We start from the raw sequence: 60,948 nt of genomic DNA on the forward strand, positions 1-60,948 counted from the left end.
GTACAGTGTTCTTAGACCTCATAAAGGGTTTTATATAAGATAAATATTTAGCTTTATCAGGGTCATTCCGAGTTGTTAGCTCGTTAGATTTTTTCGCAACGGAGCGATTAGTTGCAAACTGCGCATGCGCAATGTTCGCAGTGCGCCTGCGCCAAGTAAATTAGCACAAAAGTTTGTTATTTTACTCACGGCCTAACGAAGATTTTTCATCGTTCTGGTGATCATAGTGTGATTGACAGGAAGTGGGTGTTTCTGGACGGAAACTGGTCGTTTTATGGGAGTGTGCAAAAAAACGCTGGCGTTTCTGGGAAAAACAAGGGAGTGTCTGAAGAAACGGGGGAGTGTCTGGGCGAACGCTGGGTGTCTTTGTGACGTCAAACCAGGAACGAAACTGACTGAACGGATCGCAGTGTAGGAGTAAGTCTCGAGCTACTCAGAAACTGCTAAGAAATTTCTATTCGCAATTCTGCTAATCTTTCGTTCGCAATTCTGCTATGCTAAGATACACTCCCAGAGGGCGGCGGTATAGTGTGTGAAATGCTGCTAAAAGCAGCTAGCGAGCGAACAACTCGGAATGAGGGCCCCTGTTCCTGGACTTCCTTGCCAGTGGCAGTTGCAGAGCAGTCCATTATTCAAATAGGGGAGCCACATCAACTGCCACCCCTAAACACTGTCAAACATCACTGGATGTGGCTCCCCAACTTGAATAATGGACTGCTCTGCAACTGCCACTGGCTAGGAGGTCCAGCCTTATGGTTCAGGATATTTTGTGATGAGTCAGTGGTATTTGCCTTTTTATATATATATATATATATATATATATATATATGTAGATTTCAGATATAAGTACTTAACCAACCTAATTCCAGTCAGGAGAGGATGGTGTCTCAATTATCAGAGGTTAACCTGTCACTTGAGCTAAACATTGCGGAACCTCTCAGAGAGCAATAAGAGGAAAGGAGCGATTATTTTGACTTTTAAATGCATTAAAGTAAAGCTTGATAGTCAGCAACTACTTATCTGCTGTGTAAAGGATACCGACAGTCAGTGGCGTCGGAATGGGTGGGGCAAAGGGGCAGCTCGCCCCCCCCCCCCAACATGAGAGGCACCGGCCAGGCCCTACCCCACGCATACGGCTGCGTAGAATGCCAGACGATGAAGGCGCTGCCGCAGATACCCCGCCGCCTGCAGCCACGCCCCCCCCTCCTCCTGCTCAGTGTCCTCCCGCGAATGCAGGTGCCCAGTGTCTCCCATTATTCTCACTCCCCCTGCTCATAGATGCCCAGTCTCCTTCTGCGATCGCGGCACAGTCTCCTACTGCGATCGTGGGGGCAAAGCACCTCCCCTCGGTGTCTTCCCACTCCCAAGATTCTTGGTGCACAGCGGCCCCCCTCCCCACCTTCCTCCCGCACTCGCAGGTGTCACTACCGCGAACGCAGGTACACAGCACCTCCCCTCCATGTAACCAGGAGTGAAGGCAAGGCCGAAAAGTGAATGGAGGCAGAGCCGGCCCAATGCAAACTGGACCCTCTCAGCAGAGCAGCAACAGCGGAGCCTGGCGGCGAGCAGCACTGCGTATCTGGTGCTGTGGGCATATGTGTATCTGGCACTTTGAAGGCATATGGATATCTGGCAATGTGGGAACATATGCGTATCTGGCACTATGTAGGCATATGCGTATCTGGCACTGTGGGGGCATATGTATATTTGGCACTGTGGGGGCATATGTTTATCTGGCACTGGGGCATATGTTTATCTGGCACTGTGGGGGCATATCTTTATCTGGCACTGTGGGGGCATATGTTTATCTGGCACTGGGGCATATGTTTATCTGGCACTGGGGCATATGTTTATCTGGCACTGTGGGGGCATATGTTTATCTGGCACTGGGGCATATGTTTATCTGGCACTGTGGGGGCATATGTTTATCTGGCACTGTGGGGGCACATGTTTATCTGGCACTGTGGGGGCATATGTTTATCTGGCACTGTTGGGGCATATGTTTATCTGGCACTGTGGGGGCATATGCAGCACAGTGAGGGCATATGCGTATCTGGCACTGTGGGGACATATGCATATCAGGCACTGTGGGGGCATATGCATATCTGGCACTGTTGGGGCATATACATATCTGGCACTGTGGGGGCATATGCGCATCCTCCACTGTGGGGGCATATGTGTATCTGGCACTGTGGGGGCATATGTGTATCTGCCACTGTGGGGGCATATGCGTATCTGGCACTGTGGGGGGGTATATGCGTATCTGGCACTGTGGGGGTATATGCGTATCTGGCACTGTGGGGACATATGTGTATCTGGCACTGTGGGGACATATGTGTATCTGGCACTGTGGGGACATATGCGTATCTGGCACTGTGAGGTCATATGTGTACAGTATCTGGCACTGTGGGGGCATATGCGTATCTGGCACTGTGGGGACATATGTGTATCTGGCACTGTGGGGACATATGTGTATCTGGCACTGTGGGGACATATGCGTATCTGGCACTGTGAGGTCATATGTGTACAGTATTTGGCACTGTGGGGGCATATGCATATCTGGCACTGTGGGGACATATGTGTATCTGGCACTGTGGGGACATATGCATATCTGGCACTGTGAGGTCATATGTGTACAGTATCTGGCACTGTGGGGACATATGCGTATCTGGCACTGTGAGGTCATATTGGTACAGTATCTGGCACTGTGGGGACTTATGCGTATCTGGCACTGTGAAGTCATATGTGTACAGTATCTGGCACTGTGGGGACATATGCGTATCTGGCACTGTGAGGTCATATGTGTACAGTATCTGGCACTGTGGCGGCATATGTGTATCTGGCACTGCTCTCTTTCCGCTCTCTCTCTCCCTCCCTAACACTCTCTCTCCTCTCTCTAACACTATCTCTCCTCTCTCTCTCTCCCTAACCCTCTCACTCCTCTCTCTCCCTAACACTCTCGCTCCTCTGTCTCTCTCCCTAACACTCTCTTCTCTCTCTCCCTAACTCTCTCTCCCTAACACGCTCTTTCCTCCCTCTCTCTCCCTAACACTCTCTCTCTGTCAAGCTCCGGAGCCTTACCTCCGGCGGGTGCTCCCGGGGGTTGCCGTCCCGCTGGTTGGCGCAGCTGCGGCGGCAGGGAGCTGCTGGTGGCGGGTCCTCCTAGATGGATGTGCGGTTGCCGAGGGCCTCGGGTCTGGCGGCAGGGAGCTGCTGGTGGCGGGTCCTCCTGGACGGATGTGCGGTTGCCGAGGGCCGGGGGTCTGGAGAGCCGGGCGCTACGGCGGCGATCGCTGCGGTAAGGTCCTCTAGTGTGACACAGTATAGTGTGTCAGAGTCAGAAGCTGGCTAAAGCTGTGTGCTAACACCTGTGCTGGGGGCAGCCATATTGGAGACCAGAGCATTACCAAATAAGTTCCCATTCTGTGTCCAGCCAATCCTGCGTGTTCTCCCCTTACAAAAGGGGGCTGGCCCAGAGGGAGATTGCCAGTGCTTCAAGTTACCTCCTTGTGAAAGTTTCTCCAGCTCTGTGCTCCCAGGTTACTTCTGGTGCCCTGATCCTGGTTGCTCTCATCTATCAGTTACCTAAATGCTTCTGCAGTCCTGCTAAGTCCGTCGCCACTCGTGGAAGTGCTCACAGGGTCCCAGGTCGTAGAGGAGCTCCAGGTGCTAACTGCAGTTCTCGCAGACGTCTTCATTTCTTCAAAATCCAAGTCCTTCAGCCTCGTCTTTCAATCACAAGTCACAAGTCTTCATTTCTTCAAAGTCCAAGTTCTTCAGCATCGTCTTTCAATCACAAATCACAAGTCTTCATTTCTTCAAAGTCCAAGTTTTTCAGCCTCGTCTTTTAATCACAATTATCAGTTCTTCTTTACCGGAGTTCTTCAGCTTCACTCTTCAAGTCATTTAACCATAGACTCTAATTCCTCCAGTTTCGTCAATTTCTTCAATATTCGTGTTCAGCCTGTTATTCATTAAAACTACAGTTACCTTCCTACGGAGTCCTCCTTTTCCTTTACGGCCTCCGGCCAACGTTAACAATTAGTTTGGCCTCCACCCCATGAGGAGGAATTACATTCAGCCACCTCGTTTACTCTCCTCACAGGTAGCGGTCCCTTCAGCCAAAACTCGGTTGTCGGAACCACAACTTATGCCGAGCGTGACACTCTCTCCCTAACAGTCTCGCTTCTCTCTAACACTCTAGCTTCTCTCTCTCTCTCTAACACTCTCTCTCTCCCCCTAACACTATCTTTTCTTTCTCCCTAACACTCTAGCTTCTCTCTCTTTCTTTCACTCTAGCTTCTCTTTCTCTCCCTATCACTCTCTCTCCCTAACACTCTTGATCTTCTCTAACACTCTAGCTTCTCTCTCTCGCCCTAATACTCTCTTTCCTCTCTCTCTCTCGTTCCTCTCTCCCTAAAACTCTTTCCTCTCTCTATCTCTCTCTCTCCCCCTAACACTCTCTCTCTCCTTAACACTCTCTCTCCTCTCCCTAACACTCTCTCTCCTCTCTCCCTAAAGGTGGGTACACACTAACAGATATATCTGCAGATCAATTGATCTGTACACACGCCCGCCCAGATCAGCTGTCAATCACCGCCGGCCGCCGCAGCATGTGTGCGGGAGGTCGGCCGACCGCCCCGTACACACACAGCGACACGCCAATATGTCGGTAGATATATTGGGCGTCGGCTGTGCTGCGGGGCCGACGCGATACGTCTGTGAACGACGGAGTTCACAGACGTACCGGCCGTACACACTGGCCGACGGTCCCGCGATATATCGGCCGTTCAGGAGAACGGCCGATATATCGACCAGTGTGTACGGGCCTTAACACTCTCCCTCCCCTCTCTCTCTCCTAACACTCTCTTTCCTTTCTCTCTATCTCTAACACTCTTGCTCCTCTCTCATTCCCTAACACTCTCTTTCCTCTCTCCCTAACACTCTATCTTCTCTATTTCTATTCTTAACACTCTCTCTTATCTCCTAACATTCTCTCTCCTCTTGCTCCTCTCTCTCCTTGACACTGGTTATCTCTCTACCTGACACTATCCCTTTCTCTCCCTCACTCTCCCGGACACTTGGGGGATATTCAATTGTTTGAAAAGTCGGTTGGGTGTCTTTTTTCCCCCCTGTCTATTAGATAGGAAAAAACAGACACTCAACTGACTTTTCAAACAATTGAATTCCCTCCTTTAGTTTCTCTCTCTCCTCTTACTTTCCCTGACACTCTCCCTCTCTCTTACCCCCTCCTCCTCACCATGGTGCCGCCTCCATTTTGTCCTCATAGTATCACCTCTTCCTACCTGGTGGCTCCGCCCCCAGGGGGCGCCAAATAAGGATCTATCTTGCCCCCCCCAGCCCATAAATGTTCTGACGCCCCTGCCGACAGTTCTCCCAGTGACCTTAAGTGTTGTGCAAAAAACGTTCCCTTTTTACCTCAAAGGAGGAGCCCTAAAGAGAGCGAGAAGCTAAGCAAGGCAACCTAGGGCACTTTAGAATAGAGTCAGCCTATTCCTGCAAACCTTACATAATTAACATACAGCGGGCGGAGCATGGACTGTCATCTCATCATTTACAGCACTGAGGAGGGTAGCATCAGAGGCGGGACGGGGCAGAGAAGGAGGATTATTCTCCTCAGCAAAAGCCTTTTGACAGCATCAATCCGGGAAGGCCCGTCCGGAGGCACGGCCTGATAAAGATTGGCAGCGGCAAGCAGAACATGTCCTGTTGTAAGTCTAATTGCTGATCTTCTGTGATAAACTAACCAGTTAACTTTAGGTATATCCCAATGTCCAGAAAATAAGACACAGAGTATACAGATTACCGTACAATAAAATCAATTTATTGTTTTGGTCAGGGGCATTTTAAGAGAGGAGGGGGCCCGTGTTCAGCCTCCTCCGTTCGGGCCCCCTCCTCTATGCCCGGAGCGCTGTAGAGTCTGAGCACTAGAGGGTTCAGACTCTACTGCGCATGCGCAGATCTCCGGGAAAATGGCGCGGCGGCCATTTTCCCTGAGATTTCTCTACTGCGCATGCGCAGCTGAGCCATTTTCACGGAGTTCTAATAGTACTGCGGATGCCGGCGCTGGACTTCGGAGGGGTGAGTATTTTAAAAATGGGTGCAGTGTGTGCGGTGGGGGCCCCCTATGGACTCAGGGGCCCATGTGCACCGCACACACTGCACCCATTATAGAAACGCCAGTGGTTTTGGTGTGCTCTCGGGAGGTTTCATGGAGAGGCACTTTGATGCTACCAGTTCTCAGCTACATCCTACCACAAGTGAGCATATTATAAAAGCAGTAATAATACCGGCGCTTTTCATGTCTTTGTGATTATACTTGAAATTCCGTAGCGAAGCGCGGCGCGGGTATTCAGCCAGTACTGCCTAGAATTCACATTTCTGTAAACTGTGACTTCTGGAACCATCGCTCATGAGCCATGAATTCTGATGTCATCACTTATAATCTGTGATTTCTGATGTCAGGAACAGAATAAGCCCCACTCCATCCACTCAAACTCTGACATGATGCAGCGTACGCCCCTATCCACGCAGAATCTCTCTCATTGTGACTGTTTCCCCTTCTATCTATATTTATATGAAAGCTAATTTGGCTTTCCCGTATTGATCTAGACAATGGGCATGATTCAGAGTTGTACGCTAATGCAATTGCGATTCTCTGGGCTACGGAGCTGCTAATATTAGCAAGTGAAGGTGCCGCCCAGTCAGAGCCGGATTAAGGGGGGCAGGTGGTACATTACCCTGGGACCCCCTCTCCCAGCCCCCCCCCCCCCCCCCCCGTACCTGCCGTCCACCACAGGGTGTGTGGACAGTGCTCCCTCCGGCTGCTACTGCAGGGCTCGAGGGTGCAGGCTGTGTGACTGTGCTGGGTGCAGAGTTGCGGCTGGCATGGCCTGGACTGCCTCCTGGGACCGCCGCTTCTCCTGTACCCTGTCACACACGACTACACTGCGTTTCCCCCCTCCGCTCCTCCCCCCGTGCGCCGGAGATCTCTCACACCACACAGAGCATACCCCGCCCTCAACCCCTGACTGAGATCTGAGATGCCCGACTCCGTCCTCAGCGGCCTAGCCCCCTCCCTCCTCCGGCAGCCTGTGGGCGGTGAAGCAGTTACCGGGCACAGTTACCGACCTCTCACTACAGTGCGTCTCCATGGTGCTGCAATGGCGCAGGCACTCTGCTCCTGCTGCCGCCGGCCTTGCCTTCAGCCTGTGCCTGGGTCCGCGGGCCTCACTAGCAGTGAGTGACCAGAGAGCCCTGCACCCTCCTGCCCCCCACTCCCCTGTGTTTGGCCCCATGTACCCACTTCCTTATGTGTGTGGCACCCTCTAGTCTACCCCCCTCAGCCTGGTGTGTGGCACCCTGTGCCCCCCTGTGTGTGTTTATGACACCTTGTGCCCTCCTGCCCACCCAAACCCCTTGTGTGTGGTCCCTCTTCCCACTGTCTTATGTGTGTGTGTCATTTATAGCAGAGAGCAGAGTGCCGGATCAAGCCTGGTATTATATATATATATATATATATATATCCACACACCACTCGGCGGCACTCCGGACAAATAAAATGAAGACTACAAAGTCATCTTGGATTAAATCCTAGATGACTTTGTAGTCTTCATTTTATTTGTCCGGAGTGCCGCCGAGTGGTGTGTGGATATTGTGGGCCGTTGCAACACGGCCGTCACGGAGGGCACCTGGCAAGTTTCTACACTGGGACAATAGGAGTGCCGGATCTGGTGGATGTATATATATATATATATATATATATATATATATATACACAGTATATATATATATATATATATATATACAGTATATCTATATATATATATATACATACAGTATGTATATATATATATATATATATATATATGTATATATATATCTTTTATTTTAGTCCATGGGCCCCCCTGCTCTTTAGTGCCCCTGGCCTCCCGGAGCCTTAATCCAGCTCTGCGCCCAGTAATGAAGAGAGACGTCCACCGGAGCCATCGCAAGCTCATTCGCAGTTGCGTACACAGTAACAGCCTACACGCAACAATGGGGAACACTGACTGCCCGAGTAGGTCTATGGCTACGAAGAGTAGACGCCGCAGTAGCAATATAGGTGCTATGTTTCTCTGCATACATGACTGCAGCTGATGTCAGATACACATCCCTTTACACACATAGGCAAACACAAGGGGGGCTTCTGGTTGCCTGGAAACCCCCTCCTCTTGGCCAGAAGCTCAAATTATGACCATAATAGCAATAGTATATATCACAACCGCTATAGCTGCCGCCACTACATGCAGTGTAAAGCTGTGTACAAACCTAAAGATTTTTCTGTTCATTATGTCTGATGAGAACAAAAATCTGGTAATGTATGGGAGCAAATGACAACTGACCATCTGCCCCCAAATACCGGAAAACAGAAAATGATCATTCAGACAGATTGGTTACATCCGTTTGATTTAACAAATTTATCCTAACAATAATTGATGGAAAAACGTAACAGTGATGTCAGCGTCGGCAGCTGTGCGTGCCCAAGTGGAGCACCTTCTGAATTACTCCCTCGGGCACCATCTAGTGGCCACCGGCACACAAAACACTTGAATTCCCCCCATAGAAGTGAGAAGCAGCATCAGCCTTTTATTAAATAGGATTTTTAAATAAATGTTGGATAAGTTTTAAATACATGATTTTGACCTAATTCAGTAAAAAAAAAAAAAAAAAAAATGGGGGAAAAAATATTAGGCAATTAAATGGTTAAAAAAATGCAAGTTTACTTAGTTCACCTAAAATGCCATTTCCCTACTATTAGGAAGGAATATAAAGAGGGTTATGTGAGGATTATGGTGTACAATGGCCCTCATTCCGAGTTGATCGGTCGCAAGGCGAATTTAGCAGAGTTACACACGCTAAGCCGCCGCCTACTGGGAGTGAATCTTAGCTTCTTAAAATTGCGACCGATGTATTCGCAATATTGCGATTACTAACTACTTAGCAGTTTCAGAGTAGCTCCACACTTACTCTGCCTGTGCGATCATTTCAGTGCTTGTCGTTCCTGGTTTGACGTCACAAACACACCCAGCGTTCGCCCAGGCACTCCCACCGTTTCTCCAGCCACTCCTGCGTTTTTTCCGGAAACGGTAGCGTTTTCAGCCACACGCCCCTAAAACGCCGTGTTTCCGCCCAGTAACACCCATTTCCTGTCAATCACATTACGATCGCCGGAGCGAAGAAAAAGCCGTGAGTAAAAATACTTTCTTCATAGTAAAGTTACTTGGCGCAGTCGCAGTGCGAACATTGCGCATGCGTACTAAGCGGATTTTCACTGCGATGCGATGAAAAAGAACGAGCGAACAACTCGGAATGAGGGCCCATATACTGTATTACTCTGCCTTTAATGTACCAAACAAAAGGAATTGGCATAAATATTCCTGTTCCCGGCAATAATGCGATAGACGCTTATTGTGAGTGTAATGCGTTGGTCATGTGACATGCGTCATCCCTGCTAATGACTCTCAGCCGCGGCTTCCTCTGAGTTACTGCGCTTAGAACGTTGATATTAGCAGAGTTAGAGGACGAGCGGCAATACTGTGCCAAGAGCTACTTTATTGGCCAGGAGCGGAGCTTCGGCTGCAGTCTGGTAATTCATGTTGTAATGCGGAGAAGAGAAAGATTTTATTACACATTGTCTGTAAATATTTATATTCAGGTGACTGTATTTGTAGCCATTTGTTCTAACGGTGATTTATAGCTGGTGCAGCTGTAATCCTGATACTGCACAGGGCATCGTATTGCAGGAGCGCGGCTGCAGGTTCTCCCGACACCGTCCGTGACCTTCACAGAGATATGAAACCGCACAAACATGTTTAGGAATAAAGCAAAAAAAAAACCACACCCTGCTGTTGCTGGCCAGAGATGGAGACAGCATTGGAGGACAGCCGGAGGGGTAGGTCCGTGGCGTCAATCTGGGAGCCCTGCGACGGTGCTGCCAGCAGTACCTGCTGATCGCCATCGCAGGCTGCTGAATGGTAAAAAGGGGAACACCGAAATCCTGCAAAGATTTCATTTCATCTGCCCCAGAATATCTAATGGTGCCCATACACTTATGAGATAATCGGTGCTATCCTTCAATTTCGACCACATCTGTGAGAGAAATGGAAGGATTGTATGCACATTTTAGGTACCTTGAGACGCGATGCGCGGGCACGCCGCTCGAATATCGCATCTCAAGATATTATGAACTGCACTTAATATTTCTCGCATCGTAGTGCGATCGCATGTGGTTTTAAACCCACATGAGATATATTGTACTGCGATGTGCGATGGGCACCCGCCGGGAGCGGCCCCACTCGGCGGTGACGTGCCCATCACGTGATTACCATGCGATCTATCGCATGATCGCATGGTAATCACTTTGGCAGTTCAGGTGCAAATTCATCGCACCTGAACTGCCGGTGCGATGCATCGCGATGTCACATCGCGGGTATCGCACAAGTGTATGGCTACCACTATTAGTTGGGGAGAAGGGTAAGGGGAGCAGACCCTCCCTCCCCAGATCACTCACCTGTGGGTCATTCCATGTAAGTTCACCCAGGCATGACACCCACCGACTCAGATTTTCATGATACTTTGTACACTTGAATGATACTACCACGTAGCTACTAACCCATGTCAAATTTTTCTTTGCTAGGCCTCACAGGTTTCGAGATATAGGGGGTCAAAGTAAAAAAAAATGTTGAGCAATCTTCATTATACATTCTGGACCTTTACTTCATACATAATCATTTTTTTTGTGCAAAGAAAAGTGGGTTTAATTCTTAAAATTAGCATTATCAACCTAAGGCAGGTGAGTTATCATTGAACCTTAAAGTATACTTTAAAAGGCGATTAAAGAAAAATAATGGGGTTTTGATTGCCTGTATGAATATTTTAAAGTTTAATTATAATTCTCTTGTTAAAAATAAGAATTACCATTAGGTATAATTTTGGCCGCCAGTGGAGTATTTTCATTTGTATATTTCTATGTATATGTGCAGATTTCTAATTACACGTAGGGGAATATTCTGTTAGCTGCGATGACCAGATTCTTACATGAAAAACTACAATTTTACTGCAAATCGTGAAAGACCCCTTTTCAATTAGCCGTAATAATTTTTGGTTGATAATTTTACTCTGAATTAACTCTGAGCAGGTACAAAGTTGGCGAAAATCTCTATTTTAAGGTAAAAACGCCCTGCTTGCGGGTGGGAGTAGTCAGTCTTTTTCCACTTTTTTTTAAGTCTCCTAAAATTACCCAAATATAAACGTATTCAAATTTTGATGTACCCCGAATTTTATGATAGCACTTATTTTGCGGGGGAAAAAAAAGCTTTTATAAAAAAATTTTAAACATGCATATAAAAGCCATTTGACACTCCAAATCTATTAAATTTGACCTCTAATACACCTCTATACTGTTATCCTGTGTTAGGGCCTAATTCAGTAAGGATTGCAAATTCGCAGGGCAAGGCCACCCAGCATGCTGCCCGCCGCCTCCCCCCCTTCAACAAGCAGAAATTGCGAACGCATCGCAATTTCTGCTTGTTAGCAGAAATTAAGGATGCCTTCTGCTGGCGCAGGAGGCACGCCACCATGTTCCCGATCTGGTTGTGACGTCACGCAGCTGCCAGGATCACGCCTCCCATTTGGCCGTCTCCGCAACGCTCCATCTCCTCCCTGGAGTGTTGCCCCCCCCCCCCCCCCCCTCCCCTGCCCCCGGCCTGATTGACAGGCAGAGGCGATCGCATTTTCTGTGCACCCCTGCAGAAAATGCGAGTGCATGCGCAGGATGGGCATGCGCCCGCATCTTTTCCCCATTTCTTGCGGCTGGATTGCATGCTGTGATCAAACCTGAATCAGCCTCATAGCTCGGGCCTATCCCCTGTTGTATTGTGTGTTAGAACTGGGTATAAAGAGACCTGCGAGCCCCGGATATATGTATCCTCTGACCTGCACTTCTGTGATATCTGTATGCTGTGATTTGTCCCAAGCACCTGCAGCACAGGACTGAGGGCTTGATGCAGAAGTGGACGCAGTGTTAATGTTTGCAGCTCTGAGCAATGTGTTTGAACTGTGCATACATCACAGTCGCGGTGTGCACACGCAGGAATCGGTTCCAGGTGCCAGTGGTAGGAGCCTGTGTGGAACAAGCGGTTCCAGGTGCAGATGTAGGAGCCTGGTGGTGGCAGCGAGTTACCCGCCCACTATGCAGTGGGAGGAGTCAGTAACAGAGGTTACTGATGGTGAGTGGGAATCCCTAGGAGTGGTGGAGTAAGCCCACTCAGGCTATGATCACCTGGCAGAGCGAGATCATCCGGCACTGGCGTTTCTACCATGGGTGCAATGTGTGCGGTGCACACGGGCCCCTGGGGGGCCCACACCGTACACATTGCACCCATGCTGTGTTAAAACTTACCTTCCTGAGTCCCACGACGGGCGCTGAAGCCGCCGCAGTCGTGGTGAAAATCCACTACAAAATGGCCGCCTCGTATGCACAGTAGCAAATTAGTCTCCGGTACATGGCGGGCACCATGTTTCCTTGCATGGTGACTTGCGCATGCGCGGTAGACTCCAGCACATTGCCGGAGTCTACGGCACTGTGGAGAGAAGGGGGCCCACCCGGAGTCTGCACACGGGCCCCCTCCTCTCATAAAACGCCCCAGTCATCCGGCCTCAATATCAGGGACGGTGACTGTTTTACTATCCACAGGGTAGGGGGCAACAGCATACTTACCGATATTCTGGCTGCTCTCTGCAGGAGAGAGCAGCCAGGTCGGCTCAGCGGGCGGGCAGGGGAGGCTGTGCTGTAAAGGAGGGGGTGGCCGGAGGCGGGACAGGGTCGGAGCAAGGGCGGGACGGGGCGGAGCAAGGGCGGGGTCACAGTGACACCTCCTTTAAGCCACGCCCCCGCTCTGTAATGCCGCGATCACCGGCATTACACTGCAGGGGGCGTGGCTATGATGATGCGATTCAGCGAGAATCGGGTCATCGACTGACCGGACCGCCCACTTTACACACTAAGTGGGCGGACGGGCAGGGGGGACCCCGCAAATCGGGAGACTTGTCTGCTCTTCCGGGGGGCCGGGAGGGTCACCCGATTTTCGGGAGCCTCCCGGCCATTCCGGGAGAGTAGGCAAGTATGGGCAACAGCCAGTAGCCAACTTACTATTAAGGAAACGTCCTGCTATCCCCTCCAGCAGATCTGAAGGTCTCCGTTATGTTTCAGCAGAGAAGGGATCTGCTCCACGTTGCGATGAAGATATTTCGTTTCTGACATTGCCATAATGAATTATCTCCCATTTTTTTAAATCTCTTATACCCCTTTCACATCGCAAAAATAACCCGAGATATTGGCGGGTTGTTGCCAAGTCAACCCGGATTGAGGTGCAGTGTGAAAGCGCCAAAGTGAATAACCTGGGTCGAGCAACCCGACATTTCAAACCGGGTTAAACACATGTCGGACCCGGGTCGTTGTGCAGTGTGAAAGCCTCTGACCCGGGATATTCAACCCGGGTCTCAGGAAAAGGTGCTGATTGGCTGTTTATGTGTCTGCTCAGAGCAGTCCCCAGACCTTCCATTTATTTCCTTTGAAACCTCATCAATGTGAGCCAGAAAAGTCCATTTTGAATCACATCACACTGTCTAACGTGGGTGACCCGGGTTCAGTGTGAAAGGCACCAATTTAGGAATAACACGGGAATAACTCGGGTCGAAACTGCAATGTGAGCCTGCTCGGACCCGGGTCAGTGGCGCATGCAGGGGGGTTACCAAGCACCCAGAAACCCTGCATGCTGCATGAGTATTATTAATTGCTGTCTAGCATCCTCTGCAGCCTGCTGTCTTCCTGGTGGCACTTGTAAGTGCTTAATAAAAGATTACTTTATTTTAATTATAGTACATATATATCCATGTGCATACATATATACACATGTATATACATACATATAAACACACACACACACACATGATACATGCGTATATATCTATGTGTACTGTATATATATATATATATATGATGAAATAGTGGTAGTACGGCGCCACAGGTTTGTGTAGGTAGATTATATATAGGGTTATAACAATAGACCCAACCGTAGACACTCCTTTATAAGTATAAGGTGTCAGCTAGCCCCCAAAAAGTTTAGGCAGTGATAAGCTGTCTATAATTTAAGATAAAAAAGGGGGGGATGGGGGCGTCAGCGACCAATGGTGTCTAATTGTCTTTAGATAAAATATGAAGAAATGGCTGGATACGTACAGATAAAATTATAAAATTCAATTTAATTTATAAAAGAAAGGGGTGGGATAAAAGTTTACAAGAATAGGGTAATATTTAAGAATACATCAAGAAGATTTTTTTAAAAACGGATACACAATATATGAGGATAAAAAATATGTATATAAAAAATATATCAATATTCTAAAAAAGATAAAAAACACAATGCTTATCTTTTAAAATGGAGGGTCAGTTTAGAGGTACATCCAACGCGTTTCGTCCCCTTGATGAAGTCTGATGGACGAAACGCGTTGGGTGTACCTCTAAACTGACCCTCCATTTTAAAAGATAAGCATTGTGTTGGGCAACTTCTCCACTGGCTCACTTCTCCACTTTTATCACCACTTAGTAAATGTCCCCCTTTGTCTCTTATGGTTGATGGAGAGCACCATACGCAATGAGTGTTCTCCTCCGTATTTTTCCGACACCTGTTAACAATCCACATGAGGCCTATACAGACTACAGCAGGGATGATATGTGTGGCCCACACTGGACAGGTTTATTACTTGGAACAAGAGAGTTGTTTATGATTATTTAGTTATATTGTGCTGATCATATTATACAATGCTGTACAGAGAATATGTGATCATTCGTATCAATCACTGCACCATAGGAGCTTACACTCCACATATCTGCCACACACATTCTGTACACTAGGGACTGATTTTGTGGGACGCTAGTTAAGCTCCCAGCAGAGGCATATCTAGGGTAGGGCGAGTGGAGCACGTGCCCTGGGCGCCTTGGCAGGCCCAGGAGAGGGGGGCGCCGCCGGCGGCCAGGGCATCATGCCCCACTCGCCCCCGTGAAGCCGAAATGTGAGGGGAGGAGAGCGCACCGTCTCTCCCTCCCCTCACCACCGCTGAAAGCCCTAGCAGCGCTGCTGTGTCCGGACTCCAGCGGCGTTAGCCAATCAGAGCTTGCGGACCGGCTCCTGATTGGCTGCCGGTCCGCGAGCTCGGATTGGCTAGCAAACCGGCGCCAGACAGCCGCCGGAGTCAGAGACCTGGAGCTCTGCACTCTCCTCCCCTAACATATCATCAACAAGCGGGGTGAGTGACCGGGGGGGGGGGGGGGGCGGCACAGTGGGGCATGTATCTGGCACAAAATGGGGCATGTAACTGGCACTGAGTGGGGCGTGTAACTGGCACTGAGTGGGGCATGTAACTGGCACTGAGTGGGGCATGTAACTGGCACTGAGTGGGGCATGTATCTGGCACTGTGGGGCAATGTAACTGGCACTGTGGGGCATGTATCTGGCACTGTGGGGCATGTATCTGGCACTGTGGGGCATGTATCTGGCACTGTGGGGCAATGTAACTGGCACTGTGGGGCAATGTAACTGGCACTGTGGGGCATGTATCTGGCACTGTGGGGCAATGTATCTGGCACTGTGGGGCAATGTATCTGGCACTGTGGGGCATGTATCCGGCACTGTGGGGCATTGTATCTGGCACTGTGGGGCAATGTAACTGGCACTGTGGGCCATTTTCAGTGGCCACACCCCTTCTGGTGCATGGCCACACACCTTCTGGTGTGTGGCCACGCCCATTTTTTCGCCGCACGTGCCTTCGGCGCGCACATGCTTCTTTTGGTGTTTTGTGGGTTTTTTTGTTTTTTTTTGGGGGGGGCGCCATTTTCCATCTTGCCCTGGGCTCCGAAAACCCTAGCTACACCTCTGGCTCGCAGTATGTCTTTGGAGTGTGGGAGAAAACAGTAGCGTTCAGAGGAACCCACGCAAACACGGGGAGAACATACAAACTTCACACCCAGAATCCAACCCATGACCCCAATGCTGTGAGTCAGCAACTCTATCTGCTCATCCCGGGTCTTCAGGGGCAAATAACCCTGCCGTATCAGGAATACACACAGGTTCTGGAAGTGTACGCGAGACACAGACAGCCTGCAGCATGCCAGCTGCTGTACAACTACAAGTGCCAGCATGCCCTCTTGGTTAGAGACACCAGCTACATTTACACTATTTTTATTCAAACAGTAAATCAAAAATTGCTACGATGTCAAATAATGTATATTGTATATACATAGTAACATTGTAACATAGTTAATGAGGTTGAAAGAAGACAAATTGCCCACGGAGTTCAGCCTGTATTATAATTCTTGCGTTATAATGTATTTAGGTATCTTTACTACAATGACCCAGCTGAAGAAATGATTCCAAGCCTAATTAACAACTAGAATTCCTGCCATTACTAAAACAATTATTTATTTGTGATAAAACAAAATTACCCTCTCTGCTATGAATAGTCGACCATGTTAAGGTGGACCACTATTGGCCGACATAGACATGGTCGACATGGACTGGTAGTCGACACATGAATTGGTCGACATGGGCTTTTTAAACTGTTTTTGGTGTCTTTTTTCTGTAACATGACCAGGAACCCCAATTAGTGTACCGCTCGCCATACTGCGGGCAAGGTGCCTCGGTCCGCTGCCGCGGTGCTCGGCACAGGTTACAGTTCCCAATCGTAGGCCACGTGGATGGCAAAGTATAAAAAAATATTATTATTTTTTTTTTTTAAAGTCATGGCGACCTCTCATGTGTCGACCATGTTCATGTGTCGACCATATGTCCATGTCGACCAATAGTGGTCAACATAATGACTGTCGACCTTAACATGGTCATCCAAACGGATGCCACTCTCTCCTGGGGTAGATGTACTAAGCCTGGGGGAGATGAACGGAGCATTGGTGAGAGATAAAGTACCAGCCAACCGGCTCCTAACTGCCGTGTTACAGACTGTGTTTGAAAATGGACAGATCGGAGCTGATTGTTGGTACTTTATCTCTCTCCAAGGCTTAGTACATCTGCCCCATATATGAGTTACTATGTGCAGAAATCACTGCCTGGTAAAACAAGTGCATATTATGTGGCCACAAGGGGCGCTGTTCCATTACAGGGCTTTGTATGTCATTTTATATAGTAGAACAATTATTACTATTATTATTATTATTATTATTATTATTATTATTATCCTTTATTTGTATGGCACCACAAGGGATCCACAGCGCCCATTACACAGTACATAATCAAATGAGCAAACAAGAAAATAACACTTAAAGTTCAAGACAATATAGGACACATAGCCGGCTCTAGGCACAGGCAAACTAGGCAAATGCCTAGGGCATTTGGAATGCATAGGGGCACAAGGAGCTTCTGCTGATTAAAATTATATGCAGCATGCCTATATTCTGTGTGTGACTGCGGCTCTATCTGTATAGGAAATGTTACATTACAGTGTATTCCTGGAAGTCACTGTAATGTATTATTATTATTATTATTACCAGTTATTTATATAGCGCATACATATTCCGCAGCGCTGCACAGAGAATATTTTGCCCATTCACATCAGTCCCTGCCCCAGTGGAGCTTACAATCTATGTTCCCTACCACATGTACACAGACACATTCATACTAGTGTTAATTTTGTTGGGAGCCAATTAACCTATTAGTATATTTTTGGATTGTGGGAGGAAACCGGAGTACCCGGAGGAAACCCACGCAAGTACGGGGAGAATATACAAACTCCACACAGTTAGGGCCATGGTGGGAATCGAACCCATGACCTCAGTGCTGTGAGGCAGTAATGCTAACCATTACACCATCCGTACTGCCCCAATGTACCATTCCGTATGCAGATACAGCCACAGTCACACACAGAATATAGGCATGCTGCATAGCATTGTAATCAGCAGAAGCTGCTTGTGAGTACTAGTCACATAGCAATGCAAATAACACTCATTTTCGGCAAAAAAGGCGCCGACATTAGCACAGCTGACAGCTGACTCATGCATGGTGTTATGTTCTCTGTACTTGGAACCGAGGAGATAGGGTGGCAGCAGAAGACTTCCAAGTACAGATGCGTGAAGCTGAGACAGAACTGGGGTATGCAGCAATACCTAACGGAAACCCCTGACTCCGTTGTCCTTCCCTAGTGGTCGGTTAACGCCTGCGAGACTATGGTTTCTTGGGCCCAGGGCAGTCGCGTTTGAACGGGCGAATTAGGTCTGCCCGAACTCCGATGCCCCCCGGTCTTAGTTGGGGACAAGGCGTTAACCGAGACAGAGAGAGAACAAGGGGAAAACTAACTAAGACAGACACAAAAGAGAAAGGGGAAACCACAGAAAATAATAAATTAATTTATGTGCGGCGCGGCCGCCAAGAAAAAATATAACCAAAGTAACGCTGCCCAAATGCCAAATACTAATCCGTCGTAGTTCAGCAAGGACAACCATGCGGAAGCCTCCACCAAAATGACTCAACCAAAAACAAATAACGAGAACACGGCTTCAGTCGTAAGGTGCGGCAGAGCCGCTACTCATGACACCACGGAAGGTGTGCGCAGGAAACGACCGGAACCCCGAGGCTTCGGACACCAGACCAGTCCACTGGAAGACAAACTCGGAGGACAGCAGGAAATGATCCCTCAGACCGTACTCTGGAAACTGGACACAGGACACTGGAGTACACAAGCTGGATGCAGGAAAACAGGCTCCACTGGAAGCTGCTGACTGAGCCAGGATCAAGCTTGCAGGAAGCTAACCAAGAACTGGAACTTACAAGCATAATAAACTTCTATCACCAGCACTGGTTTGCAGGGCTAGCTGGGTAATAAGGAAAGCACGCCCCAATCAGGATGGCTGGAAGCCAGGCACAAGGTAATGGCCAAAATACTGGCAGGTGAGGTTACACAGACAAGAGCCAGACTGCAGTACACAGACTCACCACATAATGACCAAATCTCTGACAGGTGAGGCTTAACACATAGAAAACAGGCTGCAGTTACACAGACTCACCACCGACGGCCAGCAAGAGTCTACTAAACAAGTACAAGAGAAATCCTGGCATGCAAACATAACTACAGTATAACATAAAATTCATGAATAGAAAGCAAACAGGAATGAACCACTGCTTGTGGTTCATAACACATGGTGTATTGAGGCAAGATGTATGAGGACACATCTGTATCCAAGCAGAGGCAGAGGTCACAGTGTTAGTGGGCGTGCGAGTGCTGTGTGTGGGTGGGTTGGTTGTGCAATAGTGTTCGGCATATATGTAAGGGGCATTGTGTTTGTCATTATGTGTATAAGGGCATTAATAATGTGCGTCATATGTGTAAGAGGCATAATGTGTATAAGGGCATTAATAAAGGTTGGCATAATGTGTAAGGTGCATTATGTTTATATGCACATTAATAATGTGTGTCATATGTGTAAGCGGCATTACTGTGTGGTATTATATGTATAAATGTATTACTAATTTGGCATTATAAGTATAAGGTGCTCTACTGTTTGGCGCAACGTATAGAAAGGGCACTACTCAGTAGTCTAATGTGAATAAAGAGCAATATGGTGTGGTGTAATGTGAATAAGAAGCAATTCAGTGTGATGTAATGTGAATAAGGGCACTACTGTGAGGAGTAAAGTATATAAGGTAAAGTGGTACTACTGTGTGATGTAACGGGAATAAGTTACACTATCGCATGACATTATGGGGCAGATGTATTAAGCCTGGAGATGGCATAAGGAAGTGATAAACCAGTGATAAGTGCAAGGTGATAAATGCACCAGCCAGTCAGCTCCTGTTAATTTACATATTGGAGCTGATTGGCTGGTGCATTTATCACCTTGCTCTTATCACTGGTTTATCACTTCCTTATGCCTTCTCCAGGTTAATACATCTGCCCCAATGTGAATAAAGTTGCACTACTGTGTGGTGTAATTTGAATTGGGGGTACTATTGTGTGTCCATGCCCCTTCCCAGCAAGAACATGCCCCTTTTTGGGCTGCGCCGAATGTGCGCACTGTTTATTTAAAATATAGGGGGTAGGAGCACCAAAATTAGGACTGCTATGGGTGAGGGTGATGGGAAAAGGATGCAGGGTCAGAGTCATAGTTACATAGTTCGTGAGGTTGAAAAGAGGCAAAATGCCCATCGGGTTCAACCTGTATTCTGTGATCAGCTGTTCATATTATAATGTACCTGCTGATGTAATGGCTTAGTACCAATTGACAACAATGATTCTTACCACTCCCAGATTAATGTCACTGTCTTAAATGCTATAACCCAGGATACCCTTTCCAGTTAGAAATTTGTCTTATCGGTTTTTAAATGCATTTACAGAGTCCGCCATTACTATCTTCTCCGGTAGGGAGTTCCAAATCTTTATTGCCCTTACCGTGAAGAACCCTTTCCTACATTGTGTACGTAATTTTCTCTCCTCTAGCCTCAGCGAGTGCCCACGTGTCCTATACAGGGTTCTTTTAATAAACAAATCCACTGCTAACTCCTTGTGCTGACCCTTTACATATTTGAAGATAGTAATAATGTCACCTCTTAGACGCCGCTTTTCTAGTGTATACATATTTAACTTAGCAAGCCTTTCCTCGTACTCCAGTGTCTCTAGCCCTTTAATCAATTTAGTAGCTCGCCTTTGAACCCTTTTCTAGTTCTCCTATATCTTTTTTATAATGTGGTGCCCCAAATTGAACACAATTTTCAAGGTGTGGACGTACCAATGATTTGTACAGCGGCAGAATTACATCCTCGTCCCTTGTCTCAATGCCCCGTTTTATGCACGCAAACACTTTACTTGCCTTTTTTGCAGCATTTTGACATTGTGTACTGTTATTAAGCCTATTATCTATGAGCACCCCTAAATCTTTTTCCACCACAGTTACCCCTATAATTTCCCCCTTTAGAGTGTACGATGCTTGTGTGTTTTTTGTTCCAAAATGCATAATTTTGCATTTCTCTATATTGAACCTCATTCCCCATTTAGACACCCAGGTTTCAAGTTTAAATAAGTCATTTTGTAGAGACTACACATCACTATCTGAATTAATTACCTGACACAGCTTAGTATCATCCGCAAAGATTGACACTGTGATTTCCAGGCCTATTCCTAGATCATTGATAAATATACTGAACAGCAGCGTGCCAAGTACGGACGCTTGTGGTATTCCGCTGACTACTGGTGCCCAGCTGGAGAACATCCCGTTGACCACTACTCGTTGTACTCTGTTATCCAGCCAATTACCTATCCATGTACAAATAGTATATCCTAGACCAAAGTTCCCTTAATTTGATGATCAGTCTCCTGTGAGGAACTGTATCGAAGGCTTTTGCAAAATCTAAATACACCACTTCTACTGCTTTTCCCTGATCAAGATTCTTGCTTACTTCCTCGTAGAAACTAATTAAGTTAGTTTGACATGATCTGTCCTTTACAAACCCATGCTGACTTTTGCTAATAATCTTATTAACCTGAAGATAATCCTCTATGCTATCCCTCAAGATACCTTCCAATATTTTGCCCACTATAGAGGTTAAGCTAACTGTGTCACAACTAGAGATGAGCGGGTTCGGTTTCTCTGAATCCGAACCCGCCAGAACTTCATGTTTTTTTTCACGAGTCCGAGCGACTCGGATCTTCCCGCCTTGCTCGGTTAACCCGAGCGCGCCCGAACGTCATCATGACGCTGTCGGATTCTCGCGAGGCTCGGATTCTATCGCGAGACTCGGATTCTATATAAGGAGCCGCGCGTCGCCGCCATTTTCACACGTGCATTGAGATTGATAGGGAGAGGACGTGGCTGGCGTCCTCTCCGTTTAGACACTTGATTTACTAATTTTGGGGAGCATTAGGAGTACTCAGTAGTGTACAGTGCAGAGTTTTGCTGATAGTGACCAGTGACCACCACTTTTATTTATAATCCGTTCTCTGCCTGAAAAAAGCGATACACAGCACACAGTGACTCAGTCACATACATACCATATCTGTGTGCACTGCTCAGGCTCAGGCCAGTGTGCTGCATCATCTATATATATTATATATCTGTCTGACTGCTCAGCTCACACAGCTTATAATTGTGGGGGAGACTGGGGAGCACTACTGCAGTGCCAGTTATAGGTTATAGCAGGAGCCAGGAGTACATAATATTATATTAAAATTAAACAGTGCACACTTTTGCTGCAGGAGTGCCACTGCCAGTGTGACTAGTGACCAGTGACCTGACCACCAGTATATAATATTAGTAGTATACTATCTCTTTATCAACCAGTCTATATTAGCAGCAGACACAGTACAGTGCGGTAGTTCACGGCTGTGGCTACCTCTGTGTCGGCACTCGGCAGCCCGTCCATAATTGTATATACCAGTGACCTAACCGTGGTTTTTTTTTCTTTCTTTATACATACATACTAGTTACGAGTATACTATCTCTTTATCAACCAGTCTATATATTAGCAGCAGACACAGTACAGTGCGGTAGTTCACGGCTGTGGCTACCTCTGTGTCGGCACTCGGCAGCCCGTCCATAATTGTATATACCACCTAACCGTGGTTTTTTTTTCTTTCTTTATACATACATACTAGTTACGAGTATACTATCTCTTTATCAACCAGTCTATATATTAGCAGCAGACACAGTACAGTGCGGTAGTTCACGGCTGTGGCTACCTCTGTGTCGGCACTCCGCAGCCCGTCCATAATTGTATATACCAGTGACCTAACCGTGGTTTTTTTTTCTTTCTTTATACATACATACTAGTTACGAGTATACTATCTCTTTATCAACCAGTCTATATATTAGCAGCAGACACAGTACAGTGCGGTAGTTCACGGCTGTGGCTACCTCTGTGTCGGCACTCGGCAGCCCGTCCATAATTGTATATACCACCTAACCGTGGTTTTTTTTTCTTTCTTTATACATACATACTAGTTACGAGTATACTATCTCTTTATCAACCAGTCTATATATTAGCAGCAGACACAGTACAGTGCGGTAGTTCACGGCTGTGGCTACCTCTGTGTCGGCACTCCGCAGCCCGTCCATAATTGTATATACCAGTGACCTAACCGTGGTTTTTTTTTCTTTCTTTATACATACATACTAGTTACGAGTATACTATCTCTTTATCAACCAGTCTATATATTAGCAGCAGACACAGTACAGTGCGGTAGTTCACGGCTGTGGCTACCTCTGTGTCGGCACTCGGCAGCCCGTCCATAATTGTATATACCACCTAACCGTGGTTTTTTTTTCTTTCTTTATACATACATACTAGTTACGAGTATACTATCTCTTTATCAACCAGTCTATATATTAGCAGCAGACACAGTACAGTGCGGTAGTTCACGGCTGTGGCTACCTCTGTGTCGGCACTCGGCAGCCCGTCCATAATTGTATATACCACCTAACCGTGGTTTTTTTTTCTTTCTTTATACATACATACTAGTTACGAGTATACTATCTCTTTTTCTTTGCGTCATGTGCTGTTTGGGGAGGGTTTTTTGGAAGGGACATCCTACGTGACACTGCAGTGCCACTCCTAAATGGGCCCGGTGTTTGTGTCGGCCACTACGGTCGCTAATCTTACTCACACAGCTACCTCATTGCGCCTCTTTTTTTCTTTGCGTCATGTGCTGTTTGGGGAGGGTTTTTTGGAAGGGACATCCTACGTGACACTGCAGTGCCACTCCTAGATGGGCCCGGTGTTTGTGTCGGCCACTAGGGTCGCTAATCTTACTCACACAGCTACCTCATTGCGCCTCTTTTTTTCTTTGCGTCATGTGCTGTTTGGGGAGGGTTTTTTGGAAGGGACATCCTGCGTGACACTGCAGTGCCACTCCTAGATGGGCCCGGTGTTTGTGTCGGCCACTAGGGTCGCTTATCTTACTCACACAGCGACCTCGGTGCAAATTTTAGGACTAAAAATAATATTGTGAGGTGTGAGGTATTCAGAATAGACTGAAAATGAGTGTAAATTATGGTTTTTGAGGTTAATAATACTTTGGGATCAAAATGACCCCCAAATTCTATGATTTAAGCTGTTTTTTAGTGTTTTTGGAAAAAAACACCCGAATCCAAAACACACCCGAATCCGACAAAAATAATTCGGTGAGGTTTTGCCAAAACGCGTTCGAACCCAAAACACGGCCGCGGAACCGAACCCAAAACCAAAACACAAAACCCGAAAAATTTCAGGCGCTCATCTCTAGTCACAACTGAGGGCCTGAGCTGACGGGAGGCAGCCTCAGTTGTAGGGGCTGAGATGTACCGGAACCTGGGAGGTTGTATCAGACCCCTGGACATGTAAGTAACATGAATAATAACTGCCCGAAGGCGTGACCACGACAACTTGGATAAAAGTCAATGATGTTTATTATGACAACTCCGCAACACAGCAGCAGTAAAAGAAAACGTAAAAGTCAGCAAAGAATAAATACAGTTCCTGGGTACTACAGGATGGCAGGAGCCACAGGGCACTGGTAGTGTGAGATAGTTCTTATGATCTTCTAGATGGAAAGTCCTTACCAGGCCCGACTGTAGCAATGGAGATAACCCAGGATTGTGCCAGCTGGTGTTCCAGGAAAAGCTGGGTTGCTGAAGATAAAACAGCTGCTGTGGATACTGGCTGGAACCAGACAGTTGTTAGCACGGAGTGGATACTGGCTGGAACCAGTTAAATAATAAATGAACTTGGGAGCGATGAAATATGAACTGAAATGTAGAACTTGAGAGCGGAGAAATAATAATACCGGTGGAGAGTGGTAAAGTGTAGAAAGGACACCGGCCCTTTAAGGGAAGCTGTACTCTGCTGGAAGCTGAGCTGGAAGCAGGTAATGTTGTAGCTGGAAACAGATGAATCCACAATGGATTGGAGAGTCAGGCTACACCGCAGGTGGAATGCTGGTGCGGGTCTCTATGGTGGAAGTCTTGAGACAGGAGCTGGAACCTGGAAGACAATCACAGGAGAGAGACAAACAGGAACTAGGTTTGACAACCAAAGCACTGACGCCTTCCTTGCTCAGGCACAGTGTATTTATACCTGCAGCAAGGAAGGGATTGGCTAGGCAATTATGCAGATTAACAATACTGACAACAGATTGGAGGAAATGATCAGCTGACAGAATCCAAGATGGCTGCGCCCATGCAGACACTTGGAGGGAAGTTTGGTTTGTAATCCATGTGGTAATGAAAACAGTAATGGCGGCGCCGGCCACTGGAGACAGGAGACGCCAGGCTGACAAGTGCACATCCAACCACGCGGACACAGCGGAGGCCGCGGCTGACGTAATCGCCACTCTGACACTCTGCATGCAGAAGCTCAGGGACGGCGGCGGAGGCCGCGGGAGACGCCATGCCAGATGTAATAAGGCGTTACTGTGACAGCGTCTCAGAGAGACAGGAGAGGATGCAGGAATGTGAACATTAGGATAACAGATGGGATCCGGTCCTGGAGCGCTGAGCCAGCCTTAGGAGGCATCTGATGGGTAAGAAATGGCGTCCAGATACCCGGATCGTGACAGCACCCCCCCCCCCTTTAGGAGTGGCCCCAGGACACTTCTTTGGCTTTTGAGGAAACTTGGAATGGAATCTCCGGACCAAGGCAGGAGCATGGACATCAGAAGCATTGGTCCATGAACGTTCCTCAGGGCCGTAACCCTTCCAGTCAATAAGATACTGTAGTTGACCGTAACGGTGACGTGAGTCCAGGATCTTGGCCACTTCATACTCAACGCCTCGTTGAGTTTGGACTTTCGGAGTTGGAGGAAGTGAGGAATGAAACCGATTCAAGATCAGCGGTTTCAACAGGGAAACATGGAATGTCCTGGGTATTTTTAAGAAGGGAGGCAACTGGAGTCTGTAAGCAACAGGATTGATGACTTGTTCAATCTTGAAAGGACCGATATAGCAAGGTGCAAACTTCATACTGGGAACTCTTAACCTCAAATTCTTCGTGGATAACCATACCCGATCACCCACCTTGAGAGCAGGAACTGCTCGACGCTTCTTATCCGCAAACTTCTTGTACCTGAACGATGCCTTGAGCAGAGCTGATCGTACGCTCTTCCAGATATTGGCAAACTGATGCAAGGTGATATCCACTGCGGGAACAGAAGTTGCTGGAAGCGGTTGGAACTCAGGAACTTTAGGGTGGAATCCAAAGTTAGTGAAGAATGGTGTTGAAGCAGATGAAGAATGATACTGGTTGTTATGACAGAACTCGGCCCAGGGAAGTAATTGAACCCAGTCATCTTGAGAGGAGGACACATAGATGCGGAGGAATGCCTCCAAGTCCTGATTCACCCTCTCGGTTTGACCATTGGTCTGAGGATGGTAAGCCGTGGAAAACTTTAGCTTGACTTGGAGGACTTGACATAAACTTCGCCAGAATTTGGCTGTGAATTGAACTCCTCGATCTGAGATAATTTCTTCAGGAAGACCGTGGAGTCGGAAGATCTCTTGTATGAATACTTGAGCCAACTTGGAAGCTGACGGAAGACCGGTGAGAGGAATGAAGTGTGCCATCTTGGTGAACCGGTCAACTACCACCCAGATGGTATTGAACTTGTTGCACATGGGTAAGTCTGTAATGAAATCCATCGACAAGTGGGTCCATGGTCGACGGGGAACGGATAGTGGAACCAGTTGCCCCGCAGGCGACTGGCGGGATACTTTATGTTGGGCACACTTTGGGCAAGATGCAATAAACTCCAAGACGTCCTTTTTCAGAGTTGGCCACCAATAGGACCTAGAGATAAACTCCAGGGTTTTTTGGATACCTGTATGTCCGGCAAAACGGGAAGCATGGGCCCAATGCATGAGCTTCTTCCTTAGCATCGGCTTCACAAAACTTTTCCCTGATGGGGGCGTAGAGTCCATCCCTACCGTGGAGAATGCCAACGGATTTATAATAGGATGCTTGTCTGAAGACTTTGACTCATTTTCTTGCTCCCATGAGCGGGAAAGGGCATCGGCCTTGCGATTCTGAGAGCCCGGACAGAACTGGAGTTTAAAGTCGAACCTGGAAAAGAAAAGTGCCCATCTGGCCTGACGAGGGTTGAGACATTGTGCGCCCTTCAGGTATAAAAGGTTCTTGTGGTCTGTAAGTATGGTGATTGAATGAGAAGCTCCCTCCAACAGATACCTCCACTCTTCGAGAGCGAGCTTGATGGCTAGCAACTCCTGGTCGCCAATGGCATAGTTGCGCTCAGCTGGGGAGAACTTCCGGGAGAAGAAACGGCAAGGGTGTAAATGGCCATCTTTAGCCCTCTGAGATAACACCGCTCCTACTCCAACGGAGGAGGCATCCACCTCTAAGATGAAAGGAGAGTCGATGTCAGGCTGTTTCAGAACAGGCGCAGAGATGAACCTTTGTTTTAAAAGATGAAATGCTTGCATGGCTTCTTCAGACCACTTGGACGGGTTAGCACCCTTCTTAGTGAAAGCAGTAATAGGCGCCACAATGGTGGAAAAGTCTCGTATAAACTTTCGGTAATAGTTGGCGAACCCTAAGAACCTCTGGACCCCTTTGAGGGTTAAGGGTACCGGCCAATTTTGGATTGCTTGTAGTTTCTCAGGATCCATCTCTAGTCCGGAACCGGACACAATGTACCCTAGAAACGGAATGGACTTGACTTCAAAGACGCATTTTTCTAATTTGCAATAGAGATGATTGACACGGAGACGGGACAGAACCTCTTTAACCCAAAAACGATGTTCCTCTAAATCGTTGGCAAAAATGAGGATATCGTCTAGATAGACCACGACATGACGGTATAGAATGTCTCTGAAGATCTCATTGACAAAATGCTGGAAGACAGCTGGAGCATTGCTCAATCCGAAGGGCATGACGAGGTACTCATAATGTCCGTCACGGGTGTTAAAGGCGGTCTTCCACTCGTCACCCTCACGGATCCGGATGAGATTGTATGCACCTCGCAAGTCCAGCTTTGTAAAGATGGTAGCTCCGCTAACTCTGTCAAAGAGCTCAGTAATCAGGGGTAAAGGATAACGGTTCTTGATGGTAATGTCGTTCAAACCTCTGTAGTCGATGCACGGCCGCAGACCACCATCTTTCTTTTTTACAAAAAAGAAGCCTGCGCCGGCTGGAGAAGAAGAAGGTCGAATGAACCCCTTTGCTAGGTTCTCTTTAATATATTCCTCCATAGAATGCGTCTCAGGCAGAGACAACGGATAAGTTCGGCCTCGAGGTGGAACCTTCCCTGGAACGAGATCAATCGGACAGTCCCATTCTCTATGAGGAGGAAGGATATCAGCAGAAGCTGTACTGAACACATCCGTGAAATCTTGATATGGAGGAGGTGGAACATCAGACGACCTGGGGGAGGAAGAACAGACAGGCAATACTTTAAACAAACATGTCTCAGCACAGGAGGAACCCCATGCCAGGATTTGCGTAGTCGTCCAATCAATTGTAGGATTGTGAAGACGGAGCCATGGAAGGCCCAGGACCACAGGATGTGTGGCTCTTGGAATCACTAAAAAAGAAATAAGTTCGGAATGAAGAACTCCCACTCTCAGACGAACTGGTAGAGTCCTTAAAGAAATGACTGCATCAAAAATTTTGCTGCCATCCACGGCAGTTAAAGAAATGGACGAAGGAAGTCTCTCGGTGGGTAGGGACCACCGTTTAACATAGGCTTCGGTAATAAAGTTCCCAGCTGCTCCGGAATCAAGGAGGGCAATGACGTTCCGATAACGTTGAGCAACTTGAAGCGAGACTGGGAGATTACAATCTTGAGGAGATGGAGAGGAGATCATTACTCCTAGCCGGCCCTCTCCTTGGCGAGCTAGGATTTGGAGTTTCCCGGACGTTTGGGACAGGCATTAATGGTGTGAGACGGAGCTGCACAATAGAGACAGAGAAACTCGGAGAGACGTCTTCGGCGCTCAGCAGGAGTTAAACGGGAACGGCCAAGTTGCATGGGCTCATCTTTAGATGGTGACAGTTGACGAGGAGGAGCAGAAGATTTTGGAGCAGATGATCTTCCACGCTCAGTTGCTCTCTCTCTGAAACGTAAATCAACTTTCGTGCAGAGTGAGATTAGCTCATCTAACTTAGAAGGTAAGTCTCTGGTAGCTAACTCATCTTTAATACGCTCAGATAAGCCATGCCAGAATGCAGCATACAGGGCCTCGTCGTTCCATGCCAGTTCGGATGCCAGGATCTGGAACTGTATCAGATATTGTCCTACAGTACGTGACCCCTGGCGTAAACGGAGAATCTCGGATGAAGCTGAGGTTACCCGGCCTGGCTCGTCGAAGATGCGCCTGAATGTTGACACGAAGGCAGTGTAGGAAGATAGCAGGGTGTCGGACCTCTCCCATAACGGTGATGCCCAATCAAGGGCTGAGCCACTGAGAAGAGAAATAATGTAGGCAATTTTTGTACGGTCACTGGGAAAATTGCCAGGTTGTAGCTCAAACTGAATCTCACACTGGTTGAGAAATCCCCTGCAGAATCTTGGAGATCCGTCAAATTTTGCTGGCGTTGGAAGATGAAGACGTGGAGCAGAAATGGGTAAGGTGGGTGGGGTTATAGCTGGAGTCACTGTGGTTGACGCACCAGACGCGCCTGATCCACGGAGAGTTGTCTGAATCCCATCCAGCCGAGTAGAGAGATCCTGGAGACAGCGGATGATGTGGCCCTGTGCAGCCTCCTGATGTTCTAGTCGGGCTGCCAGTTCTTGCATCGGCCTGGCCGCTTGATCCTGGTCTCCGGCTGGATTCATTAGGTCAGTGCTTACTGTCACAACTGAGGGCCTGAGCTGACGGGAGGCAGCCTCAGTTGTAGGGGCTGAGATGTACCGGAACCTGGGAGGTTGTATCAGACCCCTGGACATGTAAGTAACATGAATAATAACTGCCCGAAGGCGTGACCACGACAACTTGGATAAAAGTCAATGATGTTTATTATGACAACTCCGCAACACAGCAGCAGTAAAAGAAAACGTAAAAGTCAGCAAAGAATAAATACAGTTCCTGGGTACTACAGGATGGCAGGAGCCACAGGGCACTGGTAGTGTGAGATAGTTCTTATGATCTTCTAGATGGAAAGTCCTTACCAGGCCCGACTGTAGCAATGGAGATAACCCAGGATTGTGCCAGCTGGTGTTCCAGGAAAAGCTGGGTTGCTGAAGATAAAACAGCTGCTGTGGATACTGGCTGGAACCAGACAGTTGTTAGCACGGAGTGGATACTGGCTGGAACCAGTTAAATAATAAATGAACTTGGGAGCGATGAAATATGAACTGAAATGTAGAACTTGAGAGCGGAGAAATAATAATACCGGTGGAGAGTGGTAAAGTGTAGAAAGGACACCGGCCCTTTAAGGGAAGCTGTACTCTGCTGGAAGCTGAGCTGGAAGCAGGTAATGTTGTAGCTGGAAACAGATGAATCCACAATGGATTGGAGAGTCAGGCTACACCGCAGGTGGAATGCTGGTGCGGGTCTCTATGGTGGAAGTCTTGAGACAGGAGCTGGAACCTGGAAGACAATCACAGGAGAGAGACAAACAGGAACTAGGTTTGACAACCAAAGCACTGACGCCTTCCTTGCTCAGGCACAGTGTATTTATACCTGCAGCAAGGAAGGGATTGGCTAGGCAATTATGCAGATTAACAATACTGACAACAGATTGGAGGAAATGATCAGCTGACAGAATCCAAGATGGCTGCGCCCATGCAGACACTTGGAGGGAAGTTTGGTTTGTAATCCATGTGGTAATGAAAACAGTAATGGCGGCGCCGGCCACTGGAGACAGGAGACGCCAGGCTGACAAGTGCACATCCAACCACGCGGACACAGCGGAGGCCGCGGCTGACGTAATCGCCACTCTGACACTCTGCATGCAGAAGCTCAGGGACGGCGGCGGAGGCCGCGGGAGACGCCATGCCAGATGTAATAAGGCGTTACTGTGACAGCGTCTCAGAGAGACAGGAGAGGATGCAGGAATGTGAACATTAGGATAACAGATGGGATCCGGTCCTGGAGCGCTGAGCCAGCCTTAGGAGGCATCTGATGGGTAAGAAATGGCGTCCAGATACCCGGATCGTGACAAACTGGTCTATAGTTACCAGGATTATTTTTAGTTCCCTTTTTAAATAAAGGCACTACCTCCGCTATGCGCCAATCCTTAGGTACCTTGCCTGATCTGATTGAACTGTGGAAAATCAAGTATAGGGGGTTTGCTAGCTGTGTCAGTATCTCTGGTGTCAATACCCATGCAAATACCCTTGTCATTTGATCTTACGCTCCCCCCTTCTCCACGCCCAAATTGTTCACTACCCCCATCTTTACTGTTCTCCCTGATTAACCCGCAGCTTCTAGCTAAACCCTCCCCCCAGGCTCCTAGTTTAAAAACTCCTCCAACCTTCTAACCATCCTGCCCCACAGCCCCCTCCTCATTCAGGTGCAATCCATCGCGACAAAAAAGATGGCGCCTGACTGAGAAGTCCGCCCAGTGTTCCAAGAACACAAACCCCTCTAAGCCACACATTTAGCTCCACCATTGTGTGTATGACAGCAATCTCACTCTGTGACAGTGCTGACTCTGCAGTTACCCACAGGGTGTGATGGCGTACCATATCTGTACTTCACAAGGAACATGTCCATTAAGGCGGAATGATCAGAATTTCATTGTTTTTGGAGTGTGAGTAGTAGAGATTCTGTATTTTTATGAAATGTCAGATCATATATTAGAAGCCTTAATGGGACATACTGTACAATGAGGTTTAGGGTTAGGCTGCAGGAATAATTGATAAATAATGTTAATAAATATGTGTCTATGCTGTGTCTGCCTGCTGTATCTTCTGCAGTGTCTCCCTGATGTGACTGCTTTGTCTGCCTGCTGTCTCCTTACTGTAGTGTCTCCCTGCCGTCTTTGCCTGCTGTGTCACCTGTCATGTTGCCCTGCGGTATCTCACTTTCGTTTCTCCCTGTCATGTCTGCCTGCCGTGCCTCCGTGCTGTGCCTGCTTGCAGAATCCCCCTGCTGTGTTTTTCAGCATTGTTTCCCTGCTGTGCCCTCTGCTATGTCTCCATGCTATGTCTGCCTGCTGTGTCACATGTGACGTTGCCCTGCTGTGTCTTCTGTCATGTTGCCCTGCTGTGTCTCACTTTCGTATCTCCCTGCCGTGCCTCACTGCTGTGCCTGCTTGCCAAATCTCCCTACTGTGTTTCTCAGCATTGTTTCCCTGCTATGCATCCTACGGTGCCTTCTGCTATGTCTGCCTGCTGTGTCTCTCAGATGTCTCCATAATGTGTTTTCTTGCTGTGCCTGCCTGATGCATCTTCCTGCCATGTGGCAATGCTGTGTCTCACTGCTATGTCTTCCTTTTGTGTCGCAATGCTGTGTCTCACTGCTATGTCTTCCTGCCGTGTGGCAATGCTGTGTCTCACTGCTATGTCTTCCTGCCGTGTGGCAATGCTGCGTCTCACTGCTATGTCTTCTTGCCGTGTGGCAATGCTGTGTCTCACTGCTATGTCTTCCTGCCATGTGGCAATGCTGTGTCTCACTGCTATGTCTTCCTGCCGTGTGGCAATGCTGCGTCTCACTGCTATGTCTTCTTGCCATGTGGCAATACTGTGGTGTCACCCACATCTCTAAAAGGTAGCAATGTTTTCTTTACAATAAAACTATATTACTCCTTTTAATTTATTTCCTTTCGGACAGAATACATAAATAAATAAATAAATAAATACATGAATGCAGCCACCAGGTTTAGACTCCCCCAGGCTGGGTTAGGGGGTGAGGGATATCAAGCTCACCCAACCTCTGTCCGGATTCTAAACAGCGGATTCCGCGGTCGGTATTCTCACCTGCGGCATTTCAGCTCCAACCCTCTTGCTTGGCAGAAACTTGCATCATGCCAATCGCAATAGGTTCAGGAAGTGTGCCAGTGGCCATCTTGTTGGGCAGTTTGTGTTCAGTCATGCTGAGCAAAAGACACGTTCTGCAGCACTCCAACATCCTGTCCTGTGCTCTGCCTACATAGCAATATACAATCATATGCAAATTATGTTTCCATCCAACATTGCAGAGCGCGCAGTTCCAGCGACATACCCTCTCTGAACTTTGACCATGTGAGAACGTCCAGTTACACCTCCTTTGTCGCAAGTGGAGATGCGATGAAATATGGCTGTGCATTGGTGATAGGTACTCCGGAGTGCACCCATGATACCAGAATCCATTCTGCAATCTACAAGCAACAGCAAAGATTTGGGTGGAGGCACTGCGTCACTGAGAATAGAGAAGTATGTGGACACATTCATACAGCCCAGGCTGCAGCACCTGGCAGGGCACGGACTGAGGGGGTGTCACACTTACAAGACTGTGTTTAATGATAGCATTTCTTTGTCTTTACATGACATACAGGCAGCACTCTTTTCACTACAAGTGGCGAGCTATTGATGCTAAGTCTCTTTTATTGATTGTGGTAGAAGAGATCGGATCTGTCCTCGTCCTGCTCGGGTTTCTTCGTACAAGCATTCACCTGTCTGCAGGTGACAACCTCACCCCCTCCGCAGTGTAGCTGGGCCTCCTTCCTCAGACGTGCCCCTTTGTACTGCTCTAATGGGCTCTTGTTCCCGTCCGGTCGGCCATTGTCCAGGACACGCTCTTCCCAGGCCCTCCTCACTCTGTATCGTGTGCCATCTATTCAGCCCTCTTGTCGTCAGTTCAAGCGGAGACAATTTCCCTTCGGCTCACAATGTTTGGTGAAGAATGTAGCTGTTCCGCCACGGAGTACATCGCCCACTTCCTATACATTACAGCGCACAATGACGCCTGATTCTTCCATCTAAATGAGGCCATCGTCGAGCCGCTGAAATGAAGCTATTCTGCCAACACAAAGGGCCAGATTCTTAGGCAAACACAATATCCATCAATAAAGGAAAATCCAGTGACATCACAATCTCAAAGGTTCTCATCCTCATCCCTCAAGTGCCCCCCAACAGGTAAGGTGTTGAGAATTTTGTCTGTGGCAGCAGGTGGGAAGTGCAGGTGTGGCAGCAGGTCCCTCTGTCTTCCAGCACCCAGTGTTGCCGTACTGCTGATCATTGCTGATCGGTCAGCACGGCAGGATCCCCCACTCCCAGCGGCTGCAGACAATAGCAACCACTGGTAAGTTTAAATCATCACCCCAAGCCACCCCCAAACTCCCCTGTGTACCTGGCAGCTGTCCGGGCTCTAAAAACTAAAGTCGCGATGTTACCGATGTTCGCAATGTTCCCGATTGATTTTCCGATGTTTGGGGGTAATTTTAAAAAATATATATTTTTTTTTTTAACTAAAATCATTTTGGATAGGTTAGATTCATGTTCTTCACCTAATTCACTTATTAAAAAAAAAAAAAAACGACCAACCAACCAGCTCCTGTCATTTTTCAAAATGAGGGGGACATGCACTAAGCAGTGATAAAAGTGGAGAAGTGAGCCAGTGGAGAAGTTGCCCATGGCAACTAATCAGCATTTACGTAACATTTATAATTTGCATACTATAAAAGTATATAGAGCAGCTGATTGGTTGCCAAGGGCAACTTCTCCACTGGCTCACTTCTCCACTTTTATCACTGCTTAGTACATATCCCCCTGAGTCTGTAACATGACAGTTAGGGCTGTTTGGCTGGTACTTTATACCTCTCCAAGCCAGAGGCGTAACTAGGGTTTTCGGAGCCCAGGGCAAGATGAAGAGTGCCCCCCCCCCCCCCCCCCCCCCCCCCCAAAAAAAAACAAAACACAAAAAGGCTAAAAATGGGCGAGGCCACGCACCAGTAGGGGTGTGGCCACTGAAAATGCCCCACAGTGCCAGTTACATTGCCCCACAGTGCCAGTTGCATTGCCCCACATTGCCAGTTACATTGCCCCACATTGCCCCTACAGTGCCAGTTACATGCCACATAGTGCCAGTTACATGCCCCACAGTGCCAGATACATGCCCCACAGTGCCAGTTACATTGCCCCACAGTGCCAGATACATGCCCCACAGTGCCAGATACATGCCCCACAGTGCCAGTTACATGCCCCACAGTGCCAGATACATGCCCCACAGTGCCAGATACATGCCCCACAGTGCCAGTTACAATGCCCCACAGTGCCAGATACATGCCCCACAGTTCCAGTTACATGCCCCCCCCCCCCGCTCACTCACTGCTTCTTCCCGTTCCCTCTGTGCTATGTGAGGGGAGGAGAGCGCAGCGCCTCTTCTGCCCCTCAAGGCTCCAGGTCTCCGGCGGCAGCTATGTGGCGCCGGTTCGCTAGCCAATCAGAGCTCACGGACCGGCAGCCAATCAGGAGCCGGTCCGCAAGCTCTGATTGGCTAACGCCGCCAGAGACCGGACACACGCAGCGCTGCTGGCAGCGGCGGTGAGGAGAGGGAGAGACGCTGCGCTCTCCTCCCCTCACATTGCAGCGTGACGGGGACGAGTGGGGCATGATGCCCTGGCCGCCGGCGGCGCCCCCCTCTGCTGGGCCTGCCAAGGCGCCCAGGGCACGTGCCACACTCGCCCTACCCTAGTTACGCCTCTGCTCCAAGCTTGATAAATCTGGAGCTATATAATTTCTTGTGAAATGCAGTAAATCTTCACAAAATGTTGTAAATATTTATATCCTCAATCTGATCTCTCAGTTTTTATTGCTTATTCCAGGGAGACAGTTAATATAATTGTGAAATTGTAGGTTTTGGAATTTGCATCTATGAATTCACCGTAAAACAAAACTAACTTGGGCACCAAAATGTCCTAATTTGTTCTTAATTAATAATATATAAGTGTAAAGTATTCTGTAATACCTGATATACAGTATTTTTTTTTTAAACCCCAGCTATTACGGTCCATTTATAAAGAAACGTGTCATATCCCTGTATGAGATAAGAATTGTGATGACGTTAATGTGTCTATTCATCCACGCTGACCACGGAATTGACATTGAGACAACACAACGCACCTTGAGTTGATCGCTAGCTGCCGTTGTTCGCTGCGAAGCGATCAGTAAAAAAAATGGCTAATCTGTGCATGCATATGCATCGCAATGCGCACGCGCGTCGTATGAGTACAAAGTCCTTTGTGGTTTTGCACTGGTTCTAGCGACAATTCCAAACGCACAGCCGAACGCAAAGAGATTGACAGAAAGTGGGTGTTTCTGGGTGTCAACTGACCATTTTCTGGGAGTGTTTGGAAATACGCAGGCGTGGCTGAAAAAACACAGGCGTGGTTGGGCGTTCGCTGGGCGGGTGTATGATGTCAAAAGCCATCCCTCCGTCATTAGAATCAACGCTCACGAGGAGTAACTACAAGGCTGGTCTTGTTTTGCACAAAATGTGTTTGCAGGCGCTCTGCTGCACAGGCGTTCGCACTTCTGCAAAGCGAAAATACACTAACCAGTGGGTGGTGACTATGCGTTTGCAAGGCTGCTAAAAACTGCTAGCGAGCGAGCAACTCGGAATGACCCCCCTTGTATCCCCGGATGTGGTTTTCTATCAGAAATATGCCGCATTCATCACTCTTTTCGTCTCAATATACCGCTCACATCATCCTCATTCACGTGTCCTGTAACTCCTGACAGAAGAAGGACAAGTTCTGTCTCTCCTGTCGCCAATGGAGATATAATGAAACGCATTAGACTGCGTCACCTATAATTGCAACCCTGGTCTCCGAAGCATGTACCAGATTATATTGGTGCCATCACACCATCCTTCCAGTCACCTGCAGACAGTACTCCAGATGGGTGTCGTACGGTATGCCGGCGCTCGGGCTCCCGGCGCCCAGCATACCGGCGCTGGGAGCCTGACCGCCGGCATACCGACAGCGGGCGAGCGCAAAGGAGCCCCTTGCGGGCTCGCTGCGCTCGCCACGCTGCGGGGACGGTGGCGCGCTACGCGCGTCACACTATTTTATTCTCCCTCCAGGGGGGTCGTGGACCCCCACGAGGGAGAATAGTTGTCGGTATGCCAGGTGTCGGGATTCCGGCGCCGGTATACTGTGCGCCGGGATCCCGACATTCGGCATACAGAAGACCACCCCTCCAGATCAATGCAGGTTCAGTATGTGTTTGTGTCTGATCTTGTACAAAAGATGCTTCATTTAACTTTTCACTATGCAAATCTGTGTCCACAATACACTTGTGTAGTTGCCTAAGCACAGAGGGACAATCACGACACACCTGTATGCAACCCCTGTTCGTCATCCTCAATTCCTATCTGTATTCTCTGGCTCAAAACCAGATATTAGATATTTGCTATTACTTATTTGACACAGTTCATTTAGATTTATGCTGTACATAAAGGGTTAAAGGGGGAGAGACGGTTGGCGAGGGGGGGGGGGTCCGCTGCAGCCAAGACCCCCAGGCGGTGCGCATTTTTCCGTCTAATAATAACTCTGCATACTGCTATTACTTTTACAGAGTCTTCCTTTCTGGCCCTTATTTCAGAAAAGGATGTCTTATAAAATAATAGGACTGTGTTACTCCTAATGCACCCTGACACGGCGCCTGACCGCAGCGGAGAACGGATCAGCCGAGCAGCCAGCCCAGCCGGTGAATGCTATATTTGCATGCTAACTTGTTTCTCATGTTGCAACACACAAGGACAAGATATGTGATATAAACATTCCCAATGTTCCCTCTTGGTGGACGGCTTGGCCTGATGCTGTGTGTTCTATTAAGACCATATGTCAGACATATATTTTTAGTAAAGCGTGACCTTGTGCGTTGCTATGCCATTTCCCTCTGGCACATGTGAGATGGAAAAGAGCCTCTTCCTCGCCTCGCATAAAACTCTACATGTGCGAAAAAGAGGGATCTCAATAAAGAGTCTTTTCATTCCTGCGGGCCGCAGGGTCGACGACGGGAAGTACAAAGGGCAAAAAGCTCCAATTGGGAAACTTTAACATCTGTGACAGGCTTGGTCTCATCCTTACCCTACACTACATCGGTAAGTAAAGTAATGTGACAGGTCATCCCCTCCCCCCTTCCTCACCCCATCACAACAGCAAATATAAGTCACAGAATTAATGTCATCATAATCTAACGGTACAAAAACCTGGACAGAACCAGGATGGAGCATCTAACCCTCCACAGATCAACAGTTTGTCATTTTGCTGTTCAATGTTGAAATGTGTGGGGATGTTAAAACCTGTAGCCAGTTAGAGTTAGTGATGAGCGGGTTCGGTTTCTCGGGAACCGAACCCCCCCGAACTTCACCCTTTTTACACGGGTCCGAGCCATACTCGGATTCTCCCGTATGGCTCGGTTAACCCGAGCGCGCCCGAACGTCATCATCCCGCTGTCGGATTCTCGCGAGATTCGGATTCTATATAAGCAGCCGCGCGTCGCCGCCATTTTCACTCGTGCATTGGAAATGTTAGGGAGAGGACGTGGCTGGCGTCCTCTCCGTTATTGTTGAACTTGATTGTGCATTATTGCTTAATTGTGGGGAGAACTGGGGAGCAGCTGTATAATATAGGAGGAGTACAGTGCAGAGTTTTGCTGATCAGTGACCACCAGTTATCCGTTCTCTGCCTGAAAAAAACGCTCCATATCTGTGCTCAGTGTGCTGCATATATCTGTGCTCACACTGCTTAATTGTGGGGACTGGGGAGCAGCTGTATTATATAGCAGGAGTACAGTGCAGAGTTTTGCTGACAGTGACCACCAGTATACGTTGTCTGCCTGAAAAACACTCAATATCTGTGCTCAGTGTGCTGCTTTATTGTGGGGACTGGGGACCACCAGTATAATATTATATAGGAGGAGTACAGTGCAGAGTTTTGCTGACCAGTTACCACCAGTATACTATATATAGCAGTACGGTACGGAAGGCCACTGCTGTACCTACCTCTGTGTCGTCATTCATTAAGTATACTATCCATCTACATTCTATACCTGTGGTGCATTTTAGTTTTGCAGTTTGCTGACACAGTGACCACCAGTATACTATATATAGCAGTACGGTACGGAAGGCCACTGCTGTACCTACCTCTGTGTCAGTGGCGTAACTAGAAATTTTTCTCCCCCAAGCCAAAAAATCCTTCGGCGCCCCCCACCCCCATAACCCCCATAATTGGCACTAGCAAAGGGACAAATATGTGCGCGTCGTAGGCGCGCGCCGCCAAAAAGGGGGTGTGGCTTTGTTGAAATGGGTGTGGCTTTGCGTAAAGGGGCGTGGCATTGCAGTAATGCCCAGTATACATTATTCCACATACTGCAATGGCCTTAGCCATTATGCCACACACAATAATGCACATGACACAATATGCACACACTGTAATGCCCCCGACACATTATGCCACACACCGTAATGCCTGTGACACATTATGACAGGAATCGCAATGCCCGTTATACATTATGCTACACACTGCAATGCCCCTGATACATTATAGCACATACAATGTCTGTGACACAGTATGACACACACCACAATGATCCTGAGACATTATACCACATACCACAATGCCCGTGATATAGTATACAACACACCGTAATGCCTGACACATTACGACACACAGCGCAATGTCCGTGATACATTATGCCACACACCGTAATGCCCATTACACATTAAGTTCTACAGTAAGGCTTCTAATTACTTTTAAATTACCTGCTCGTTGCCAGGGGTTTCATGCTCTTGGTTCCATGCACGGTGCCAGGGGTTTTCATGCTCAGGGTGTCATGCTCGTTGCCAGGGGTTTCATGCACTGGGTGTCATGCTCGTTGCCAGCGGTTTCATGCTCTTGGTTCCATGCACGGTGCCAGGGGTTTTCATGCTCAGGGTGTAATGCTCTTTGCCAGGGGTTTAATGCACTGGGTGTCATGCTCGTTGCCAGGGGTTTCATGCACTGGGTGTCATGCTTGTTGCCAGGGGTTTCATGCACTGGGTGTCATGCTCGTTGCTAGGGGGTAGTGCTTATTGCTAGGGCCATGCTCCCAGTGCCACATATGCCCCCAGTGCCAGATATTCCCCCACAGTGCCAGGTGTATGCCCCCAGTGCCAGATATTCCCCCACAGTGCCAGGTACATGCCCCCAGTGCCACATATACCCCCCCCCCAGTGCCACATATGCCCCCTCAGTGCCTGCTCCCCCCAGTGCCAAATATTCCCCCACAGTGCAACATATGCCCCCTCAGTGCCTGCTCCCCCCAGTGCCAGATATTCCCCCACAGTGCCAGGTATATGCCCCCAGTGCCAGATATTCCCCCACAGTGCCAGGTATATGCCCCCAGTGCCACATATGCCCCCTCAGTGCCTGCTCCCCCCAGTGCCAAATATTCCCCCACAGTGCCAGGTATATGCCCCCAGTGCCAGATATTCCCCCACAGTGCCAGGTATATGCCCCCAGTGCCAGATCTTCTCCCACAGTGCCAGGTATATGCCCCCAGTGCCAGATATTCCCCCACAGTGCCAGGTATATGCCCCCAGTGCCAGATCTTCCCCCACAGTGCCAGGTATATGCCCACAGTGCCAGGTATATGCCCCCAGTGCCAGATATTCCCCCACAGTGCCAGGTATATGCCCCCAGTGCCAGATATTCCCCCACAGTGCCAGGTATATGCCCCCAGTGCCAGATATTCCCCCACAGTGCCAGGTATATGCCCCCAGTGCCAGATATTCCCCCACAGTGCCAGGTATATGCCCCCAGTGCCAAATATTCCCCCACAGTGCCACATATGCCCCCTCAGTGCCTGCTCCCCCCAGTGCCAGATATTCCCCCACAGTGCCAGGTATATGCCCCCAGTGCCAGATATTCCCCCACAGTGCCAGGTATATGCCCCCAGTGCCACATATGCCCCCTCAGTGCCTGCTCCCCCCAGTGCCAAATATTCCCCCACAGTGCCAGGTATATGCCCCCAGTGCCAGATATTCCCCCACAGTGCCAGGTATATGCCCCCAGTGCCAGATCTTCTCCCACAGTGCCAGGTATATGCCCCCAGTGCAAGATATTCCCCCACAGTGCCAGGTATATGCCCCCAGTGCCAGATCTTCCCCCACAGTGCCAGGTATATGCCCCCAGTGCCAGATATTCCCCCACAGTGCCAGGTATATGCCCCCAGTGCCAGATATTCCCCCACAGTGCCAGGTATATGCCCCCAGTGCCAGATATTCCCCCACAGTGCCAGGTATATGCCCCCAGTGCCAGATATTCCCCCACAGTGCTAGGTATATGCCCACAGTGCCAGGTATATGCCCCCAGTGCCAGATATTCCCCCACAGTGCCAGGTATATGCCCCCAGTGCCAGATATTCCCCCACAGTGCCAGGTATATGCCCCCAGTGCCAGATATTCCCCCACAGTGCCAGGTATATGCCCCCAGTGCCAGATCTTCCCCCACAGTGCCAGGTATATGCCCACAGTGCCAGATATATGCCCCCAGTGCCAGATATTCCCCCACAGTGCCAGGTATATGCCCCCAGTGCCAGATATTCCCCCACAGTGCCAGATATATGCCCCCAGTGCCAGATATATGCCCCCAGTGCCAGATATTCCCCCACAGTGCCAGGTATATGCCCCCAGTGCCAGATATTCCCCCACAGTGCTAGGTATATGCCCCCAGTGCCAGATATTCCCCCACAGTGCCAGGTATATGCCCCCAGTGCCAGATATTCCCCCATAGTGCCAGGTATATGCCCTCAGTGCCAGATATTCCCCCACAGTGCCAGGTAATGCCCCCAGTGCCAGATATTCCCCCACAGTGCCAGGTATATGCCCCCAGTGCCAGATATTCCCCCACAGTGCCAGGTATATGCCCCCAGTGCCAGATATTCCCCCACAGTGCCAGGTATATGCCCCCAGTGCCAGATATTCCCCCACAGTGCCAGGTATATGCCCCCAGTGCCAGATATTCCCCCACAGTGCCAGGTATATGCCCACAGTGCCAGATATTCCCCCACAGTGCCAGGTATATGCCCCCAGTGCCAGATCTTCTCCCACAGTGCCAGGTATATGCCCACAGTGCCAGGTATATGTCCCCACAGTGCCAGGTATATGCCCACAGTGCCAGGTATATGCCCCCAGTGCCAGATATTCCCCCACAGTGCCAGGTATATGCCCCCAGTGCCAGATATTCCCCACAGTGCCAGGTATATGCCCCCAGTGCCAGATATTCCCCCACAGAGCCAGGTATATGCCCCCAGTGCCAGATATTCCCCCACAGTGCCAGGTATATGCCCACAGTGCCAGATATTCCCCCACAGTGCCAGGTATATGCCTCCAGTGCCAGATATTCCCCCACAGTGCCAGGTATATGCCCCCAGTGCCAGGTATATGACCCCAGTGCCAGATATTCCCCCACAGTGCCAGGTATATGCCCCCAGTGCCAGATATTCCCCCACAGTGCCAGGTATATGCCCCCAGTGCCAGATATTCCCCCACAGTGCCAGGTATATGCCCCCAGTGCCAGGTATATGCCCCCAGTGCCAGATATTCCCCCACAGTGCCAGGTATATGCCCCCAGTGCCAGATATTCCCCCACAGTGCCAGGTATATGCCCACAGTGCCAGGTATATGCCCCCAGTGCCAGATATTCCCCCACAGTGCCAGGTATATGCCCCCAGTGCCAGATATTCCCCCACAGTGCCAGGTATATGCCCCCAGTGCCAGATATTCCCCCACAGTGCCAGGTATATGCCCACAGTGCCAGGTATATGCCCCCAGTGCCAGATATTCCCCCATAGTGCCTGCTCCTCCCCTCCCCCCCCCCCCCACCCCGCTCCTTTGTGTTGGAGGGACACGGAGCGCATAGTGCGCCTCTCCTGTGTCCCTCCTGGCTCTCCTGCCGGTCTAATAAAGGAAGTGCCGGTTCGTGAGCCAATCAGAGCTCACGAACGGCACTTCCTTTATTAGACCGGCCGGAGAGCCAGGAGGGACACTGGAGAGGCGCGCGCGGTGCCCTCCGTGTCCCTCCAACACAGCAGCGGAGGGAAGGAGACCGCAGATTGACATGCGGACGCTCGTCCGCATGTCAATCTGTGCAAAGTCAGTGGCGCCCCTGCAGCCCCTTGCCCCCAAGCCACTTACATTCTATACCTGTGGTGCATTTTAGTTTTGCAGTTTGCTGACACAGTGACCACCAGTATACTATATATAGCAGTACGGTACGGAAGGCCACTGCTGTACCTACGTCTGTGTCGTCATTAAGTATACTATCCATCTACATTCTATACCTGTGGTGCATTTTAGTTTTGCAGTTTGCTGACACAGTGACCACCAGTATACTATATATAGCAGTACGGTACGGAAGGCCACTGCTGTACCTACCTCTGTGTCGTCATTAAGTATACAATCCATCTACATTCTATACCTGTGGTGCATTTTAGTTTTGCAGTTTGCTGACACAGTGACCACCAGTATACTATATATGGGTTCACTACGGCTGGCCGGCGGTCGGGCTCCCGGCGACCAGCATCCCGGCGCCGGGAGCCCGACCACCGGCTTACCGACAGCTTGGCGAGCGCAAATGAGCCCCTTGCGGGCTCGCTGCGCTCGCCACGCTACGGGCACGGTGGCGCGCTACGCGCGCCACACTATTTTATTCTCCCTCTATGGGGGTCGTGGACCCCCACGAGGGAAAATAATTGTCGGTATTCCGGCTGTCGGGCTCCCGGCGCCGGTATACTGAGCGCCGGGGGCCCGACCGCCGGCAAACAGAAGACCACCCCTATATATAGCAGTACGGTACGGAAGGCCACTGCTGTACCTACCTCTGTGTCGTCATTAAGTATACTATCCATGTACATTCTATACCTGTGGTGCGCCTCTTTTTTCTTTGCATCATGTGCTGTTTGGGGACAATTTTTTTGAAGTGCCATCCTGTCTGACACTGCAGTGCCACACCTAGATGGGCCAGGTGTTTGTGTCGGCCACTTGTGTCGCTTAGCTTAGTCACACAGCGACCTTGGTGCGCCTCTTTTTTTCTTTGCATCATGTGCTGTCTGGGGACAATTTTTTTGAAGTGCCATCCTGTCTGACACTGCAGTGCCACTCCTAGATGGGCCAGGTGTTTGTGTCGGCCACTTGTGTCGCTTAGCTTAGTCACACAGCGACCTTGGTGCGCCTCTTTTTTTCTTTGCATCATGTGCTGTTTGGGGACAATTTTTTTGAAGTGCCATCCTGTCTGACACTGCAGTGCCACTCCTAGATGGGCCAGGTGTTTGTGTCTGCCACTTGTGTCGCTTAGCTTAGTCACACAGCGACCTTGGTGCGCCTCTTTTTTTCTTTGCATCATGTGCTGTTTGGGGACAATTTTTTTGAAGTGCCATCCTGTCTGACACTGCAGTGCCACTCCTAGATGGGCCAGGTGTTTGTGTCGGCCACTTGTGTTGCTTAGCTTAGTCACACAGCGACCTTGGTGCGCCTCTTTTTTTCTTTGCATCATGTGCTGTTTGGGGACAATTTTTTTGAAGTGCCATCCTGTCTGACACTGCAGTGCCACTCCTAGATGGGCCAGGTGTTTGTGTCGGCCACTTGTGTCGCTTAGCTTAGTCACACAGCGACCTTGGTGCGCCTCTTTTTTTCTTTGCATCATGTGCTGTTTGGGGACAATTTTTTTGAAGTGCCATCCTGTCTGACACTGCAGTGCCACTCCTAGATGGGCCAGGTGTTTGTGTCGGCCACTTGTGTCGCTTAGCTTAGTCACACAGCGACCTTGGTGCGCCTCTTTTTTTCTTTGCATCATGTGCTGTTTGGGGACAATTTTTTTGAAGTGCCATGCTGTCTGACACTGCAGTGCCACTCCTAGATGGGCCAGGTGTTTGTGTCGGCCACTTGTGTCGCTTAGCTTAGTCACACAGCGACCTTGGTGCGCCTCTTTTTTTCTTTGCATCATGTGCTGTTTGGGGACAATTTTTTTGAAGTGCCATCCTGTCTGACACTGCAGTGCCACTCCTAGATGGACCAGGTGTTTGTGTCGGCCACTTGTGTCGCTTAGCTTAGTCACACAGCGACCTTGGTGCGCCTCTTTTTTTCTTTGCATCGTGTGCTGTTTGGGGACAATTTTTTTGAAGTGCCATCCTGTCTGACACTGCAGTGCCACTCCTAGATGGGCCAGGTGTTTGTGTCGGCCACTTGTGTCGCTTAGCTTAGTCACACAGCGACCTTGGTGCGCCTCTTTTTTTCTTTGCATCATGTGTTGTTTGGGGACAATTTTTTTGAAGTGCCATCCTGTCTGACACTACAGTGCCATTCCTAGATGGGCCAGGTGTTTGTGTCGGCCACTTGTGTCGCTTAGCTTAGTCACACAGCGACCTTGGTGCGCCTCTTTTTTTCTTTGCATCATGTGCTGTTTGGGGACAATTTTTTTGAAGTGCCATCCTGTCTGACACTGCAGTGCCACTCCTAGATGGGCCAGGTGTTTGTGTCGGCCACTTGTGTCGCTTAGCTTAGTCACACAGCGACCTTGGTGCGCCTCTTTTTTTCTTTGCATCATGTGCTGTTTGGGGACAATTTTTCTGAAGGGCCATCCTGTCTGACACTGCAGTGCCACTCCTAGATGGGCCAGGTGTTTGTGTCGGCCACTTGTGTCGCTTAGCTTAGTCACACAGCGACCTTGGTGCGCCTCTTTTTTTCTTTGCATCATGTGCTGTTTGGGGACAATTTTTTTGAAGTGCCATCCTGTCTGACACTGCAGTGCCACTCCCAGATGGGCAAGGTGTTTGTGTCGGCCACTTGTGTCGCTTAGCTTAGTCACACAGCGACCTTGGTGCGCCTCTTTTTTTCTTTGCATCGTGTGCTGTTTGGGGACAATTTTTTTGAAGTGCCATTCTGTATGACACTGCAGTGCCACTCCTAGATGGGCCAGGTGTTTGTGTCGGCCACTTGTGTCGCTTAGCTTAGTCACACAGCGACCTTGGTGCACCTCTTTTTTCCTTGCATCATGTGCTGTTTGGGGACAATTTTTTTGAAGTGCCATCCTGTCTGACACTGCAGTGCCACTCCTAGATGGGCCAGGTGTTTGTGTCGGCCACTTGTGTCGCTTAGCTTAGTCACACAGCGACCTTGGTGCGCCTCTTTTTTTCTTTGCATCATGTGCTGTTTGGGGACAATTTTTTTGAAGTGCCATCCTGTCTGACACTGCAGTGCCACTCCTAGATGGGCCAGGTGTTTGTGTCGGCCACTTGTGTCGCTTAGCTTAGTCACACAGCGACCTTGGTGCGCCTCTTTTTTTCTTTGCATCATGTGCTGTTTGGGGACAATTTTTTTGAAGTGCCATCCTGTCTGACACTGCAGTGCCACTCCTAGATGGGCCAGGTGTTTGTGTCGGCCACTTGTGTCACTTAGCTTAGTCACACAGCGACCTTGGTGCGCCTCTTTTTTTCTTTGCATCATGTGCTGTTTGGGGACAATTTTTTTGAAGTGCCATCCTGTCTGACACTGCAGTGCCACTCCTAGATGGGCCAGGTGTTTGTGTCGGCCACTTGTGTCACTTAGCTTAGTCACACAGCGACCTTGGTGCGCCTCTTTTTTTCTTTGCATCGTGTGCTGTTTGGGGACAATTTTTTTGAAGTGCCATCCTGTCTGACACTGCAGTGCCACTCCTAGATGGGCCAGGTGTTTGTGTCGGCCACTTGTGTCGCTTAGCTTAGTCACACAGCGACCTTGGTGCGCCTCTTTTTTTCTTTGCATCATGTGCTGTTTGGGGACAATTTTTTTGAAGTGCCATCCTGTCTGACACTACAGTGCCATTCCTAGATGGGCCAGGTGTTTGTGTCGGCCACTTGTGTCGCTTAGCTTAGTCACACAGCGACCTTGGTGCGCCTCTTTTTTTCTTTGCATCATGTGCTGTTTGGGGACAATTTTTTTGAAGTGCCATCCTGTCTGACACTGCAGTGCCACTCCTAGATGGGCCAGGTGTTTGTGTCGGCCACTTGTGTCGCTTAGCTTAGTCACACAGCGACCTTGGTGCGCCTCTTTTTTTCTTTGCATCATGTGCTGTTTGGGGACAATTTTTCTGAAGGGCCATCCTGTCTGACACTGCAGTGCCACTCCTAGATGGGCCAGGTGTTTGTGTCGGCCACTTGTGTCGCTTAGCTTAGTCACACAGCGACCTTGGTGCGCCTCTTTTTTTCTTTGCATCATGTGCTGTTTGGGGACAATTTTTTTGAAGTGCCATCCTGTCTGACACTGCAGTGCCACTCCTAGATGGGCAAGGTGTTTGTGTCGGCCACTTGTGTCGCTTAGCTTAGTCACACAGCGACCTTGGTGCGCCTCTTTTTTTCTTTGCATCGTGTGCTGTTTGGGGACAATTTTTTTGAAGTGCCATTCTGTATGACACTGCAGTGCCACTCCTAGATGGGCCAGGTGTTTGTGTCGGCCACTTGTGTCGCTTAGCTTAGTCACACAGCGACCTTGGTGCGCCTCTTTTTTTCTTTGCATCATGTGCTGTTTGGGGACAATTTTTCTGAAGGGCCATCCTGTCTGACACTGCAGTGCCACTCCTAGATGGGCCAGGTGTTTGTGTCGGCCACTTGTGTCGCTTAGCTTAGTCACACAGCGACCTTGGTGCGCCTCTTTTTTTCTTTGCATCATGTGCTGTTTGGGGACAATTTTTTTGAAGTGCCATCCTGTCTGACACTGCAGTGCCACTCCTAGATGGGCAAGGTGTTTGTGTCGGCCACTTGTGTCGCTTAGCTTAGTCACACAGCGACCTTGGTGCGCCTCTTTTTTTCTTTGCATCGTGTGCTGTTTGGGGACAATTTTTTTGAAGTGCCATTCTGTATGACACTGCAGTGCCACTCCTAGATGGGCCAGGTGTTTGTGTCGGCCACTTGTGTCGCTTAGCTTAGTCACACAGCGACCTTGGTGCACCTCTTTTTTCCTTGCATCATGTGCTGTTTGGGGACAATTTTTTTGAAGTGCCATCCTGTCTGACACTGCAGTGCCACTCCTAGATGGGCCAGGTGTTTGTGTCGGCCACTTGTGTCGCTTAGCTTAGTCACACAGCGACCTTGGTGCGCCTCTTTTTTTCTTTGCATCATGTGCTGTTTGGGGACAATTTTTTTGAAGTGCCATCCTGTCTGACACTGCAGTGCCACTCCTAGATGGGCCAGGTGTTTGTGTCGGCCACTTGTGTCGCTTAGCTTAGTCACACAGCGACCTTGGTGCGCCTCTTTTTTTCTTTGCATCATGTGCTGTTTGGGGACAATTTTTTTGAAGTGCCATCCTGTCTGACACTGCAGTGCCACTCCTAGATGGGCCAGGTGTTTGTGTCGGCCACTTGTGTCGCTTAGCTTAGTCACACAGCGACCTTGGTGCGCCTCTTTTTTTCTTTGCATCATGTGCTGTTTGGGGACAATTTTTTTGAAGTGCCATCCTGTCTGACACTGCGGTGCCACTCCTAGATGGGCAAGGTGTTTGTGTCGGCCACTTGTGTCGCTTAGCTTAGTCACACAGCGACCTTGGTGCGCCTCTTTTTTTCTTTGCATCGTGTGCTGTTTGGGGACAATTTTTTTGAAGTGCCATTCTGTATGACACTGCAGTGCCACTCCTAGATGGGCCAGGTGTTTGTGTCGGCCACTTGTGTCGCTTAGCTTAGTCACACAGCGACCTTGGTGCACCTCTTTTTTCCTTGCATCATGTGCTGTTTGGGGACAATTTTTTTGAAGTGCCATCCTGTCTGACACTGCAGTGCCACTCCTAGATGGGCCAGGTGTTTGTGTCGGCCACTTGTGTCGCTTAGCTTAGTCACACAGCGACCTTGGTGCGCCTCTTTTTTTCTTTGCATCATGTGCTGTTTGGGGACAATTTTTTTGAAGTGCCATCCTGTCTGACACTGCAGTGCCACTCCTAGATGGGCCAGGTGTTTGTGTCGGCCACTTGTGTCGCTTAGCTTAGTCACACAGCGACCTTGGTGCGCCTCTTTTTTTCTTTGCATCATGTGCTGTTTGGGGACAATTTTTTTGAAGGGCCATCCTGTCTGACACTGCAGTGCCACTCCTAGATGGGCCAAGTGTTTGTGTCGGCCACTTGTGTCGCTTAGCTTAGTCACACAGCGACCTTGGTGCGCCTCTTTTTTTCTTTGCATCATGTGCTGTTTGGGGACAATTTTTTTGAAGTGCCATCCTGTCTGACACTGCAGTGCCACTCCTAGATGGGCAAGGTGTTTGTGTCGGCCACTTGTGTCGCTTAGCTTAGTCACACAGCGACCTTGGTGCGCCTCTTTTTTTCTTTGCATCATGTGCTGTTTGGGGACAATTTTTTTGAAGTGCCATCCTGTCTGACACTGCAGTGCCACTCCTAGATGGGCCAGGTGTTTGTGTCGGCCACTTGTGTCGCTTAGCTTAGTCACACAGCGACCTTGGTGCGCCTCTTTTTTTCTTTGCATCGTGTGCTGTTTGGGGACAATTTTTTTGAAGTGCCATTCTGTATGACACTGCAGTGCCACTCCTAGATGGGCCAGGTGTTTGTGTCGGCCACTTGTGTCGCTTAGCTTAGTCACACAGCGACCTTGGTGCACCTCTTTTTTCCTTGCATCATGTGCTGTTTGGGGACAATTTTTTTGAAGTGCCATCCTGTCTGACACTGCAGTGCCACTCCTAGATGGGCCAGGTGTTTGTGTCGGCCACTTGTGTCGCTTAGCTTAGTCACACAGCGACCTTGGTGCGCCTCTTTTTTTCTTTGCATCATGTGCTGTTTGGGGACAATTTTTTTGAAGTGCCATCCTGTCTGACACTGCAGTGCCACTCCTAGATGGGCCAGGTGTTTGTGTCGGCCACTTGTGTCGCTTAGCTTAGTCACACAGCGACCTTGGTGCGCCTCTTTTTTTCTTTGCATCATGTGCTGTTTGGGGACAATTTTTTTGAAGTGCCATCCTGTCTGACACTGCAGTGCCACTCCTAGATGGGCCAAGTGTTTGTGTCGGCCACTTGTGTCGCTTAGCTTAGTCACACAGCGACCTTGGTGCGCCTCTTTTTTTCTTTGCATCATGTGCTGTTTGGGGACAATTTTTTTGAAGTGCCATCCTGTCTGACACTGCAGTGCCACTCCTAGATGGGCAAGGTGTTTGTGTCGGCCACTTGTGTCGCTTAGCTTAGTCACACAGCGACCTTGGTGCGCCTCTTTTTTTCTTTGCATCGTGTGCTGTTTGGGGACAATTTTTTTGAAGTGCCATTCTGTATGACACTGCAGTGCCACTCCTAGATGGGCCAGGTGTTTGTGTCGGCCACTTGTGTCGCTTAGCTTAGTCACACAGCGACCTTGGTGCGCCTCTTTTTTCCTTGCATCATGTGCTGTTTGGGGACAATTTTTTTGAAGTGCCATCCTGTCTGACACTGCAGTGCCACTCCTAGATGGGCCAGGTGTTTGTGTCGGCCACTTGTGTCGCTTAGCTTAGTCACACAGCGACCTTGGTGCGCCTCTTTTTTTCTTTGCATCATGTGCTGTTTGGGGACAATTTTTTTGAAGTGCCATCCTGTCTGACACTGCAGTGCCACTCCTAGATGGGCCAGGTGTTTGTGTCGGCCACTTGTGTCGCTTAGCTTAGTCACACAGCGACCTTGGTGCGCCTCTTTTTTTCTTTGCATCATGTGCTGTTTGGGGACAATTTTTTTGAAGTGCCATCCTGTCTGACACTGCAGTGCCACTCCTAGATGGGCCAGGTGTTTGTGTAGGCCACTTGTGTCGCTTAGCTTAGTCACACAGCGACCTTGGTGCGCCTCTTTTTTTCTTTGCATCATGTGCTGTTTGGGGACAATTTTTTTGAAGGGCCATCCTGTCTGACACTGCAGTGCCACTCCTAGATGGGCCAAGTGTTTGTGTCGGCCACTTGTGTCGCTTAGCTTAGTCACACAGCGACCTTGGTGCGCCTCTTTTTTTCTTTGCATCATGTGCTGTTTGGGGACAATTTTTTTGAAGTGCCATCCTGTCTGACACTGCAGTGCCACTCCTAGATGGGCCAGGTGTTTGTGTCGGCCACTTGTGTCGCTTAGCTTAGTCACACAGGGACCTTGGTGCGCCTCTTTTTTTCTTTGCATCGTGTGCTGTTTGGGGACAATTTTTTTGAAGTGCCATCCTGTCTGACACTGCAGTGCCACTCCTAGATGGGCCAGGTGTTTGTGTCGGCCACTTGTGTCGCTTAGCTTAGTCACACAGCGACCTTGGTGCGCCTCTTTTTTTCTTTGCATCATGTGCTGTTTGGGGACAATTTTTTTGAAGTGCCATCCTGTCTGACACTACAGTGCCATTCCTAGATGGGCCAGGTGTTTGTGTCGGCCACTTGTGTCGCTTAGCTTAGTCACACAGCGACCTTGGTGCGCCTCTTTTTTTCTTTGCATCATGTGCTGTTTGGGGACAATTTTTTTGAAGTGCCATCCTGTCTGACACTGCAGTGCCACTCCTAGATGGGCCAGGTGTTTGTGTCGGCCACTTGTGTCGCTTAGCTTAGTCACACAGCGACCTTGGTGCACCTCTTTTTTCCTTGCATCATGTGCTGTTTGGGGACAATTTTTTTGAAGTGCCATCCTGTCTGACACTGCAGTGCCACTCCTAGATGGGCCAGGTGTTTGTGTCGGCCACTTGTGTCGCTTAGCTTAGTCACACAGCGACCTTGGTGCGCCTCTTTTTTTCTTTGCATCATGTGCTGTTTGGGGACAATTTTTTTGAAGTGCCATCCTGTCTGACACTGCAGTGCCACTCCTAGATGGGCCAGGTGTTTGTGTCGGCCACTTGTGTCGCTTAGCTTAGTCACACAGCGACCTTGGTGCGCCTCTTTTTTTCTTTGCATCATGTGCTGTTTGGGGACAATTTTTTTGAAGTGCCATCCTGTCTGACACTGCAGTGCCACTCCTAGATGGGCCAGGTGTTTGTGTCGGCCACTTGTGTCGCTTAGCTTAGTCACACAGCGACCTTGGTGCGCCTCTTTTTTTCTTTGCATCATGTGCTGTTTGGGGACAATTTTTTTGAAGTGCCATCCTGTCTGACACTACAGTGCCATTCCTAGATGGGCCAGGTGTTTGTGTTGGCCACTTGTGTCGCTTAGCTTAGTCACACAGCGACCTTGGTGCGCCTCTTTTTTTCTTTGCATCATGTGCTGTTTGGGGACAATTTTTTTGAAGTGCCATCCTGTCTGACACTGCAGTGCCACTCCTAGATGGGCCAGGTGTTTGTGTCAGCCACTTGTGTCGCTTAGCTTAGTCACACAGCGACCTTGGTGCGCCTCTTTTTTTCTTTGCATCATGTACTGTTTGGGGACAATTTTTTTGAAGTGCCATCCTGTCTGACACTGCAGTGCCACTCCTAGATGGGCCAGGTGTTTGTGCGGCCACTTGTGTCGCTTAGCTTAGTCACACAGCGACCTTGGTGCGCCTCTTTTTTTCTTTGTATCATGTGCTGTTTGGGGACAATTTTTTTGAAGTGCCATCCTGTCTGACACTGCAGTGCCACTCCTAGATGGGCCAGGTGTTTGTGTCGGCCACTTGTGTCGCTTAGCTTAGTCACACAGCGACCTTGGTGCGCCTCTTTTTTTCTTTGCATCGTGTGCTGTTTGGGGACAATTTTTTTGAAGTGCCATCCTGTCTGACACTGCAGTGCCACTCCTAGATGGGCCAGGTGTTTGTGTCGGCCACTTGTGTCGCTTAGCTTAGTCACACAGCGACCTTAGTGCGCCTCTTTTTTTCTTTGCATCATGTGCTGTTTGGGGACTATTTTTTTGAAGTGCCATCCTGCCTGACACTGCAGTGCCACTCCTAGATGGGCCAGGTGTTTGTGTCGGCCACTTGTGTCGCTTAGCTTAGCCATCCAGCGACCTCGGTGCAAATTTTAGGACTAAAAATAATATTGTGAGGTGTGAGGTGTTCAGAATAGACTGGAAATGAGTGGAAATTATGGTTATTGAGTTTAATAATACTATGGGATCAAAATGACCCCCAAATTCTATGATTTAAGCTGTTTTTTAGGGTTTTTAAAAAAAAAACACCCGAATCCAAAACACACCCGAATCCGACAAAAAAATTTCAGGGAGGTTTTGCCAAAACGCGTCCGAATCCAAAACACGGCAGCGGATTCGAATCCTAAACCAAAACACAAAACCCGAAAAATGTCCGGTGCACATCACTAGTTAGAGTACAGTAGTTACCACAGAAGCACAGATTATTTCAGGAGATTCGTGTTCTTATCTTGTAAGAGGCAGTGAATATGTGCATTTTTGTTAGGGAGACCAAGGGTGCTTGTGACAGGGGCAGTGACACGTTGTGAGGAGGTGAATGGGGGCTGCAGGAAGCCACAGACAGAGTTATATAGTGGAAGGAGCGGGTGGTCTTCAGGTTGCCGACTGTCGGGATCCCGGCGCACAGTATACCGGCGCCGGAATCCCGACAGCCGGCATACCGACAGATTTTCTTCCTTGTGGGGGTCCACGACCCCCCCGGAGGGAGAATAAATAGCAAGGCTCATTTGCGCTCACCACGCTGTCGGTATACCGGCGGTCGGGCTCCCGGTGCCGGTATGCTGGTCGCCAGGAGCCCGACCGCCGGCATACCATACTACACCCTAAGGAGCAGGGAGAAGCAATGTCAGACTCCTGTCACAATGATACAGGAAGCCACAGACTGATAGTTATATAGTGGAAGGAGCAGGGTCCCCAGCAGCACAGAGTAGGGATGTCAGGCTCCTGTCACAATGATACAGGAAGCCACAGACTGAGAGTTATATAGTGGAAGGAGCAGGGTCCCCAGCAGCACAGGATAGGGATGTCAGGCTCCTGTCACACTGATACAGGAAGCCACAGACTGAGAGTTATATAGTGGAAGGAGCAGGGTCCTCAGCAGCACAGAGTAGGGATGTCAGGTTCCTGTCACACTGATACAGGAAGCCACAGACTGATAGGTATATAGGGGATGGAGCAGGATCCCCAGCAGCACAGAGTAGGGATGTCAGGCTCCTGTCACACTGATACAGGAAGCCACAGACTGAAAGTTATATATTGGAAGGAGCAGGGTCCCCAGCAGCACTGAGTAGGGATGAGATGTGAGACTCATGTGACACTGATACAGAAAGCCACAGACTGAGAGCTACATAGTGGAAGCAGCAAGGTCCCCAGCTGCACAGAGTAGGGATGTCAGGCTCCTGTCACACTGATACAGGAAGCCACAGACTGAGAGTTATATAGTGGAAGAAGCAGGGTCCCCAGCAGCACAGAGTATGGATGTCAGGCTTCAGTCACACTGATACAGGAAGCCACAGACTGAGAGTCATATAGTGGAAGGAGCAGGGTCCCCAGCAGCACAGAGTAGGGATGTCAGGCTCCTGTCACACTGATACAGGAAGCCACAGACTGAGAGTTATATAGTGGAAGAAGCAGGGTCCCCAGCAGCACAGAGTATGGATGTCAGGCTTCAGTCACACTGATACAGGAAGCCACAGACTGAGAGTTATATAGTGGAAGGAGCAGGGTCCCCAGCAGCACAGAGTAGGGCTGTCAGGCTGCTGTCACACTGATACAGGAAGCCACAGACTGAGAGTTATATAGTGGAAGGAGCAGGGTCCCCAGCAGCACAGAGTAGGGATGTCAGACTGCTGTCACACTGATACAGGAAGCCACAGACTGAGAGTTATATAGTGGAAGGAGCAGGGTCCCCAGCAGCACAGAGTAGGGATGTCAGGCTCCTGTCACACTGATACAGGAAGCCACAGACTGAGAGTTATATAGTAGAAGGAGCAGGGTCCCCAGCAGCACAGAGTAGGGATGTCAGATTCCTGTCACACTGATACAGGAAGCCACAGACTGAGAGTTATATAGTAGAAGGAGCAGGGTCCCCAGCAGCACAGAGTAGGGATGTCAGATTCCTGTCACACTGATACAGGAAGCCACAGACTGAGAGTTATATAGTGGATGGAGCAGGGTCCCCAGCAGCACAGAGTAGGGATGTCAGGCTCCTGTCACACTGATACAGGAAGACACAGACTGAGAGTTATATAGTGGAAGGAGCAGGGTCCCCAGCAGCACAGAGTAGGGATGTCAGGCTCCTGTCACACTGATACAGGAAGCCACAGACTGATAGTTATATAGTGGAAGGAGCAGGGTCCCCAGCAGCACAGAGTAGGGATGTCAGGCTCCTGTCACACTGATACAGGAAGCCACAGACTGAGAGTTATATAGTAGAAGGAGCAGGGTCCCCAGCAGCACAGAGTAGGGATGTCAGGCTCCTGTCACACTGATACAGGAAGCCACAGACTGAGAGTTATATAGTAGAAGGAGCAGGGTCCCCAGCAGCACAGAGTAGGGATGTCAGGCTCCTGTCACACTGATACAGGAAGACACAGACTGAGAGTTATATAGTGGAAGGAGCAGGATCCCCAGCAGCACAGAGTAGGGATGTCAGACTCCAGTCACACTGATAAAGGTAGCCACAGACTAAGGGGTAAATGTTTTATAGCATCACAGATAAGACATCACATCATTGTGTGTCATCACAAGGCGTTCAGTTGTGGGATAGATGTATAGATGACTTTGGCAGTGCTCAGGCTGCACATTGATAGAGGTGTCCCCAGTTTAGCTGGTGGCTACAGAATACTTTTCCTGCAAAACTGCTCAATGTTTTTTTACCCATCTGACAAAGGTGATAGGGATCAGGTGGCACGCTATATTTTGAATCTGGTTCCTTGTGCATCAGTTGGGCACAATGGACCTAATTCAGATGCAGTCATAACTTTGATGGTGTCACAACTGAGCAATTATCGTCAGACTGTGCGTGCACTGCGGCCGCAGTACACATGTGCCAAGATACCTTTGCGATGCAGCTTGCAGTGTGGAATCAGTGATTGACAGGAAGAGGTTTTGGGGGAGGTAACTGGGAGTGTCTGTAAAATGCACGCATGTCGTGACCAGTTTTGGGGCATGTCTCGATGTGCAACTGCAATCTCATATGCATAAAACATGGCGCCAGCGTCGCAGCTCCTGCGGCCACTATGCATGACAGTGGAGGCACTCAGGGAGTCCGCGTTTCTTGCATCTGCGTCGTGGTTGCGATGGAGTACGCAGTAGCTTAGCAAGTTGCGATGGCTTTGCTGGCTGTTTCTGTTCACTTGTGTGCAGCAGCTTCACTTGCGGCGCCTCGCAGCTCCTTCACGGAAAAAGATAGCTGCTACATCCGCAGTGCATCCGCACCTGAAACAGGCAAAATACGCGCTATGCAGAAAAGCAAAGCGGCATCCACAAATCTACCTACAGTATATAAAAACAGTCCCCTAATTTCATGACGTAATAAAACAGAAGTTAATGAGGCTCTGATGCACTTGTTTTTCTTATGTTTGTTGGTCTCTATAATTCCATCCTGGAGCACAACCCAGAGACAGAACCCTGGGAGGCAACGGAGTCAGCTGCCGCCGGGCTCCTGCTTTGAAGGGGGGCACCTCTCCTCCTGTTCCGTGTGTTCAGCGACATTAATCAATTAAGTTAAATGACAGTAGCCGGTATCTCTTCCGTATTCGACTTCCCCACTAGTCACTGCATCTTACAAATCACACCCTCTTTATTATAGATACACTGGAAGCAGACACCTTACTGATGAAGCTATTTGCTCCTATAAAGGAAACATGAGAATTCTAACTATATGAAGTTATTTCTCTGACAATTACACGTAATTTCATATAGTTAGAATTCTCATAGTTCCTATGCAAGAGCAGATATCTCCATAAGTAAGGTGCATGCTACCAGTGTAATAGGTTGTGGGTTCTAATCCTGGATATGACACTTGCAAATTAATTGTCAGAGAAATAATCAGCATTATGAGTGACTGAGCAGATCTATGTAGTGTGTGGCTGGACCCCTACATAGATCTGCCTAGTTGCAACGGTTTTGTAGTAGCTTCCTATAGTTAAAAAATTAGTTATGTGCACTGGACATTTTTCGGGTTTTGTGTTTTGGTTTTGGATTCGGTTCCGCGGCCGTGTTTTGGATTCGGACGCGTTTTGGCAAAACCTCCCTAAAATTTTTTGTCGGATTCGGGTGTGTTTTGGATTTGGGTGTTTCTTTACAAAAAACACTCTCAAAAAAAGCTTAAATCATAGAATTCGGGGGTTATTTTGATCCCATAGTATTATTAACCTCAATAACCATAATTTCCACTCATTTCCAGTCTATTCTGAACACCTCACACCTCACAATATTATTTTTAGTCCTAAAATTTGCACCGAGGTCGCTGGATGACTAAGCTAAGCGACCCAAGTGGCCGACACAAACACCTGGCCCATCTAGGAGTGGCACTGCAGTGTCAGACAGGATGGCAGATTTAAAAATAGTCCCCAAACAGCACATGATGCAAAGAAAAAAAGAGGTGCACCAAGGTCGCTGGATGGCTCAGCTAAGCGACACACGTGGCCGACACAAACACCTGGCCCATCTAGGAGTGGCACTGCAGTGTCAGCCAGGATGGCAGATTTAAAAAATAGTCCCCAAACAGCACATGATGCAAAGAAAAAAAGAGGTACACCAAGGTCGCTGGATGGCTAAGCTAAGCGACACAAGTGGCCGACACAAACACCTGGCCCATCTAGGAGTGGCACTGCAGTTTTCTAGCGAGAGGATGAGTGCTTCCATTCTCATGTGAATCTGAACCACTAGCCATGAACATAGGCCAGGGCCTCAGCCGTTCCTTGCCACTCCGTGTCGTAAATGGCATATTGGCAAGTTTACGCTTCTCATCAGATGCTTTTAATTTAGATTTTTGGGTCATTTTACTGAACTTTTGTAGTATACTTGACGACACAGAGGTAGAGCAGTGGACTACTGTACCGTACTGCTATATATTATATACTGGTGGTCAGCAAAATTATGCACTGTCCTCCTACTATATATACTGCGCACAACAACTAAAATGCACCACAGGTATGGATGGATAGTATACTTGACGACACAGAGGTATGTAGAGCAGTAGCCTACTGTACCGTACTGCTATATATTATATACTGGTGGTCATCAAAATTATGCACTGTCCTCCTACTATGTATATACTGCGCATAACTTAAATGCACCACAGGTATGGATGGATAGTATACTTGACGACACAGAGGTAGGTAGAGCAGTGGACTACTGTACCGTACTGCTATATATTATATACTGGTGGTCAGCAAAATTATGCACTGTCCTCCTACTATATATATACTGCGCAAAACTTAAATGCACCACAGGTATGGATGGATAGTATACTTGACGACACAGAGGTAGGTAGAGCAGTGGACTACTGTACCGTACTGCTATATATTATATACTGGTGGACAGCAAAATTATGCACTGTCCTCCTACTATATATATATATATACTGCGCAAAACTGAAATGCACCACAGGTATGGATGGATAGTATACTTGACGACACAGAGGTAGGTAGAGCAGTGGACTACTGTACCGTACTGCTATATATTATATACTGGTGGTCAGCAAAATTATGCACTGTCCTCCTACTATATATATACTGCGCAAAACTTAAATGCACCACAGGTAGGTATGGATGGATAGTATACTTGATGACACAGAGGTAGGTAGAGCAGTGGACTACTGTACCGTACTATTATATATTATATACTGGTGGTCAGCAAAATCATGCATTGTCCTCCTACTATATATATACTGCGCAAAACTTAAATGCACCACAGGTATGGATGGATAGTATACTTGACGACACAGAGGTAGGTAGAGCAGTGGACTACTGTACCGTACTGCTATATATTATATTCTGGTGGTCAGCAAAATTATGCACTGTCCTCCTACTATATATATACTGCGCAAAACTTAAATGCACCACAGGTATGGATGGATAGTATACTTGACGACACAGAGGTAGGTAGAGCAGTGGACAACTGTACCGTACTGCTATATATTATATACTGGTGGTCAGCAAAATTATGCACTGTCCTCCTACTATATATATATATATATATATATATATATATATATATATACTGCGCAAAACTTAAATGCACCACAGGTATGGATGGATAGTATACTTGACGACACAGAGGTAGGTAGAGCAGTGGACTACTGTACCGTAGTGCTATATATTATATACTGGTGGTCAGCAAAATTATGCACTGTCCCCCTACTATATATACTGCGCACAACAACTAAAATGCACCACAGGTATGGATGGATAGTGTACTTGACGACACAGAGGTAGGTAGAGCAGTGGACTACTGTACCGTACTGATATAATACTGGTGGTCACTGGTCAGCAAAATTCTGCACTGTCCTCCTACTATATACTACAATGCAGCACAGATATGGAGCGTTTTTCAGGCAGAGAACGTAGATATTTTCACTTCAGCACACTGAGCACAGATATTTGCAAGCACACTGAGCACAGATATTTGCAGCACACTGAGCACAGATATTTGCAGCACACTGAACACAACTGAGAGAACGCTGCACACGTCCTCTCCCTATCATCACCAGTGCACGAGTGAAAATGGCGGCGACGCGCGGCTCCTTATATAGAATACGAATCTCGCGAGAATCCGACAGCGGGATGATGACGTTCGGGCGTGCTCGGGTTAACCGAGCAAGGTGGGAGGATCCGAGTCTGCCTCGGACCCGTGTAAAATGGGTGAAGTTCGGATCTCAAAATGGCATCTTATTGACTCACGGATGATATATAAGGGGGGGGGGCACCAATATTTTTCTTGCCTCCGGACAACTGGGATAAACTTACGCCACTGCCCATAATATTATTACACTGGAGGTGAGAGTAATAATTTGTATTCTTTTACAGGGCCGCTCTATATATACATATAGTCCCCGATGAAAGGCTTCTACCCGAAATCCCTTTCAAGAGGACAATTTGCCAAAAAGTGATCTGCTTATTCACATGAATTGTAATTATGACATTGTATTTTCTTTTGTGTGCATGATATGAATATAAACCAGTGGAGCTGACGCACATGTTGCTGCAGAGGGAACAGACCTGTCAGAACAGATTCTGTTTCTTGCCCCACTAATGTGTTGTCGGGTGGGAGAATTCCGCGGTGCGTCAGAGGGAAGCGCGCAGATGTATACATAACCCGAACCCCTTTCTTTTATCACTCTCGGAGAGAAAGTATCTTTTTCACATCAAATTGGTGGAGGGTGACTGTGATAGATCATATGTTAGTGTGAAACATTTTTTTTTTTCTGTTTTGTTTTTAAGTGTGCTGCAATTCGTTACAATTTACACATGTTTTATGTTTTAGGTCACACGCGTCCAGGGGAAGAACATATGTTAAATGTATGACGAATCGCCTTTGGCTCATCGGTTGGGTGGATGACTCTCAGGCGTTGCTGGCAGAGGAGCTGTGGTATTAATGGGCAGCATATTTCTGCCTGTATATTTTATGACGGCAGTGTAGCTCAATGACTGCCTCCTGTGCATTCGCAAATCAGAAAGGTAATTATTTATATCTTGTCAAAACATTTCAGCAGCCCGTTCAGGCAATCGCAGTGCAACTTCATCCTTTAAAGCACGAGCAACCAGGCTTCCTGGGTGTATTGGACCCGGCTCATTTAAACTAGAACTAAAAACAAGAAATCCATGTACAGGGATTTAAATGACACTGCGCCGGCTTCTCTTACTGCCAGGTGAAGTCTCATGTCCGATCACTCGCATGGCAGCTGTTGTATAAATAGGACATGGGAAATAAAATGGTGTAATGATCTTTTTGACTCCCTATTCCATAAAATGTTTTAGGTTTAGGTTTTCTTCATTGCTGGCCTGGATGTCTAAAAACACTTTATATATAAGGAAGAAGGGGTTGGGAGAAATCTAGACGCAGAGGTAGGGGTGTATGCCCAATCAAATTGTCAGTGACCTGCCCAAATGCAGAAGGTTGAATAATGTGTGAGTACAAATGGTGTGACGAT

At 48.6% G+C, this 60,948-nt stretch overlaps 1 long non-coding RNA gene across 1 annotated transcript; it reads left to right on the forward strand.

The window, feature by feature from the left end:
- Positions 1–33,251: 33,251 nt before the first annotated feature.
- On the forward strand, positions 33,252–60,743 carry LOC134969622 (uncharacterized). Its single transcript, XR_010189510.1, has 4 exons — positions 33,252–34,104; positions 37,546–38,074; positions 59,825–59,927; positions 60,282–60,743. It is a non-coding gene; the product is annotated as an uncharacterized LOC134969622 (long non-coding RNA).
- Positions 60,744–60,948: the final 205 nt, after the last annotated feature.

The sequence above is a fragment of the Pseudophryne corroboree genome, chromosome 11 (genome assembly GCF_028390025.1).
Source record: "Pseudophryne corroboree isolate aPseCor3 chromosome 11, aPseCor3.hap2, whole genome shotgun sequence".
Taxonomy (NCBI): domain Eukaryota; kingdom Metazoa; phylum Chordata; class Amphibia; order Anura; family Myobatrachidae; genus Pseudophryne; species Pseudophryne corroboree.